The sequence below is a fragment of the Castor canadensis genome, chromosome 7 (assembly GCF_047511655.1).
Source record: "Castor canadensis chromosome 7, mCasCan1.hap1v2, whole genome shotgun sequence".
Classification (NCBI taxonomy): Eukaryota; Metazoa; Chordata; class Mammalia; order Rodentia; family Castoridae; genus Castor; species Castor canadensis.
Window position 1 is genome coordinate 126,949,013 of NC_133392.1, and position 71,804 is coordinate 127,020,816.

The following is a 71,804-nucleotide window of genomic DNA, read 5'->3' on the forward strand; positions in this document are numbered from 1 at the left end:
TAGTTTCCAGCTGTTTGCATGTTTTTTGTCTTTAGTTTTGTTGTTGAGTTCTACTTTTACTGCATTGTGATCAGATAGCATGCACGGTATAATTTCTATTTTCTTATATTTGCTGAGACTTGCTTTGTGCCCTAGGATATGATCTATTTTGGAGAAGGTTCCAGGGACTGCTGAGAAGAATGTATATTGTGTAGAAGTTGGATGAAATGTTCTGTAGGCATCAACTAGGTCCGTTTGATCTATTGCATATTTTAGATCTTGGATTTCTTTATTGATTTTTTGTTTGGATGACCTATCTATTGATGATAATGGGGTGTTAAAGTCTCCCACAACCACTGTGTTGGCGTTTATATATGCTTTTAGGTCTTTCAGGGTATGTTTGATGAAATTGGGTGCGTTGACATTGGGTGCATACAGGTTGATAATTATTATTTCCTTTTGGTCTTTTTCCCCTTTTATTAGTATAGAATGTCCTTCTTTATCTCATTTGATCAATGTAGGTTTGAAGTCTACTTTGTCAGAGATAAGTATTGCTACTCCTGCCTGTTTTCGGGGGCCATTGGCTTGGTAAATCTTCTTCCAGCCTTTCATCCTTAGCCTATGCTTATTTCTGTCAGTGAGATGGGTCTCCTGTAAGCAACAAATTGTTGGATCTTCCTTTTTAATCCATTTCGTCAAGCAGTGCCTTTTGATGGGTGAATTAAGTCTGTTAACATTAAGCATTAGTACTGATAGGTATGTGGTGATTCCTGTCATTTAGTTGTCTTAGTTGTTTGAAGGTTTGATTGTGTGTACCTAAGTTGAGGTTACTCTCTACTGTCTTGCTTTTTCTTTTCCTGTGCTTTTTGGTGCTGCCTGTCTTTTCATGGTTAAGTTGGGTTTCACTTTCTGTGTGCAGTATCCCTTGAAGAATCCTTTGTAGTGGTGGCTCTGTGTTCACATATTGTTTTAGTTTCTGCTTATCATGGAAGACTTTTATTGTTCCATCTATTTTGAATGATAGTTTTGCTGGGTAGAGTATCCTGGGGTTGAAGTTATTTTCATTCAGTGCCTGGAAGACCTCACCCCATGCTCTTCTTGCTTTTAATGTTTCTGTTGAGAAGTCTGCTGTGATTTTGATGGGTTTACCTTTGTATGTTACTTGTTTTTTCTCTCTTACAGCCTTCAATATTCTTCCTTAGTTTCTGAACTTGTTGTTTTAATGATGATATGTCATGGGGTAGTTCTATTTTGATCTGGTCTGTTTGGTGTCCTGGAGGCCTCTTGTATCTGTATGGGAATATCTTTCTCTAGATTTGGGAAATTTTCCGTTATTATTTTGTTAAATATATTACACATTCCCTTCGCTTGCACCTCTTCTCCTTCTTCAATGCCCATGATTCTCAAGTTTGGTCTTTTGATGGAGTCGGTGAGTTCTTGCATTTTCTTTTCACAGGTCTTGAGTTGATTAATAAATAGTTCTCGGTTTTGTCTTTAATTACCATTTCATCTTCAAGTTCTGAGATTCTGTCTTCTGTTTGTTCTATTCTGCTGGATTGGCCTTCCGTTTTGTTTTGCAGTTCTGTTTCATTCCTTTTTCTGAGGTTTTCCATATCCTGGGTGGTTTCTCTTTAATGTTGTCTATTTTTATCCTGAGTTCATTTATCTGTTATTCATCATGTTCTCTCTTTCACTTTGGTGTTTATACAGTGCTTCTATGGTTTCCTTTATTTCTTTTTTGCTTTTTCAAATTCTCTATTTTTGTTGTCTTGGAATTTCTTGAGTGTCTCCTGTATATTTTGTTTGACCCTATCCAGTATCATCTCTATAAAATTCTCATTGAGTACCTGTAGTATGTCTTCTTTTAAATTATTCTTGTGGGCTTCATTGGGTCCTTTGGCATAATTTATGTTCATTTTGTTGGAGTCTGGATCTGAGTATCTGTTTTCTTCATTCCCCTCTGGTTCCTGTACTAATTTTTTGCTGTGGGGAAACTGGTTTCCCTGTTTTTTCTGTCTTCCCATCATTGTCTTTGGTGTTGTTACTGTCCCTGTACTGTGTGCCATTAAGTATTTTCTAGCTTGTAATAATAACAATGGTAATATTTAGAATGGAAGGGTGAGCCAAGATGGAAAGCAAGAAGTTAAAGAAATGGGAAAAACAAATACACAGACTGGAAGGAGAAAACAGAACAAGGTATCAGACAAGAAGGTTTCAAAGGTATAAACAGGGAGCATTAGTGTACTAATCGACAGTAAGCTGAACAGACATTAGAGAGACAGAGGATTGAAAATCAAAAATAAAAAAAAGATAAGAATAAAAATAAGTAAATGAAAGAAAAATCTATATATAAAAATGTATTAAAATAAAATGAAAAAATAGAAAATTTTAAAAAACCAAAAAACCAAATTACCAAAAAACCAAAAAACCTCCAAGTTCAAATGCAATGAAGTTTCAGTCTTAATAATTTGGGTGTCTGTCTCAGTCTCCAGTCCTGGAGATGGTGCCTCAGATGTTGTTCTGTAGTTGTCTCATCAAAGGGGACGCATAAAGTAGAACAAAACTACACACACACGCACAAAAAAAAACCCACCAAGTGTCCCAAGTTCAAATGCAATACAGTTTCAGTGAGATTTTCAGCTTGCAGGTGTAATTTGGTTGTTCTCTCATCAAAGGTAGGGAGACAAAGAAAAAAAAAAGAGTCTGGAGACAGTTCTGACAATGGTATCTGTAGCTGTGGCTTGCCTGCCTGCTGCTGTCATCCTGCTGTTGCTGGAGGTGTTATTTATGCAGATCTCAGGGGTGAGCTTAGCACTCACCTGGCCTGCAGGCTTTGTTTACTTAGAGTTCTCCTGTGCGTGAGCCTCTGCTACAAGCTTTTCCCTTTCTAAACACACTGGGAAAGGTGACACTGCACCCGCGTTGTCAGGCCTGCATGTTTATTTACAGTTCATGTGGGAGGTGGGTCTTCTCCCCTCTCCTGTGCAGTTTTCCTCCCACCACCACTTTCACAAACTTTCCTTCTCCTGATTACTGGGCGGTGCTGCTGCTCCTGCCAGCAGCCATGTTTGTTTACATCTCACATGGGAAGTGGGTCTTCCCTCCTCTCCTGTGGAGTTTTCCTCCCTCTGCCACTCTCACAAGCTTTCCTGCTCCTGGTTGCTGGGCGCGCGCCCCCCGCTCCCACCAGAGCCTCTCTGGCCAGGCCTACTTGTTTATTTACAGTTCCAGGAAGGATTCCCTTCCCCCAATCTTCAGTGCTCAGTGTGCCCCACCCTCTTTCCCACGTGTCTTTATTGCTCTTATTGCTTATTACTCAGTTTCTCTTTTTTCCCCAGGTGGAGGTCAGTCTGTCCAGGGAGCTACGCTGCTCGGGCCCAAACTTGTCTGTGGGAGTACCACGGTACCGTGAAGCTCACCTGGTCTGCATCTTCCCAAGCCTTCTGGGCGATGGCGACTGGCAGTCCGGGGGCCCTCCTTGTTTCTCCGTTTAACGTGAAGTGGAGATTCTTTGCACCGGCTGGAGGTGTGGAGGGGTCAAAATTATGCCTCTTCTCAGTGATCATGCCTGCAAAGTGTGTCTCCAGCATCTCTCCAAGATTTCACTATAGGAGGCTCGCTTTCTGCTTCCTTCCTCTAGCCGCCATCTTGGAATCCCTCAGGGCATTCTTTCTAAAATTCTGAAAGTTGAAGGTGTTTCTGGCATAACTATAAATAAAATTATCCTAATTGTGTTAAAATCATATTCTTGGGTACTCTATTTCCATTTCCTTCATGCCCTGAAAATTTGAAGGTTAATCCTATCTGACATGTTTTACAATATTCAAGAATTTAAATTTCATGAAGGTTTTGGTAAGGAATAATAATGGTACATACTGTAGACATTGATGGAACTTTGAAATGTCTTTCTATAAGATATAAAATATTAATATCCAAACATAATACAGGCATGAGAAATCAGTGTTTATATTGGATATTTTGTGTTTATATTTGTGCTATACTCTTCAAAATGCAAATATAACATTTAATATTTGTCAACACAGTTTTTACAAAAGTAAATCCTAAATTACCAAGCGTAATTCATATGTTCTCATACTTTTTCAAATGACTATAAGACATTACTTCATATATATTAAAAATTCCCTTAAGGGCTGCTGTTGTGGTTCTCATGGTAAAGCACTTGCCTAGCAAACATGAAACCCTGATTTCAAACCCCAACACCACCAAAAATTAAATCCTTTTTTAAAAAACACACACACAATGAGACACTCCCTTAATGTGATTATAATTATTTTAATAGAAAATAAGAAATGTTTGGCAGAATGTGGGAAAATTGGAACTTTTACACATCGCAAGTGAATGTACATTGGCATAGATAATTCAGAAAATTATTTGATGGCTCTTCAAAAAGCTAAAAATATAGTTACCATATAACCCAGCAATTCTAGTACTGTGTATTTACCCAAAGGAATTGAAAGCAGGGACTCAAACAGATACTTGCAATGTTCATTGCAGCATTATTTAAAATAGACAAGGCACAACATAATCAAGTGTCCATCAACAGATGAATGGGTACACAAAATGTGGTACATACATATATACAATGAAATAATACTCTTTTTTAAAAAAGGATTAAAGTTCCAGGCCAGGTGTGGTAGGATGGATTTGTAAGCCATTCCAATTACTGGGGAGGCAGCAATCATGACACTCATGGTTAAAGACCAGCCAAAACAAAAAGTTAGCAAGATCCCTTCTCAACCCACAAGTTGGGCACGGTGCCACATGCCTGTGATTCCAACTACAAGAGAGTCATAGATAGAAATGCAGTCCAGGCCAGCCCCAGGCAAAAGCAAGAGACCCTATCTGAAGAATAACTAAGGCAAAAAAGGGGGGAGGTAGGGGATGGCTCAAGTGGTAGAGCACCTACCTAGCAAGCATAAGGCTCTGAGTTCAAACCCCAGTACCTCAAAAACAAAAAAAAGAGAGAGAAAGGGAATGAAGTTCTGATACAGCCTAGAGCATGTGTGGCCTTGATCACAAAATGCTGGTAAAATAAGACAGCATAAAAGGACTAATACTGTATGATTCTGCTTACAAGTAGACAATAGGCAAATTCAGAAAATAGATTGCATAAAATAGATTAGAGCCAGGAAGTGCAGGAAGGGAGAATGGGGATTTATTGCCTAATGGGTATAGAGTTTCTATTGGAGTAATGAAAAAGCTTTAGAAAAAGTGATGATAATTATAATACGTTAGAGTTGTAATTAATGCCACAAGACTGCACAATAAAATTGATTAAGTTATCCAATTTTGTGTGTTCTACATATTTCACTAAATTTTTAAAAAGCTTAAATGGCAAACATGTAGATTTTATGGCATATATATTATGTCTGAATAAAGCTGTTTAAACAAAAAGCCTTTTTTCTTAGGGACTCAGCCTTTGTAGATTAAAAGTAAAAAATACATGCAAATTTACATAAGCACTGAACTTAATTTTAAAAAAACAGAAAGCAAGGAGCTCCTGGGGTAATCTACTTACAGGAGTAGCTGCTTTAAGCTTCCAAGCTGCTTCAAGCAGCCTTTTCTCTGCTTTTCTTTGCTTATAAAGTAAACCAAGATGTTTCCAGGAATAAAAACATCAATTTATTTGTTAAAACTATGGAACCCAAGAATGATCTTAAACTGTGTTCAAATGGATATCCAACCACACTAGAGTTTTGCTCACTTCCTCTCTTCCTCATTCACCAAATAATCAGCCAATGTTTAATAGGCATCATCAATAAGATACCATCTCTGCCCCATGCTAGGGGAAGCCTTATGACATTCAATGCCTAGTTACAACCTTCTAGGATCTTTTGTTGAGGTATCTGGGTACCAAATGATTGGGAGAGGTGTTTGCTTGTTAATAAATCTTAATGGTGCCAATCACAATTTTTGTGAGAGATAAGCACATTCTCTACATATGGTTCTATATTCTGTTTTTATCACTTTCTTGTAAACTTTACTCATGTCCTTCCAGATTCTCCATGAAAATCACTTGAATAGACTATGTACTATGTATCCACATCATTTGTCATACCCCTCTCACAGGAGCTTCCCTGAACAGTAAGAACTGCATTTGTGCCAAAAAGTGGAATAGATAATTTGTCACATCTTCCTGCTACTTGGAAACACAGGATGAAACATAGCAGACAGGAAGTGATCCCTGGATATTTGGGGAGTTGGATTGACTGGATGCCTCAACTTATCATCTTCTTTACATCAGTGGCTAACAGCAAAGTCTCTGGAGACAGACTGCCTGGGTTAGAGTCCTGGATGCAACTCTTACTGGCTGAGTAGTCCTGAGCAAGCAAGTAACCTCTTTCTACCTCGGATTTCCCATCTATACTAAGAGACTTAAAAAATAATATGAAAACTATCGTGTGGTGGTGCCGTGAGAAGAAGAATGTGATGTTCTCCACTCAGTGCCCTGAGCTTACTACCTGCTCACTAAATCTTCACAGTTACCACCTCATGAGCTCAAATGTAAAGAAGAACTCAGGATTCAGAGAGGGAAAAGAGTCACAGATAGAAATCCAAAGCTCTTTCCATTATAGTCCCTCCTACTAGGGTGAAAGCAGGTGCCAATCCAAGCAGGGCAAAGGGTCAAGATCCAAGGGTCCCAGGTGGGAGGAGAGGAGCATGATGTAGAGATGAAAAGTAGATACAGAACTGGGTAAAAGTTCAAGGGAATGGGGTGTAAATAGTTACATTCCCCTTCACCCTAGTTTTTGTCAGGGCCCCAAATTTAGGAGAGAAATAAAAGAACTCCAGCCCCATGGGTTGTGTAATCAATCATTTCTTATCAGGAAAGGTGAAGAGAGGGCTATTGGACATTTCAGAAGCTGCTGGAGGCTTTTTTATAATCTAATAGGGAAGGATTTTAATTGCACTAGGACTCTCAAAAGCTGTTTTCTTTTTAAAAACATCACTTTGACTCTCTGTCATCAGTTTCTTATCACTAAAATAAAGGCAATTATTGCAACCAGCATACCTATTTAACATTTGGTAAACTAGACTGTGACTCCTTTTAGGTCAGGGTTTTTGTCAGCTTTCTTTGCCACTGTCACAACATCTACTATCTGCCTGGAACACAGGAGGAGCTCTATGGAATGCCATTAGCATCAGCACCATCCACCTTCCAAAGGTAACACAGTTTCAAAAGAGGACGCACAAATAGCCAAAAAATACATGAGATGTTCAGCACTCTTAGCCATAAAGGATGTGCAAATCATTGAAATTCTATTTCACCCCAATCAGAATAGCAAGAATCAGAGAACAAATAACAACAAATGTTGGTGAGGATGTGGGGAAAAGGAACTTTTATACACTGTTGGTGGAAATGTAAATTAGTGCCACCACTATGGAAATCAATATGGAGGTTTCTTAAAAAACTAAAAATAAAACTTCCATATGATCAACCTATACCACTCCTGGGCATATATCAGAAGCAATGTAAGTCTTCACACCCATGTTTACTGCAACACTATTCACAATAACCAAACTATGGAATCAACCTAGGTATCCATCAACTGATAAGTGGATAAAGAAAATGTGACAGATAGATAGATAGATATAATATCTATCACACAGTGGGGTATTATTCAGCAGTAAAGAAGAATAAAATTATGTCATTTTCAGGGAAATGAATGGAACTGGAAATCATCACATTAAGTGAAATTAGCCAGACTGAGGAGACTTGGCATGTCAATTTAGAAGAAAACATGCAGGTGCTGGACTTAGTGAGCAAACTCAAGGAACTCCCTGCAGAAGCAAGTAAAGTCACAGCCTGAATAAATCATGAAGTCTGGGAAGAGGCCCAGGGCATGGCAATTCCTACTTAATACACTACTTTATCAGTGTAGTGATTTTTGTATAATAACCTTGTTTGATGCCTTAAAAAATAATATGTTTGCAACAGAAAAAAGAAATGATAAATGATAAAAGACATGGAAATTATAGTTATCCTGATTTAATTAGTACATGCTATACCCATGTGTTGAAATATCACACTGTCTCCCTATAATTGTGTACAAATGAAAAATATAAAATAATTTTCAATTAAAAAGGAAATGGAAAAGAAGATAAACAGATAAATAAATATATGTGAGTAATATGAAGGGGGAAAGGGCATTTCACAAAGCCATTACTAACAGCTGACAAAGCATTTCTCTGTCTCCTAAAGTGAATCATTCAAGTTCATCAGCTCTGGATTCTGAGGTCAAGTTATCCCCTCACATTTCTCCCTCCCACAGGTAGGTGGAGCAATCCTCCCAGGACTTAAGCAGGGGAGGTAAAGAGTAGGTGAGACTCAGGGTCAGTCAGCGATCCAGAAGCTGCTGCATCATGAGTGTCTCGGCACTGAGCTCCACCAGATTCCCAGGCGGCATTTTTGGGCTCCTCCAAGTGGCCTCCCTGCTTGGCCTGCTTCTGCTGTTGTTCAAGGCAGCCCAATACTACCTACAAAGGCAGTGGCTGCTTAAAGCCTTCCAACAGTTCCCATGCCCACCTTCCCACTGGCTCCTTGGGCACAAGGTAGGAAGGAAAGGGAAGGGAAGTGGGAGGCAGGGAGGCCAGGGCTCTCAATGGTTGCCCAGGGAGTCCACAAGACCAGGTCTGCAGTGTTACAAGCATATGACCCCAGGAAACAACCCACTTGCTTCTCAAGCTGGTTTCATCCCAGCAACAAATAGCTCACTTGCTCAAAAGAGCCTGGCCTACTGTTACTCAGCTCTGCTACATACTCCTTCTTTATGTAAGTCTGTCTTCTCTCCTGGCAGCCCTGCACTTGAGGGCTGTGGTTAGTCCTTCCTGAATTTCCTCTTCTCCAGGCTGAGCACCTCTAACAGCATCAGCTGTTCTCCCGGAATCAGGCTTCTAGATGGTTCCCTACCCTGATCACTTGGTGTCACCTTGGTGTGTGACCCAGAGCTTGCCTGAGAACACAGACATGAATGTGATGGAATCCCTGCCCTGTGGGGTTTATGGCTTATGGTGATGATAGATTTGAATCTATGGGGTATCAGGACACAGGGAAAGAGCTCACTTTGCTGGAGGGGCAGATTATGTCAGGTAGAAAGACCAAATGACTAATTTTGTCCAAGACTGAGGGAAATTCCAGAATGGGTTATTTACAGGTTGAAAATCTGAAGGATTTTCAGGATGTGGGAAGGACTAAAGTTTGAGTTCCCCTTTAATCAGTTTCTGTTTAGCAACCTGCTGTCCTCCCACACACGCTGCACTTGGAGCTCCTTGGAGCCATGCACACCATCCCCTGCCAAGACAGGATCTGGCATGTGTATATAGGCAGGAACGAGGAAAAAGAGCCGACTGAGGTCTGGGGAGGGATAGCACCATCCTCCTGAACTGTCACTTTTATGGTGCAGCACAGACCTGGGTAAGGGGCTGCACAGAGAGATCCTTGGCAAGGAATTGTGCACTACCCACACTTATGAGGAGATGGAGGATGTGGAGTTCATGCATACAGCTAAGACTCTGGCCCTCCATAGCTCCTCTGATGCACAGAGCTCCATCGCACAGGACCAGGGGATAGGGTTCTGTTCTAGGAGACAACAGAGATCTGATGACACCACAGACAGTCACCAAACTGCTCCAAATTTCTGACTGCTGATGAAATAGCCAGAACTATGTCCCTGTGGTTGTCCTGCCCTTCACTCCACTACAAGAGCTATAACTATACAAAAGTTTTAACTGGTTTTTCTTTCCTTCGATGACAGATTGACAGGGACCAGGAGTTACAGCAGATTCTGTCATGGGTAGAGAAATTCCCGAGTGCCTGTCCTCGCTGGTTCTGGGGAAGTAGAGCTTTCTTTACTGTCTATGACCCTGAGTACATGAAAGTGATTCTGGGAAGATCAGGTGAGAGTCAAACCTCTTTGTGCACAGAGAAGCTCCTCCCTCTTTGGTACACATTCCTGGCCTGTCAAATTCCAGAAGAAAATGACACTTCATCCATCACCCTACATGCTCTTCCTACCATTCTCCCAAGCCACAACCAGATATAACCAACTATACTCATTACTGGACATTTCAAATAGCTGTGTGGAACCAAATAACTTTATCTTTTTGATTTCTTTGTTATTTAATCAAATTAAGGTAATCAGTTATGTACAATGCTCCATATCTGAAAAACAAACTTTAAATTGATACTGACTTGGGTTTGAAATCTCTAATTGTCACTTCACTTGAATCAGGGAATGACAAAACCACTATCCACTGTAGAAAAGTCACAAGGCTCTTGGTTTGAGGGCACAGCCTATGCTTCTCATCTACTCACTGTCCCAGTCCCAGGATTTCCAGCTCTAATACATGGAGTCTGCCTTACTGAGCCCAACTGATTGTCAGATAAAAGACAGAAGGGGATGGGAGGCAGAGGGAGGTGACATGGGATGAACCAATAGAGAGTCATCAAGAATTCATGGCAACCCATGGCCTCAACCATAGCTGCCTCTAAGCTGCCTTATTTGTTCTATTTCCTGTTATGCCCTTACTTCCCTTTCAGATCCAAAGGCCAATGGTGCCTACAGATTCCTGGCTCCCTGGCTTGGTACGTACATCTAAATTAGGAATGTGATCTACTCCCCAATTAGGCTCTCAGGCTCACAGAGAACAACAGGTGACAAGCCACCACTGTTAAGAGTCATCCTACATCAAGCCTCACTTCTCTTTTTTCCATCCAGACCTTCACTCCTTCCTAATGCTTCCTTGAGCCTCCCCCTAAAGCTTGGCTTCTGCCAAATCACTTCTCCAAACATTCCCAGCCTGACATTTATTTATGTCCCTCCTTGACCTACCCCCAATTCTTCTTCAACTTTTATCTCACAGCTGTCATAGTCACATTAGATGTACCAACCCAATTAGGAAATTCATGAATTCATGTTCCTAAACTTTACCGTTGTTTGAGAAATTCCACCTTCTTCAGGGTTGTCTTCCCCAGTTCCACCCCACAGTCTCAATTTTTTCCAGTAGTCTCTGAGTACACATACATACACAACCCATCTTTGGCCCAGGTTATGGTTTGCTCCTGTTGAATGGGCAGACGTGGTTTCAGCATCGGCGGATGTTGACCCCAGCCTTCCACTATGACATCCTGAAGCCCTATGTGGAAATCACAGCCAAATCCGTCACAGTGATGCTGGTGGGTATCTTTTTCTCTTTCTCTCACAGCATACTCTCACAGAATCCACTCTCAAATATGTGCGTTCAATGACAGCCATCACGCAAGTCACATGATAATACTCTCAACCAATTATTATGAGAGTAGGTTCCTCAAATGTAGATGGAACAAAAATGATCTGGGCCCCAGGATGGGACCACACTTTGCTCATTGTCCAAGGCAGAGAACATCATAGTATTCACAGGCCCCGCATCCCACTTCCAAGTCCTCCGCACAGTGGACTGAGGTGAAGTAGTCACCTCAGCTAGACAGAAGGACTATGTGTCCCTGAAAGGCCTGAGCAACAGAAGCTTCAGTAGCAGGGGGCCTTCCCAGGATGTCACTCAGTCAGGCTCTGGCCTGGAGCCCAGGCTCCTGCATGGGCTTGAGTGACCCATGCAGGGAAATGGACACCAACACCTCTCAACTAGACTCTGAATTCTGACCCAATTGTCCTCAACAAACTTTTGATGCATAAACAGGAATTAAAGTCCCCGAGAACCCCCATTAGAAGTGCTCATAGTGGCCACTTATGTTTCCTTTTGCCTTGACACATTTATCTACTAAAAATGACAATCCTGTCAGTTCTTCAGGTTAAGTTTGGCATTCAAAACATTAATGTGTCCTCTTCCTTTTATCCCCTTAAAAAATTGCCTGTCAGATAAAACATCTTAACCAGCTGCAAATTTTTAAAACTTATTTCAGATTATAAAGGATGCTATGTTTAGTTTTTGAAATAATTTTTTAGAATATACATGTCATTTAACAAACATTTGCTTTACAGTCTGGAGTGTGTCTGGCCTCTAAAGTGGGGGGGCTTTGAATGAACATCTGGAGATACAGAAGAAGAGCATAATTTAACACAGGTCTTCTGGGGAAAATTAGAAGGTCAATGGCCTCCTCTTACCTTAGGACAAATGGGAGAAGCTGATTGGCCAGGAAAACCCTCTGGAGATCTTTCAACATGTCTCCTTGATGACCCTGGACAGCATCATGAAATGTGCCTTCAGCGACCAGGGCAGTATCCAGCTGGACAGGTCAGTGACATCTCTTGAGCTACAGAGTCCTTGGTCTTACCAACTGATGTGAACTCTCCTTAGAGGCAGATGGGGCAGCTTAGATGCTTACTTCCACAACAAGCAAGATTCTGAACTCAGCCCCAAGCCAAGTTCTTAATTCCAGACCAGATATAACCCTTCCCAAGCCACAAACCATTGATCTCAAAAACAAGAAGAAGCCTGAGTACTCTCATGTCATTTTATAAAGGCCTGAAGTCACAAGGGCTGTCTTACAGCCTTAGTGTTACCGGCTCCCACAGTGGAGGAACTATCCACACAGAGCTCTCTCTGACAAAAGTTAGAACTCCCTACAATCTAAAATATTGTGCCTTCTATCCCTCAGGAAATCCCAGTCCTACATCCAGGCCATTTCGGATCTGAATGAACTGTTTTTTTGTCGTGTGAGGAATGCCTTTCACCAGAATGACTCCATCTACAGTCTGTCCTCTAATGGACGCTTATCACAACACGCCTGCAAGGTTGCCCATGAGCACACAGGTCCTTTCTGTTACCCCTGTCTCTCCTCTCTTACCAGGCACAGTCCAAAGGGGCTGGTCATGACTCCTCAGACAAATCTGGGCCCTCTGGTGCCCCTGCAGCACCTGTTATTTATTCTTGCTGGGAACTTCCTTAAGTGAAACTGCTGGGAGCTGAGATGTTAGGATGCCAGGTGCTGTGCAGGCGGATAGATACCATTGTCGTCATATTGGTGATGGAACTCAAGCAGAGTTCCATGGTTTGACTCCTTGAGGGGAAGCCTGACCTACATGTGATGGTACTGGACACCCAAACCTGCCCACCACACACACATACACACACTCATTCCTATATGCATCCTGAGCTCTACAGGACACACAGGCTGGGGAAGGGGACACATGGACCTACTGGGGATTGCTGTAGTTCTCAGCCATGCCTGGTAACTGCTCTGCTGTGACAGACCAGGTGATCAAGCTGAGGAAGGCTGAGCTGCAGAATGAGAGAGAGCTGGAGAAGATCAAGAAGAAGAGGCATCTGGATTTCCTGGATATCCTCCTGTTTGCCAGAGTGAGTGTGTGGGGGAGAAGCCTGAGGCTTTTCCCAGAAATCTAGAGCAAAAGAAAAATCCTACTCTCTCACCCATGAACTCCCCCAGATGGAGGATGGAAGCAGCTTGTCTGACAAGGACCTGCGTGCTGAGGTAGACACATTCATGTTCGAAGGTCATGACACCACTGCCAGTGGCGTCTCCTGGATCTTCTATGCTCTGGCCATGCACCCAGAGTACCAGCAGAGGTGCAGGGAGGAGGTTCAGAGCCTCCTGGGGGATGGAGCCTCCATCACCTGGTGAGTAAGAGCGCAACAGGTGAGAGAGCCCTACCTCTCTGGTCTTTCCAGAGCCCTAAGGATGGATTTTGTTTTAGGGACCACCTGGACAAAATACCCTACACCACCATGTGTATTAAGGAAGCCTTGAGGCTCTATCCACCAGTTCCAGCTGTTGTTAGAGAGCTGAGCAAACCTGTCACCTTCCCAGATGGACGCTCCTTACCCAAAGGTTTGACTCTCCCAGACTCACTCACCTAAGCTCTCCCCAGGAAAAAGGGAAAAATCAGAAATCCTTGCATGTCTCAGCAGTTATGAACCACCTGAGTCTCATTTCCTTGTCAGTAAATACTCACTTACTGGGTGCTTCTTACTCATAAAGTACAGTTTCAAATTTGGGACATAAATGACCTATAATATTCCTTCCAATTCTGCTGTTACACATGACTAGCATCATAAGCTTCTTGCTCTTCACCTAACCTTCCTTCTTATCATCATGGTCCTATGATACCACAGTTAATTACAGTTTGGGGGCACTGACATTCTTTAATTATAATACTTCAGACCCAGTGCCAGACGCCAACACAACATAATTCTTGGACATCCCTGTCCTTCATGTGTCCTCATTGTCACATCGTTTTATCATTCTCTGCATTGGATACAATAAATGGAAAACTTGTTTTAAAATGCAAAGAACTATATTTACGGATGGGTGAATATGATATAACTCTGTTCTTGGAATCTTCTCCACAAAGAGACCTTAGTCTTTGGATATGACCTCATGACCTCATGACTTTAGCTCTCAAATTCTATTCCCTAAGATGTAGAAGATAAAGGGAGAATCAGACAAGAGGTAGGGAGATATGATTCTTTCCTTGGGTCAAGGCAAATGAATGAGATTGGTGAATCCCATGCCATGAGTCATACGTAGTCCAGTGTCTGAGGGCCTTCAGCTCAATGGTAGAGAGCAGCAGATGACTAGCTATGAGGCCCCTGCAATGGTAGGAACCACCCTTTGGCTCAAACCGCATTAGATCTCAATACCAGCCCTGCCACATCCTACCTGTGAGACCATAGGCAGTTTTTCTCTGAGGCTTTGTTGATTCATCTGAAAAACTGGGATATAACAATGCATTCTTTAGAGGATTGTTGTGAGGACTAAATGAATAGATGTATACTCCTCAGTGGAATTTCTTCATAAACATAAACTCTCGTAAGTAAGTTCCAACTCTCTGTCTCTCTCTCTCTCTCTCTCTCTCTCTCTCTCTCTCTCTCTCTCTCCTTGTTTTCTGCTCCCCAGCTGTGTTCAGGTGCTTTGCAAAGTCCACCCATGTCATCCAGCTGAAAGTGATAATTTTTGGCACACAGACCTTTTTGTACATGCATATTCCCTGCTGGTTAAGAAAACCACACCTTTGCCATAATCAGTCTTCTCTCTTTCTCTTACTTGCCCCCACAGGCATCCCAGTCACACTCTCATTTTATGCCCTTCACCACAACCCGAAGGTGTGGCCAAACCCAGAGGTATGATGGCCTTGGAAGGAGAGGAGGGGACAATCTCTCAGGATCAACACCTCCTCCTGCTCCCGCCTGTGGGCATCCTATTCCCTCATGGGTTGGGAGCAAGGGATTGGCCTTTACCTGTCCTGACCCTGCTGTTCCTTCTGCAGGTGTTTGACCCTTCCCGTTTTGCACCAGATTCTGCCCGACACAGTCACTCATTCCTGCCATTCTCAGGAGGATCAAGGTGAGATCCTGTGCATGTGTTAATGGGGTAATGTGAGGGTGGATAATATCTGATGTTTGTGACCTCCTACTTTCATACATAACATCTTCAGGTATGGCCATCTTTGTTACTGTTTATGTGAAAGAAGCTCATGTAGGTGTGTTTGTACACAAAAGAAAGGAGGCATTTCAGGACATACCAAAGAGACAATGACCCACTGCCCTTCCCAATAGCCAGGAAAATTCAGTATTGGTGGATGCTCCACACTTCACTACATTCTGGTGTTTTCCTCACTTTAGGGGTAGGGCTTTACAAATTAGATTTTCTCATATAAATTTAACTTCAGGTGTTATGCTTCTCAGCTGCCAGGAATCTTACAGGGTACAGTCCTCTCTTTCTATACATTCTCAACCCTGCTCACCACTCTTTCTGAATGATTTTCTAATCCTAGAATCACTATGGCATGTGATTAGCTTGCCTGGGTTTGTTTTCTGGATGCCTACTGTGTACAGAAAGTTACAGTCACCCTTCAAAGAAAGTTTTACATCAGTGTACATCAACTCCACAATTGCAACCTCTTCCTAACACGGTTTTTGTCTGCATGTTAACATTCATATTTTCCTTACAACTTCCACAGTTGTCAAAATTTAACAGGTGAGGTAAAATGTATATACCTGGAAATTACACAAAAAGCATAAAAGTAGGGACAGTAAGCTGTCTTGGAGAGAAAAGTTGATGTTTTGTGTATGCCATATAGCATTGTGAGGGTTCCTGGGCGTGTGAAATATAAAACACACTTGAAATAGCCATGGAACTGGACAAGGACATGCCATAATGTCTACTGTACAAATCATTAGAGGATGTAGAGTCATCCATTAGGACACAACTTACTATAAACTTTAAAAGGCTTTAGTAATAGCAAGTTATTCTGAGCCCATACTTCTATGAATTCTTCAAATGGCAAATCAACTTTCACAGAGCAGACTTTAAGCAAGTTATTTTCCCAGAAATTGACTTTCTTCAGTTTATCTCAGGATTCAGTACTTCCTTCTATATTGGTAACAAATCATCTTGCTGCCACTAGAGGACAGGAGAGTATTAGTAATTCAATTTATGGGTCAGAACTAATTTTTACTTTTGTTGTACTCTAATATATTCTGCATTATTATTTAAATTTAGTTTAATTTAATTTTCAAAATCGACTGAAATTAATTCAAATATGTAACCTAGCTTCTGTATGCTAGGTCATTAGAATACAGAGATGAAAGATACTGTTTCTGCCTCTGAGAGTTCAAATATGTTCTACAGAGACAAATACCTCTGCTTATAACACACACTGTTCCTTCCTTCACTCTTTCACTCACTGATCACTCATTGAGCAGTTTGTGGTTCCACATTCCTGGCATTGTCCAAAGCTCTAGACTGTGGAACATCCTTGAATAAAGTACTTATGGTGAGTTAGGTGTCTGGGAAGAAGAAGGGTCAGCAGCAGAGAGGTGACAGCCTTGGTCATTGGCCTGAGCCTTTAGGATATGCAGACAGAGGTGGAAGGAAGACATTCTCAGTGATGAACAACATGCACTGAGCTAGGAAGTGGGACCGGGCAAGTGAAAGGTGGGAAGAAAGCAGCCCTAGGGGTGTAGATGCAGTTGGGTCATCTGGACACAATCCTATCTGATGGTGGACATAGAAGGGTCACTTGGGAGGGCATCAAGGAGAAGAGAGAAGTCCAGACAGGAAACTGAATATGGAAGAAAGGACATTTTATGAGTATAATGAGGAGAGGAGATGAGGAGGTCAGCTAGAACTTGACCACCACTGAGTATGAGGCAGATGGGGCCCAAACCCGTTGCCCTGTCCACGAGCTTTCTCAGGGACATCTGATACCCCTTGGAGGATCTCAATTCCTGGATCTCCCCAGATGGAGTGAACTAACCAGTGATTAGCTTTTTAAATTATTCATGCAATTGGACTCTGTGCTGGCCTTATCCTAACAGAGATTTCAGCCTGAGATTGGGAGTAGGGTCGGGATAGTCCTGGCAGACTGGGAGGCCTTGTCAAAGGTCAGGAAAGTATGAACCAAAACCTGAGGGAGAAGTCTGTGTGACCTGTAAAGAAAGGGATCAGACTGGCCCCAAGGAGGACCTTGAATGCCAGCTATGAGCTGGAACTCAGGGGCAATGCCTGCCCAGCTCAGAACATGGCCTAAGGCCATGTCTCATTTCACTGTCCCTGCTTGGCCTAGAAACTGCATCGGGAAACAATTTGCTATGAATGAGCTGAAGGTGGCTGTAGCCCTGACCCTGCTTCGCTTTGAGTTGCTGCCAGATTCCACCAGGGTCCCCATCCCCACACCACGACTAGTGTTAAAGTCCAAGAATGGGATACACCTGCATCTCAGGAAGCTCCACTAACTCTGGTAGGGATAAGGACAGGCTCTGGGGGCCTTCCGCCTGTCTTCTTTGTGTTCTTGTTACCTGCTTCTGTTCCCTACCTGTTTGTTCACATCCTGTTTCTATCTGCTCACCTGTCTTTCTTTCCACCTCCTGCTGACCTGCCTTCTATCCTCCTGTCTGTCTACCCTTTCTGTCTCTCACCTTCCTCCGGGCTCCCTATCTGCTTATCTGTCTACCTGTCTCCCACTGTCTGCATCTTTGAATGTCCACATAACCATTGATCACCTGCCTGCCCTACAGCCTGCCTGTCCCTCTACAGGTCTTTTCTTTCTGCCTTTTTATTTTTCTCTGTATGAGTTTCCCATTGCTGTTGCAATCAACTGCCACACCACAGTGGTTTTAAATAACAGAAAGCTATTCTCTTACAGTTCTGGAGCTCAGAAGTCTGAAATGAGAACCCTGGGAGAAAATCAAGTTGAATAGTAGCCGACCTTCTTCTGGAGAGTCTAGGAGGGAACTCTTACCTTGCCTCTTCAGTCTACAGCTGCATTCCTTGCATTTCTCAGCTCTTGGTTCCTCATTAAAGCTAGATCTTTTTCAAATCTCTCTCTCCCTCCCCCTCTGCTGAGAATAGTGGTACACGTTTGTAATCTCAGAGTTAGGTAGGATCATAGTTTGAGGTCAGTGCAGTCAGAAAAGTTAGAAAGATTCCATCTCAACCAATAAACCAGGCATTGTAGCACATGCTTCTGATCCCAGCTATATGAAAGACATAGGTAGAAGGATAGTGGTCTCAGGCCAACTCTGGGGAAATTGCAAGACCCTATCTAGAAAAATATCTTTAAAAAAAAGATATTTTTTTTAAAATATCTACACTTGATGTGTAGCTCAAGTGCTAGAGCACTTGACTTGAGTACACACACACACACACACACACACACACACACACACAGGTAACCTAGGACAATTTCTCCAGCTAAGATCCTTTACTTAGTCAGAACTTCAGTTCCTTTTGACATATGAGTTAACATATTCATGGGCTCCAAAGTTTAAGACTTAGACATAGTGGGAAGCCATTATTTAGCTTAGCCCAGTCCTTACCTGACTGTCACACAATCTGTCCATCTAAATATTTCCAGCATAGTCTCTGATTGTCTCTCACACAAGCCTCTCCATCTTCCCTCCTCCCTGCAATAAAGCTCCCAGCATCACATGTCTTGCCTGTCTTCCTTGGAATGGGATGGAGGGAAAATAGAGAGACAGAGGGTCAAAGAGACAGAGGAGACAAGTCCCTTCTGAAAAAGAAGAAGAAGGAGGTGATGTCTACCCTGTAGTGCCAGGACCCCACCTGACCTGACATGGCCTAACCCCTTCAAGAAACCCATGTGTTCCCTAAGGCCTACCACCTTCCCAGCAGCTGAGACTCCTACGTTGCCAAGTTTGACTAAGAATTTTCTCTGGGAACTCAAAGGGAGACATTCACACCTGTTCAGGAAAGAGATCAGAACTTTCTTCTATTCAAAGGCTAACACTTCTTACACTAGGCTTTCCAGAATAAATCTGAGATAAGTCCCTCTTGAGCTGAGCAGGAAAGACTTACTGGTTTGGTCTGACATGAGAGCCTTGGGGACTCCTCTTCACAGACCCAATGAGACATGGCAAGAGAGCCCAACTTGTCATGTCACCAATCACCTGTCAGCCTTCCTCACACCTACGGTCTGAAAGCTCCTCAGGAGGCTCAGGGGAATGGACAATTGTCCAACAAAGGCTAGGAGGAGCCCAGGTGAGCAAATGGGTCTGGCAAGTAGGATAGGATGTCAGATCTCAAAGAGCTTCTACTCTCTAAGATAGTCCCATCGTGGTTCTCTGCTTCCCTGGCTGGACACCCTGAGGAAGGTCAGTGGGTGCTGGGGCTCCTGACCTTAGTATATGATACCTGTACTCCCACGAGATTCCCTGGACTAGTATCCTTGTTTCCACTACCCTCTCTGCTCTGCTTCTCTTGCTGATGTTGAGCACAGGTTTCCCTGATGCCTCAAGCCATTCCTAGATCAGGGTCCTTGATGCCATAAACAGTACTACCTAGAATCCTCTGCCTTCCCTGCTATGCTATGCTCTACTTCCTGGAAGGGCTTCTCTCAAAGTCAGTACCTACAGCCAGGACCTCCTTCCTATATCCTGGCCTTCCAGGTCACTAGGATAGATCAGCCTTGCTCTGAGGAGAGGCAGGAGATGGCAGGCTGGAGGCTCAGTGCTTCACTGAGGGGAGAGGGGAGCATTGGTGGGGCAGGAGTGAAAGTCTGGAGTGTCGTGGACAGAACATTCATCAAATGGTATAGAAGGCTCATGCTGACCTTGCTCAGAGAGCACGGGACAATAGGAACTCACAATTCTTCAGCCAAGAACAAGTGCTTTAAGCACAGGATTCCACAGGGGGTGTATGTGTGATGAAGTGACTCTGATACCTCCAAGCCATGAGCAAGACCCAGGCCTAATTCACACACGCACACACACACACACAAATACACACACACATGCACATACACACACCTGTGACCACACATGAAGAACTTTCATAAACCACTCCTGTGTACACCCGTTGCTGCCTCCACACTCTGCCCATGCATTTCCAGGATCACAGTAGGCAGAAGGGATGTGTTTGGAGAGCTAGAAAGATTAAGTAAATTCATTTTATGACACTCAGAATTCAACTGTGATGCTCATCAGTCCCAGTCTCCACACTCTATCCCCAAGGAATCCTCCCCTCCTCTTTGACACTATTGTAAGTGGAGTCCGAGTTCTGACTGTATTTCCCACTGACACACAACCTCAATTGATGTAGTCTTGGTCAGAAGACACCAGAATCAGGACACCTCAGCTCAAGTTCCTCTTCAATGTGTGTCTCTCAAGTCCTTTCTCTTAATATTGATATGAGATCATGCCCTCCTCCCACCAGGATCAGGGGCACCATCACCCAGTCCATAGTTGGTGACTGCCTGAGTTGTAAAGATTTAAAGAGATATGGACATTGGATGCAGTTTAAACTCAGGTCCCACCCAGGAACACAAGGAAGTAATGACCTCTAGGCTTGGCTCCCGGGTGATGACTGCTGAAACCTTATTGTCACATGTACAGAGAACAGTCTATACAGGTGCCAAAACAGAAGAGGAAGTTGGTGGCATAGGGCTGACAGCTGAGAGGCACACCCTGGTTGAGTCTTCTGCATTCCATTAACAGGAATGGCTGGGCCTTAACAGGCCTTGCAGGAGTAGACAGATGGCTGGTGGCAGACCTGCCAAGGCTGTGGCCTTTGTCTTATAAGATTACCTTATCAATAGCAGAAAGGATTTATCTCCCAATGGCACATCCTTCAGGGCACCATCAAGATAGCACCAAGTCCCAGGACTAGAATTCCTCTCTCCTGTCCCCTAGCCGAGTCTCCAGGGCCCTTTCTTCTACATATATCTAATTCCTGAATTGGAGCCGACTAGTGGCCTTAGACCTTGATCCCTAGAGGTGTTTGTGCCCACAGTCACTAAGCAGCTGCCACGGGACTTACTAGGGAAAGACCTCTAAGTCATTGTTTGGCCCACAGCTTGAGGCCCTCCCCAAAAGTCCTTCATACCTCACCCATGATTCAAGGCCTGATGCAAGGGGGGCTTCCTTCTTCCTGGAACTCCCCTGTAATGTCACTCTGCCACCTTCCCAGTCAAACCCTAAGTGTGCAGAGCACCAAATGACTATGAGATACCAATACTAAAAATGACAGAAACTCCACAGAGACCTATTCCAGAGAGGCAGAAGACATACTCATGAAACCATCTTCATATTAATCTTTATTTTGTATAGTGGTGGGTCAGGTGATTTTCCCTTATGTCCATTATATTAAAAGAAGAAACACATCTCAATGAAAAGGCAACACCCTGAGCTGTCCTTCTCTCCCACACCATGAGATACTGTGAATCTCAGGCAGAGTGTCCATTGCATTCAGTAATAGTCTCCAAGGCCGAAATGTATGTTTCTGCTGTACATTAGAAAGACTGCAGATTATGGGAGCTAAATGAAATTTCTCAAAGCAAATTAGGTGCTCATCAAATGCTTGTGGAAGAATGAATAACAAAAATTTCTTAACATGCATGTTTACAAGGCACTGTTCTCTGAGACATTGCCCTTCAGTACCTACTCCCCTCCCAAACTACAAGCCCCCTGAAGAGTAGAGAGCCACAACTACTCTACATTCAATCTAAGAGGTCAGTGCCCAGTAAGAGGGCACAGTCTAGGCTGTCTGGGTTTGCTCTCTTCAGAGCTACTTCCCAGACCCAGGGCCCAGCGGCTTCAGATGGAGGTGGATACCATTCTTGGAGCGCAGGACCAGCTGGGGCATCTTGATAGGCAGCCGGGAAGGATCCAGAGAGAACTCAAAGCGGAGCAAACAGAGGGCTGTGACCACCTTTATCTCATTCATGGCAAACTGCTGCCCAATGCAATTCCTGCAGCAAACAGCACAAAGAGGCATGGGACTATGGGGTGTCCAGAGTGATGAAATTCATTGCTCTTAGTGGCCAATAACTATTTTTGGATGCATAACTAGCTAATAGATTGACTGACTTGGACTAAAGAAACAGATCTTGAGAGCACAGTGAGGGCCCCCAACTGAGTAGTTTCACATTGGGGTTCTGGCCTGGAATGACCCACCCATCTCACCCACTTCCCGGGGACAGAAATATAATAGCAAGAGGGTTCTTGGAGCTTACTCTGCATTATGATAACACAAACTAAGCATGGTCACCTCATTACAGCGCACCCTAAGTTATGCCTCCCCCATGATGTCCTCCACTCATTGTCTTGAAGATCTATGGATACTGGGCTTCTCCCTACCTAGGACCAGCAGAGAAGGGTATGAAGGCGTAGGGATGGCGTCCAGTCACATTCTCAGAGGAAAAGCGCAGTGGGTCAAAGACCTAAGGGGATAGGACTTGCTTAAATATCCACCAGATCCTGGCATAGGGTAACTCCTGTGCTCCCTCCCCATCCTGTCTGACTTCCAGGCTCAGAGATGGAGTACCTCAGGGTCAGGCCATACTGCACTGTTCCTATGGAGGGCATAGATGTGCAGAGAGATCAGGCTGCCTGCAGACAGAAAAGAAGCCTGGTGACCAATGATCTGGGGCCTCCAGAGCAGTCTCCACATATTCCCTAGTGTCTTTCCTCTTAGGGCACTAGCCCCCATCTGAACACTGCCAGTAATGATGAATTCTTGATTCAACTCATCAAATACTTTGACCATCACCATGCCTAATTCCCATAGCCCCAGAGCTGAGCATAGCATCTGACACAAACATTTGTGGAATGAAGAAAAAAGAGAAATGACCTCACCCAACCACAAAGTAGGACAGACAAGGGATTATTATAGCCTTTCTGCTTTTCAATTAACTAACTCTCAGGAAGTTATTGTTCATAACATTGTGATATCAATAGTAATTACTACCATTCACTGGGTGATTACTACAAGTCAGGAACAGGCCTAAACACTCTTTATGAAGCCACAGTTGTACATGTTATACACTGCACAGCATCATAGCTAACATGAATCATCCTCTTAGAGTCATCCGACACACCACCTGGATATTCATGGTGGTAAATGAGAGCCTTGCTAAACATTGTCTCTTTAATTGTAACAACAACCTTGAAAAGTAGGTACTCTTCTCACTCCCATTTTACTGAAGAGGAAACAGAGGCTTAGAGGTAAAGGAATTTACTCATATGTTGTAGAGCTGGAACTTGGACCCAGGGCTCTCTGAAGACAGAGGCTGAGCTCTTGGTGCAAATATTTGGCCAAAGGCACTGGGATTGTCAGAGGAACATCGACTCTGATTCCACCTCCAAAACCACCCCATCCCACCTTCAGGTAGAGAGCGGCCATCCACAAAGGTGACAGGCTTGCGGAGCTGGCGGTACACCTGGGGTACAGGTGGGTAGAGGCGGAAACTCTCCTTGATGCACATGGTCAAGTAGATCATCTTGCCCAGATCATCCCTGCCACAAAACAGGACATTTGAGAATAGAGACAAGTAGGGTAACAAGAGAAGGCAAGCACCAGCCGCAACTTCACCACCTCATCACCGCATCATCTTTCCCCTCACCACCATATATCCAAGAGTCCGATAAAGATAAGGCCACTCAAACCCAGGAACTGGATCCACTTCCCTCCAACCCCTCCTCATCTTCACTGCTAGGAGAGGAAAGCACAGGACCCTAAATCATATGCACCCAACCATCAAAGACAGGGCCACTTCTACTTCTTTGTTTGTTGGGGCCCCATGGAAGCCCCACAAGTGACAGTTCTTTAGTTCTTTAAGGTTGCTTGGTTTCCCCTGTGGATTTGAAATGGAAAGTACAGGGGCTGATACATGCTGACTGAATGTTCATGAATTATTTGGGTGAACAATGATAAAGTGTGTGTGTGAGTGTGTGTGTGTGTGTGTGTGTGTGTGTGTGTGTGTGTGCACGTGTACACATCTTTTCTCTTTGGCCACCAGAAAGCTCAGACCCAAACGTGAGGTTCAGCTGCAATACTGAGTAGTACCTTATTACAGAGCCCCAAATTCTAAGTCATCCCCTCCTCCCAGCTCCTACTTTTCATTTGTTTCACTCTTTTATTGAATAAGTGTCCTCTAAGTTGTTTAAAGTTCTAGATGGAATTAAGGGAAAGTTTTTAAAATTTTTAACTCAGCCAGACACCGGTGGCACTTGCCTGCAATCCTAGCTAATTGGGAGGCTAGATTGCGAGGATTTCAACTGATAGCTGGTCACATTGGTGGATCATAGTTCCAGGACAGCCTGGGAAAAAAGTTTGCAAAACTCTATCTCAATGCGGGGGAAAGTGGGTATGGTGGTGCACGCCCATCATCCCAGCAATGGTGGGAAACTTAAAACAGGATGATCATGGTCTAGGCAGACCTGAGCAAAAAAGCAAGAGTCTACCTCCAAAATAACCAGAGCAAGAGGGCTGGAGGCATGGCTTTAGGGGTAGAGTGCCTGACTCATAAGTGTGAAGCCCTGAGTTCAAACACCAGTACTGTCAAAAAAAAAAAAGTTTAACTCCATGCCTCAAGCTATGTTTACTTTTTACTCAGCATAGAATATCTGGTCACTGCCTGAGTTCTAATCCTCCTTTAAAAAGTCAATTTATTAGGGCTGGTGGAGTGGCTCAAATGGTAGAGTGTCTGTCTACTAAAAAGTCAATTCATGCCCCACCTCTTCTGATCCCTCGTCCTCAGCATCAAGGCCACTCATTTTTACTCCATCCTGTGGTTTTCTCGGGCTCTTCTGTTATGGCTCCTCCTCTTCCCACCTGCACCCCAGATTGTCACAAGGCTGGACACCCTGGAAAGTTTCCAGCATCTAACCAATAAAAATAAGTAATGGAGAACTCCATTCCCCAAATTCTATCATTGACTGAGCATTTTCTGCACCTCTGCTGTATGCCTAGCCCTATGCTGAAGGCAGCTGAGGAGCCCAGAAAGGTGAGGTGCCTGACAAGATGCAAAGGCTTAAGGGGAAGGAGGCAGTGGAAGAAGCCTGTGAGCGATTCCCAGAAATCATGCTACAAAGAGAGGTTGGTTCACTCGGTGTCATGCTCAGGACTTCAGACTTGAACCAAGAAATGGAGAAACATTTGAAAGTATTAAGTGATGTTGTTTAGGAAACAGTCTTTTCTCCCTTGTCAGGGCTAGAAGTGTGGAATCTGGAGACTATGTGCTGCCACCACAGGCAGGTGGCAAGGGACTGGCTCTCCCAGCTGTCTTATCCTTCATCCTTCATTTCCTCCATTTTTTCTCCCAGTCCTCTCTATTCTATCCAGTAGCAAGATGGACTGGTTCACCCTCAGCCTCACTCACCACTGGAAGGAGTGCTGGTCCCCCAGGATCTCGCGGACCTCTTCCCTACAACGCTGCTGGTGCTCAGGATACAGGGCCATGCAGTAGAGAAACCAGGAGATACCACTGGTGGTGGTGTCATGGCCTTCAAACATGAATGTGTCCACTTCAGCCCGAAGGTCTGCATCTGACAGCATGGTCCCACTTTCATCCTGGGTTAAGGCACAATGGGGCAGCTCAAGGTCTTTCAGGTAGACGCCAAGAATTCTGCACTAGTTTTCAAATGCAGGACTGAGGGAGGGCACGAAGGCTGCTTGGCCAACTGGGGGTTAGGACCTTCCCTCAGATTCCTAATTTTCTTCTGAACCTAGCCTGCTCCGTGAAGCCTTCCCTGACCCCTCTGGCCAAGAGACCTGTGTCCTTCTCCAGCCCTGACTGAAAGCTCTGCTAACTTAGCACACAGAATGCCAATCAGAAGAGGAAGAGATCTTTGTCAATATCTGCCTACTAACCCCTCCACTAGACTGTAAGCACCTGGGGGACAGAGCCAGGTCTTTCCCATCTCTGTAGCCTAGCACAGGAACTACCTCGGGATATGTGCTCAGTGAGTTTATGGAGTGAAGGAAAAAAGGAATGAATACAAAATCTGAATTTGAAGATCCTACAATGCCAAGACTAAGGAATCTTAGAAATCTAGAAATGTCTCCAGGCTGCTACCATATGACAAGGCTCCCAGTTTCTTATTGTCACAACCCAGCCATACACAATTGCATCTCTACACCTTGATTGGCAGGTGTCATGGGACAAAAAATAGGTTATATTTGCTGGAGGGAGGGTTAACAGCCCCTTCTGCTGAGCAGTAAATCGGTCCTAGAATGTTGGTCTGAGGACCCCTCTGGAACCAAGCCTCTGGTGGGACATGTGCACTCACCTGAGCACCTAAGAGAATGTCCAGGAAATCCAGGTGCCTTCGGTTCTGAATCTTCTCCTGCTCCTTCTCATGCTTCAGGGCTTCCTTCCGCTTCCTGATGACCTGGTCTGGTCCAGGAGCACAGGTGTCACTGCCTGGGAACCATCCCCTACCCATAGGGGAATTGAAGTCCTGCACTAGGAGGGACCCAGAAGATCCCAGAAGAAGAACCCAGGCTTCCTAGGGGTGGACCCTGTGGGAAAGGCCCACCTGTATGGTCATGGGCTGTCTGGCAAGCCCTCAGGAAGCGGCGGCCATGTGGAGTGAGCCAATAGATGAAGTCATTGTGGTACTGGAAGGAGTCAATGCGCTGCTGCATCAGCAGTGTGAGGTCACTGACTGCCAGGTAGTAGTCACTGTCCCTGTACAACAGGGGGTGCAGGGAGGAGCAGCTCAGACACTGACTGGGGGACAGATCCCTGAGCGTCTACCTTCCAGGAATCCCACCCAACCACAGCAGAGGGAGAGGATTCCTGCTCCTCCTGTTCCCTCCCTTAAGCCTCCTCACTAATGCCAAATGTGTCTCTCCACCGTGAGTGAGGCCTGTATCTTCTCTCAGGCATGACCAGGAACTCTGCCTGCTCCCCCTTCTGAACAGCCTGGGAGGTGCCCCTGACCTGTGGCTCAGGCCGCTGTCCGCTTTGCCAAAGGTGCACTTCATGAGTGTGTCCAGAGCCATGTGACCCACATCACTGAAGATGTCAAAGCTCCTATTCTCCTGAGCTTTTTTCTCCCAGTTGTCCTGTAACCCAGAGATAGGAGGCAATGTGAGCACCAACTGGGCTAAGTACTCCACCCTGTGCTCCAGGACTGCTGGAGCTAATCATCCACCACCAAGCCCCACTCCACACAAACACCCTGTCCTTTTCCCGCCCTCCATCCTGCAGGAATGTGTGGTGGACAGCTTCTGGGTATCAGACTCAGAGGGCAGAACCAGCAGACTGATGTAGTCCATCACACACTTTCTCCCAGATAGGGCAGATATAAGAAGCAGGGGACCGAGAGGTGGTGGGCTTCCCAGCACAGTGTGTGTTAAAAATCAGGCCTGTAGTAATGCTGGGGTGAGGTGGTGGGGTCCTACTAACTGAAAGACAAGCCTGGTTATTGTCCAGCCCTGAGACTACAAGTCTGGTCTAACATGCCTCTTAGAGATGAGCCTTAAAGATGAATTTAGGCAGTTGTGGTAGGCAAACAATAAAAAAGGAGCTGACTCTTAGATGTAAAGGGCATTTCTGACACTCTCAAATATAGGCAGCCCTCAGATCAGCTCCATTAGGGGACTTTCTGCAGCCTCCCAGAGCTCTTTAGCTGGCAAGAAAGAGCGCATGATGAACTTCAGCACCCAGCCAGCAGTGGCATGCAGCAAGAGACAGCAGAGCAGGGCTTTGGCCACTGTTGCAGGCAAAATGTGGACATGACCTCAGGGTATCCTCCCCCCTGTGGAGCATAACTTGCCCTCGTCCTGGGCAAAAGGAGGGTATAGAGAGCTGGTGCACAACCTTCTGCAGGGAGCTCACCAGCATGGCACGTGCGGAGTCAGCAAACACAGCCACATAGGGCTTCAGCACATCATAATGGAAGCCAGGTGTCAGCAGCCTGCGGTGCTGGAACCACTTGGGCCCATCCAGAACCAGCAGGCCTTTTCCTGGGAAGTGATGGAAGACAGAGAATTAGGAAGTCCAGGCAATCCTGCCCCAACCCTGGCTGTTAAGACAAGGATACCCACCTCCCATCCTCAATATGTGAACCTTGCAGAAGTGAGCCATTGAAAGACCAGGTATTGTCTTCTGGGACCCCACTCCCAAGCTACCAGGACCTCAGGACACAGAGGAGGCAGCAATTCTTGGCTGAGTGTGCTCCTTCCTCAGGGTAGATGACTCATTTTCTACGTCTCAACTGCACCCACAAAGCCTGGGCTCCAAGAACTTGTGTCATATGTCACTGGACTCAGACACAGAAGATGTGCTGCCAGGGACAACAAGGCAGGAGGGAAGCCCGCTAGGTCTTGGCTCTAAGTTGCTGAAATGGTGGCCACAGCTTCAGGACTTGGGAGAAATCTGTCATGTTTCTGCTTTGTGGCCCTATCCTCCTGCCCCTACACACACCCAGCCTTGGAAATGCATTCCTATCTTCAAAACTGCCTCTCATTTTGTCTTTCCTTTTAGCCTCCCTTTCATGGATGAGGAGAGAGTAAGACTCACTGAAGTCCACAAAAGGACTTCCTTGTGTTACTCTCTGAGTAAACAGTCTTGTTACTGTTATCTTCCTCTTGCCCTGCCCTTTCTTAGCTCTCAGGAAGCTGCCGAGACGCCTGGAGATCATGGGTAAAGCAAGGACTTTAAGAAGCATAAGAACATGGCTCAGAAATATCAGTGGCTCCCACCCATCCTCAACATAAACCGACAGTACTAATCCTGACAGCCAAGGATGGCCAGTCCCTCCCTGCCCAGCCTCATCTCCCAATCGAGGTCTGCCTTACAGTCACCCAGACAGTTCTCAGCCTCTGGCGACATCAACCATGGTCCTATGACCACACCCTTCCTCAGGCACTTTCCCTGGACAGCACCACTTACCAAAATTTCCTGTAGGTGCAACTCCAAGAAGCCATTCTTCATACCCAAACATTCCCCAGAGCCCTGCCCCTGCCTAAAATGGGGAGGAGATGAAGACCCAAGTAGAGAAAGTGCCTGGCCCCACTTCCCATGCCAGCTAGAAGCTCCCCTGCTCCTCTTGTCTCGCTACAGAGAACTGAGCTTATGACAGACACATGGGGCCAGGCTGTCCAGCTGATGGGACAACTGACTGTGGAGGGCAGGGCAGGGCAGGATCCTGGTCACCCAACTCAAAAATGGGAAGGGAGGGGCCAGAAGGCAGGTGCTCCACTCACCAATCCACTGGAGAAAGAAGTCATACACATCCGGGGCCTTAGGGTCTGCAGAAGGAGAGGTGGGTCAGATGGAACAGTGAGTTCTAAAAAGAGGCTTGTTGATAAGCAGGGTGGGGACTTGGCCATCCTTCTCCCAGACTTTGGACACAGATCCTGATCTTTTCCCCACATTGTCTCCTGAACCCTTTGCTCTCAGGAAGCCCCACCCTCTCCCAGGGAAACCTCACCCCCGCGGCTATACACGGCTTTGGCATAGTCAGGCTCATAGATGTTCAGGAAGCCAATGAATTGTCCAAACCAGAGTGGGTGGGCATAGGGGAACTGGTGGGCCCAGGACACCACCTTGTCCAGGCACCCGATCTGCTGGATCTGAAATGGTAATAGAAGGTGAGAACCACTCAGGAACCCAGTGTCACCCAGCCAGGTTCCAGGTCTCTAGGCAGAGAAGGGAGTATACTGCCCAGGCAGGCCCTGGGACCTCCCTCCCTCCTGTTGCATAGTCCCTGTCCTGAATAGTTCTGGTGTAGTACCCATACCAACCCCATAGTCACTGCTTTAAGTCCAGGGATCTTTGTCTAACCCAAGTCACTACCCTCAAGGGCTCTAGAAATTGGCCTCTTTGGGGCTCCAACTACCAGTTATGTCTTCTCTGGGTTCCAATTCTCCCAGGCCATCCATACAGTTTGATGTAAACAACCACAGATTCATCCCTCAGATTCCCGAGTTCAACTCCAGGTGGTTACAAGAGTTTTAATCACCTTTGAGCAGATAATGACAAAAAGAAGATAAAGGGATAAAAATCATCTCTCCCCACAGGTAAGAGGGAAATCTGGTGACCTTGCCTCTTTTCTAGCTGGTATCCCTGGCAATACTCCCTTCCCTATGTCTCTCTTATTTTTCTATCTGCCCTCCTGGATTTTCCTTAACAACTTTCTGATTACCTGGTCACTCCTTTTCTCCTTACCCCTACAAGGTCCAGGGAATCCAACTGGACATGACAGGGAAAGGCTGAAGTCACAGAAAATCCAGACTTATAGGATCTCAGAGTTGGAAGGAGCCTTTGACTAGTCTGATTCATCTGAGCACTACTCCCCTCCTTATCACCCATGCTTGTGCCCTTCTATAGCATCCACCGATTGACAAGAGACCCTAAGCTCACACTGACTCTGATCTTGATCACAGATAGCTTGTCACAGCCTCCCAGTGCCCAGTGCCTTTCTCCTAGTTGTCCTAATTGTCCCAGGAACCCGGGGAGAGGAAGGACAGCTTCTAGCACTTGACCTCACAGCTATGGCTAAAACCCCTTCAAGAGGACTGGGACATCATCCTTCTGGAGGACATGTGGCTGCTCGCCAGATCCTCTGGGTTACACAACAGGATGCCTCAGACTTGTCCTCAGATCCACTGAATTGGGACACTTACTAGGATGTCTGGGCCAGCTTGTTTTTGTCCTGAGGAAGGAAGCAGGGGAAAAGCAGAGTGTAGAGATAATTCACTGCACTCAAATCTCCAGCCCCATCCCCCTCATCCTCTCATTTGCACTCCTTGTTGACCCTTCCAGGAATAAACAATAGGATATTCTTGCTTTCCAAGAACCTGAGTAAATTTTTCTCCAAGAATCAGATCAGAAAGGCATGTTATGTTGTCTACTCAAACTACTACCTCTCTTTATAGGTGGGAAGAGTGCAATCCTATGACCAAAGGGTTAGAGCAGACCCATGAGTTAGGGAAGATCAGGGATCTTGACTGAGGCTCTTCCTGCTATCTTTCCTGTCAACAAAGCTGCTCAGGCTTTTGGCCAGTTGATCTGAAGTTACCTGTTTTGTCTATCTTTGGGTGACATCAACATGGGTTACTATGACTCTCCTAGCCAACTATGTTTTGCATAGGAAATGATGATGGGCCTTGTCCAAATTCAAAAAACTAGCATCATCCCCAGGGCATTAGGTTCCAAAACTTAGGCATGATGCTAGTTTTTCCCTAGCCCCAACACCTCTTCTGTCTTCAGCATCCAAAGATGAACTCCAGCCCCAAGAATGACCAGTTGGAGGGGGAGTACAGGAGAGCATTCAGACACCTAAGAGGATAGAAGGACAGGGGGCCCAAAAAATGCCTAAGGGTCCAGGAAGATGCAGTCATTAGTCCTCAGCCTGTGTGAGTGGTTTTGCTGCCTCAAATTTGGTTCCCAAAGAATTCATTCACTCTTCCAGTACATAGACATTGAGCATTCTATGTACCAGGTGTTACAAGTCCCTGGGGATGTAATAGTGAGCAAGACAAAGCCCTGCCCCTCCTGCAAGCCTACATTTCAAGTGGGGAGAAAACAAATAAAAAAGAACAAAATACATCAATAATAGGATTTCAGGTAGTGATAACTCTTGCAAGAAAAATGAAGTAAGGTGTGGATCTGCTACAGTAGACAGGGGTCAGGTGGGTCAGGGAAGGCCTCCCTGAGGTGCTATTTAAACAGAGATCAGCAGAAACACCTTTTAGAAAGTTCCGTAGCATTATCCATAATCTGCCTCTCAAAAATTTCTCTTTTCCCAACTGCCCCCCTACTCCTCTGATTCCCACTCTCAGCTGATGACTCTTGCTCCACCTTGCAGAGAAGGTAGACACCATCAGATAAGAAAGCCCAAAAGTCAGCCACAAGACTTGCACAACCACCTGGCCTGCACTCAGCCTCTCCACCAGTCTAGTAAAGTCCTCCAGGCCTATCCAACCCCCTTGGAGTACTTCCTCTCCTACCAACATTTAAAATGTGATCCAGTCTCTCCCAATTGCAGAGAGAAAGAGAGAGAGAGAGAGAGAGAGAGAGAGAGAGAGAGAGAGAGAGAGAGAGAGAATGAGAAATTTAAAAAGGAAACAAAACTTCATTAGTTCCACCCCCAACCCCTCCTTGTCAACTGAGACCTGCCTTCTTCCTTCCTTCAGAAACATCTTCTTTTGTTGTTACTTTTTCTGGGGGGTTCAGTGTTGTTTTTTGTTGTTTGTTTCTTTGAGACAGGGTCTTGCTATGTAACCCAGGCTATCCTACAACTATTCATCCACCTGCCTCTGCCTCCCAAGTGCTGAGATTATAGGTATGCACTATCACTGGCTCATAACCTAACTTCTCAAAGGAGTTCTTCCCACTTCAGTTCCCATCATACCACTTGCTCCTGCTGATGTATCCAGTATCCTCCCCGGTGTTAAACGCTGACAACTACTAGCTGCCGTGACACAGTTGACTCCTTCTTACTCTTTTCTGGATGTCCTCCTTGTCTCCTGATGCCCCTCTCAGTGTCTACTCCCTCATTGTGCGTCCTCAAGGATGATGCTCCTCCAAGTCTTACCTTGGGCCTCTTTCTGTCCTGCACCTTCTCTCTGGAGGCTCTCACCTTCTCCCATGCCCACGTTTGCTACCTTTCTTCCTCACTCAACATCTCATCTCAGCTGATCATTATCCTGAGACTCCCAAACATCAACACCCACAGACATCTCTACATGACATCCTCAGACCCAGGATACTGAGACTCAAGTTCATACACATGTGTTTATATATATCATGTTTGCCCCCTAAATCTGCCCCTCATTCTGTCCCAAGGAATGAAATTGCTACCCATCTCAATACTAACTGGAAATACAGAATATGGTTTTCTCCATGGTTTACAGTGATATCAAAAAGGTGCCTTGTGAAGGCTGGCCTTTACTGCTGCAGGCCCACCAGAGCTAAGAGAACCAGATACAGCAGCAACCAGGAGGAGGCTTCAGCATCAAATTTTCTAAATCTAGTATTAGAAACTCCCATTCCTGGATACTGATAGGTGTCCCAACCTCTGAACCTCCCTTCCAATGCCTCAGATCCCCACATGTTTCAATGCAGATATAGAAATTCATTTCTTTTGATTAAATTCCCCAAATCTCATCCTTGTGGCTCAAAGTTCTTTTCTGCTTTCAGGTGGCATTGCCAAATTCTGCTCTGATATCTCAATTTAACAAAGCCAAGGGCAACCTTTGACTCTTTTTTCCTAGTAGATAAAAAGGACCTCACTGACGCTCTCACATCTATGGCAGAGGCCTTGATGCCTTTTCCCTCTCCTCTGCTTCCACACGAAGACCTGGCCTACTTTACTGCTCACTCCTCCCTATTCCACTAGCTTACTCCTCAACATCTCCCTGTATCACCTCCACCTTGGCCCCCTGCCTTCTTTTTGTCCGCCACCCTGACTTTCTTCTCCCCTATTTGCCCCCTTCCCTGGCCCTCTACTGATAATTTACCCTCTACCCTAGCCCTTCTCCTGTTTGTCCTCTACTTTGGCACCCTGTCTCCTATTTGCACTCCATCCTGGCCACCCTGCCTCCTTATGGAGCTATTTATCAGCTAGTTGCTTGAGAAAAAAGGAATAAAGACCAGCTTGATATGAAAGCAAGAGAGAACAAAAGAAACCAAGGTATCAGGATGTTTGGCATCAAGAATTCCCCTACAATGATTTAACAGTTGACATCTGTCTGCTGAGCAGTTTGCTAAGTCTCTGTATTTTATCCCTTTTGATTCTCTTATAACCTAGAAAAGTAAAGATGATTTCTCCATTTTATCAAGAAGAAAATGGAAGTACAAATGACTTACCCAGCAAAAGCCCATGATCAATGTGTACTAAATATAGTGACCAAGAGTCCTCATTATCCAACACAAAGTCAAGGGGACTTCTAGCAATGGGTAGGGCCAGTGAGGAGGCCTCAGAAATCTCAAGGGATCACCTTTCCTTGGGCTGGGAAATAGTATTCCTTGCTACACACACACACACACACACACACACACACACACAGAGGTCAGATTTGTCAGCCCTCCCAGAGGCTGTAAACTTAGACCTACAATGAGTTCTTGCTATGTGCAAAGTCTTCCTCAAGCCCCAGAGTGGAGAGAGAAAGATCCCAGAAGAATAGGATCTGCCCTGCCTCAAGGGGACACATTCTTAAAATTGAGTAAGATGACAGGTAGATGCTACCAGGGCTTCCACACTGTAACTGGAGGCCAAGAAAGAAGAAATTAATATTGATGGATAGCTCTTTCATACCCCCAAAATCATTGCCCACCAATATTCTTCCTTCTCTTCCAATGCTCATTCTAAATGGGTGTAGGGATCAACTTTCAGTTACTTTTTATGGACTTATCATATTCTGAATTAAAATGTAGGATTCCTGGGCCCAGCTTTGACTTGACTCCTAAGCTACTTGTTATATGGATTTAAGTAAACACCTCACCCCTTTGAATTTCAACTTCGTCATTGTTACATTAGGGAAACTAATCCCTACCCTGCCCTTCTCCTGGCTCAGGTTCAGGTGTGGATTCAACCAACAGCAGAGGTGCCAAGCTCTGGAGGAATGCAGGGTGGTGTTGTCCCACTGGTGTCAAATGGTTCCCCAGGAAACCTTTGTAGTACTCAAGAGCACCCGTCTAATCCTTGCACTCCCTTCCTGGTGTCAGGCAAAAGCCCTCCAGATAGTTGTGCTGGTGCCAAAAAGCCAGAGGTAGGCTGCATTCCAGGCTCTTAGTACACTCCCAAGATGAGGGCAAGAACAACTGAGGTGAAGAGCTCAGCCAGTTCCTGCATGAAGTTATGGGGGAACAACATCCCTGTCCTAGGAAAATCTTGGCTGAGGGCAAACCCAACTCTGATGGAGGCAGGCAGAAGTAGAGGGGCACAGCAGAAAAGGATGGGTGATGGAAGAGGGAGAATAACAGAGACGATAAACAAAACCAGGGTATAATACCTGTATATGTGGAAACATCACAACAAATTCCCCTGTATAAATATCATACTAATGAAAACATTACTAAAGAAAGAAACAATCAAACAGATTAATTATTCAAGTAAAAAATAAGATGAATAAATAGTTTAAGTAATGGCCTAAAAAAAAAAAAAAGAGGAAAAGATTGAAAGTTTCCTTAAATACCACACATACTCTGTTAGGGTCAGATTTCAATCTTCCCTTGACTCTGCTTCCATACTTGGCAAAGACCCTCCCAAACCCCACCTTGATACCTCCACTTATCTTCTCCATCACTCTGTCCTCTGTGGATGTCCCTCCATACTCAGACATTCTCTGTTCATTCATTCAGCAATGCCTGGTCTGTAACAGGCTGCCACCTGTACCTCAAGGGCACAAGGATGAATCAGACCAGATCTCCATTCTCCAGAGTCTACAGACTAGTAGGGAAGATGAACAAGGGCTGAGATGAAAAGAATAGAGCAGATGTGAAATCCTGGGAAGGCATGTTCCCTTCTGGACAGTAACTTCCTTGAAAGCCTAGGCAGGGTCCAGTTCTCTCTTCAACCCACCTTTTCTTATCTTAGATGTTCCCAGGATATAGATAGCTTACTAGGCTATCCCTGGAGGGTTATCTGTAAGGGGCAAGGATAGGCCTAAAGGTTAAGTTCTTATCCAGTATCAATCACAGAGGAGAGGCAATTCCCTAGATAGAGGATGAAGAAAGTGGATTCAAGAAGTAGGAAAAGAAATTATCCCTTCTCTGAGCCTTCATCTCTAGCATCTGTACTGGGGTTCCCAAACCTGGCTTCAGGTCAAAACACTTGTGGTTGGGAGGGGGGTGTTAGATTCCTAGTTCGTCTGACAAATTAGAATTTCTCTGCACTGTGGGCCCCGAAATCTGCCTCTCAAAGTTGACTCCACGCCACTGCCTTGTACTCAGAAATGGCTATTTGGATGTCCATGATAGGAGGAATTCCTGAGAGTAGATGCTAAGATGGTCCCACTATGCTTCTGAAACAGCAGGATGAGCCAGGATCTGAACCCAGGAAGATGCCATGGTTCCTGAACCACCCATAAGCCTGGGAGGGAGGGAGGCCTGTTGGACACTCTGGAAGCGAATACCCTTACTCTCATAAGACAGCTCTTATCTCTACCTTCACCTTTGTTTTATTCCTTAGTAACAGAATCTTTACTCCACAGATCAAAAGGACATTGGTGAAGCTCTAAACATGCTTGCCTAGTACTGTCAGACTATGGGAATTTGGTTTCTCCTCTATGCCATAACCAAGCCTCTGGCACACCCTAGTCTCAACCTTGGCCCTCCAAATGTTAGGAAGGCATTTGTGGTCTTCTTGGGCTCCAACTTTGAAGTGCTGTCTGCTTCTGAAACCAGTTTGAATGGTAGGAGTTAGGGAGCAATACAGTGGGAAAGCAGATTGCCTCTGCCTAAGTGGATCACCTCCCTCCCCAGCCTTCAGGGAATTCAGCCTAATTCTCTAAAGGAAGGGAAGCTAGCTCCTTTCTCCAATCTTCTCCACATACCTCATAGGCATGCCCAAAGAGCCAGTGGGTGGGGGGTCCTGGGAAGCTGTCCATGGCCCTGGCCAACTTCTGCCTCCTCAGAAGCAAGCGGAGGAGCTTGAGAAAGCCTATGAGCAAGATCACTGCAGAAGCCCACAGGCCCAGGTGGGAGAGCCTCAGAGAGAAGAAGCTCAGCGCCATGGCTGCAAGCTACAGTGCCCAGGCTCCAGGCTGCCTCCAGAAGCCCCTGGGTTTTCTTATACTCCTAACCTGGGCATCCTGCCAGTTCCCACCCCCAGCCACGCCCTGCAGACAGCAGCAGCCTAGGCTGGGCCAAGTGCCATAGGGTGGAAACAGCAATCTCAAAATTCACAGACAACAGAGGAGGGCCTGGCTGGCTTCTCTCAACTTGTCTGAAGAGAAGTAAGGTAGTGGGCTTCAAAGAAGCCCACCAAGGTTTCTTGGAGGAGAAAATAGAGGGCAATTCTAGGTGTAGTCATTGCCATAATAAGAACTTTTTCCTACAAGCACCTTGTATGTTTAAGGGAATTTTTACACACTATCTCTTTTAATCCAAACTACAAGGAAATCATAGGTGCTCACTTTTTATACCTATTTCCCAGATAATGAAACTAAGGCTTGGCTTGCCTGTGCTTTCTTATAAGAAAACTTCCACTGACCCCTTCATTTTTGCCAGGTTCATGATGCTTTAACTCCTGTTTTGTGAGGCACCTTCAGGGATGAAATTACAGCCCCAGAATGGAGCTCTTGGGTCAGAAAAGGGCTAACTGTACCCCCAAAACTATAGTACACATTCAACACTTAGAACATAGAATATTGTCTTCAGAGTGATTAGAAAAGATCATCAAATTCAATCCTTCTTGGATGGAGCTATTTAGGCCCAGAGAAGGGTAGAGAAATGTCCAGAGTTGCACAGCAAGGCAGTAGCTGTCCTCAATGCCACAGGACAGGGTTCTTGAAGAACAAACTTGGCCAAGGCACCTGCCTTTGCAGAGACTGTCTTCTGTTCCTCTCTTTGTTGGGTTGTATCAGTCAGAGCCCCAGCAGAACACAGAATTCACTTCTGGTGTTTCAGATGATTCTTGGATGCATGTTTCCTTTCAGAAGGATAGTCAGAATTATGAGGTATCAAACAAAATGGGATCCAGAGACCAGCAAGAGCAGGAAACCCATCAACACTTGTAAGCTTAAGGAACTAAGAGAAGAACAGTCTTCCAAGAACCTGGTAGAAGCTGCATTTATGGGGAACAGGATAAGTGATGCTGGCACAGGAAAGGAACCAAGAAGTAATGTCCCAAACCCTTTTCTCTCCTATCTTCTGTCTCTTACTGGTGTCTCCTATCAGTCAACTCCAACCAGAAATGAGAATGCAAGGCATCCTATGGGAGTCAGTCTGTGGGAGCCAGCTTCCCAGCAGGGAGAGGAGAGCAAAGACCAAGTGTGGTAGGGAGGTGGGAAGAGTAAACCAGGACACATGTGGACTTGGAACTCAGATCTCAGAACTCAGATGGCAAGTAATGACTCAGAGAATGGTGAAATGTCATCATGACCTCTTCACCCCTTCTGGCAGAGGAGACTAAGCCTCCTCCCTGTTAAGGAGGTAGCATATCTAGTTCTACCCATAGGCAGAGAAAGCAAGAACAGAATATGATGAGTGGAACTTCTCCATTGATCTGTCACACTTCCTGAAATCCTACATCTGTGCTTCATTGTATTGGATCAACACACTGATGCTCCATTTAAAATGCAATTCACCCAGGTCAGAAAATAAGGGAACATGATGAGCTATCTGCAGACTTCCATACTTTATAGTGAATTTGTGCATCAGCACGGTCCCAGCTTGGCAGTGTGGTGAAGGGAGTGTTTGGGAAAGAGCCTGAGGGGGTACCATTGGATGAAACAGCCATGATCCCTGGTAAGACTATATGGGATTCACCTGGAAGCAAGTAGAGCTAGCCTAGACAGCGTTAAGTGAATAGAGTAGACATTGATTGAGTGAGTTCACAGCATCCATTTCTTTTATTCTCCCTTCTACAGCATAAGATGAATTTATTGCCTTGAGGGTAAAATATGATTGGCCTTACCCTCAGTTCCAGTATGGGCCTATATTTGTGCAGAACGATACCCAGTGTTTATAGTCTATTTGTCAGACCCTGATTTGCACTCCTTGGCTCTAATCCGGAAGCCATTCAACTTCAGAAGACAGGTAACCACAAGGCCAGAATCAGAGGCCAAGTAGCAGCCAACTTCCAGGTCCTAGCCCACTAGCTACCCACACCCATCCAGCTTTGCAGAGTGATTTTTGGAAGCCAAAATGTACTCTCCAATTCAGTAATGTGCAGGAACAGCATGGAACTGGCTTGCAAGAGCAGATTATAATCACTTCCTAGCTTTAGGTGCAGTAACATCACACCAGTTGCTTAGACTTGGCTGTCATGGGAGTATTTACACCACAGGAATTGACAAGTGCTACAAATTAAGGCTATCTCCCCAGGGGAGCCAGCTGCTAAACATTTTCCAACATACCATTGTCCCAAATCCCTAACTGCTAAGTAACTGTCTGTCCTTTCCAGTGGCACTTGTCTAGTTCATCACTATTATGCAGGTCTGTTGGCCAAGACTTGCATGGAAACAATATATGGTAATTTCAGGCTAGACTTTTGTAGCAGGAAGAAGGACAGAGGGATGGATAATCAGGGTAGGAACTCAGCTGTATCTAGCTTTTAATTGCTTTTGAAAGAGAGGTGACTGAGGGTATAGCTCAGTGGTAGAACATATTCCAGCATGCATAAGGCCCTGGGTTTGGTCTCCAGCAGAGACAGAGAGAAAGAGAGAGAGAGAGAGAGAGATCAGAAGCAAATATGGCAAAATATTCACATAGGTTTCTGTTCTTTTCTATATTTTCAGTTTTATGGCATCTTGTCTTTTAATTTAAAGTCAAAGTTAAGGGCTATAAATGTGGTTCAGTGGTAGAGCACGTGCCTAGCATGCATGAGGTTCAATCTCCAACTCAGGGAAAAAAAGGTCAAACTTAAAACTCCACTTGTTGTTCAGTGCCTCCACACAGTGGCAGGGGCAGACTCACATGGGACATGATTTGAGGAGAGGTGGCAGCAACAGTGGCAGTGGCAGTGAGAAGGTGGCCTGTTGAACTTCTAGTAACAGTTATGGTGTCTTTCTGACTCCAGACAATCCAGTTGATCTAAATACAACCAGAAGTGATCTTTTGACCCCAGCAAGATCCTGGGGATTTCCTAAGGTGTGATCGTAGTAGCAGGAATACCAGAAGAGGAAGAAAGGACACTTTCAGAGACTGGGGAGGCAGGAGATCCAGCTATCTCATTGGAATATTAGAAAGATGTAAAGTAAGTAGTGCTATTTCCCTTTTGCTTTTTAAATGGAAATTATTAAAAGAGCTCATATTCTCATCTTTGGGGCCCCAGTCTGAGGACCACTTTATCTAGCTAAAATGTTGCAGAAGGTACTGAGCAGAGCTGGGAGTAGAGTTCGGATTCCTCACTCCCATCAGATTCACATCTGCAATCTCAGAAAACTCCCAGCATCTCCCAGTCCCCAGCATCAGAGAAGGTTTCAGTTTGGCAGTGCTGTGGAATTGTTGCCTAGAGTTGCCGGGCACCACACGTGGAATAAAGAGAGCTCTCTCTGCCCGAAGCCCCTAAAGCCTCCTTCACAATCTAAGATCCTTCCTTCAAATTTCCTCTGTCTCCAGGTGCACACAAGAAAACATTTCTGTCCTCACTCCCAGTTCTATGGGCAGTTTACAAGTTACTTACCACCAGAATTACAGAGCACAAAGTTAAGATTAGCAATAAGACTTTTGGTCAATTGGCAAGCCCTAGAGAGGAGAAGAATTTGGCCAACAAGTCACTGAAAGAGCTAGGAAATTTAGAACTTCAGTCTCTAGGTTTACACAATCACCGAGGTTGGAAGTTCCCTGGCAGAACTTGGAAACTACAAGGAAATAAACAGGAAAGAGAGAAGAGAGGTCTGAGAAAATCTAGTGATGGAGTCCAAAGTGGAAAACAGAACTCACAGATGGGGTCCCTGGCAACTGGGACCTGAGCTCCCAGAGCTCAGAGGGTCCTGAGCTCTTTGGCCCAGAAGGTGGAGTCACAGAAACAAATTTCGGGGCCTTCACTAATTCTGAAGATCAACCCAGAGGATACATCTTGGAGCCAAAGGGGAAAGCAAGCCCCTACCTCCAACACAGCCATGTGGAGGTGAGGACAGTGGGAGGTGATAATAGTGCCTGAGCTGGGAGGAATTCACTCAGCCAGATTCACAAAGCTGACAGTTGGCAGTCACAGCAGAGCCTGGCAGGGATGATCACAGTGTGTGGCCACCCCTCCGCCTTAGTTTTATCTTTTTTCCCTAGCTCTATTGATGACACCCTGATGTAATGGAGGAGATGCAGCACTAATATAGGATGAATATATAGAAGGACAAAGAGATTTCTTATAAGGAATTGACTGGTGATTATGGAGACTGGCAAGTCCCAAGAACTCTGCTTAGCAAGCTGGAGACCCAGGATAGCCAATGGCACAGTTTGTCAACCTGAATAATAAAACAGTAAGAAAGAAGTTCTCCAAAGAATAACAACATTTAAAGCCAGGTGTAGTGCTACTGTTAGGAATGGGAATCCTATTCCCCCGAGAGACAGAGAGCCAGGCGTGAATGCAATCAACAAAGCAGAGTTTATTGGGCTGGCTAGCCAGGGTCGAGCTCCCACACGGACACGCAGGACCGGTTAGGAAAACACGACCCTGAGCCTCTTTAGGGGAAATCTTATATACACCACGACCTGCCGTTACAGCAAAAGCCCGCGCAGCACTTAACCAATGATTTTGTAACACAGAGTAAAAGGTCAGCAGTTGCGCGCGTATTTTCGTTATCAACATTGAGCAAGCAGACAGAGCACATCTTGTACGTACATCCCGTCATCTTTCGCAACCTTCTCACATTCCTCACATTCTATATCCCCGAGCCGAGCCCTGCTGCCCTGCTTATCTTATCTACACGGGGCATCTGGTACCGGTTTCTCCAACAGGGGGGTGGGGTCCACTGAGACATCTCATTCCTTCTTATCCCTTTCATTCCCCCCTTTTCTTATGGCCTAAATTGAGGAATCATTCTCAAGGGGATGAAGAGCCTGATATTGTTGGTGGAGGACCAGAAGTTGGATAGTATTAATTCGACCTTTGACAAAAGTCATAAGTCGGTTTAGAATCCAGGGTCCTATGGTAACAAGTAATAGGAAGATTATTATTGGCCCTGCCAGTGCAGATAAAAGGGTAGCTAACCATGGGGACTGGTTAAACCAAGACTCGAACCAGCTTTCCCCGGCCTCTTTTTCTCGTTTTCTTTGTTCCAGGCTCTTTCAAAGTTTAGACATGGAGTCACGAACAACTCCAGTATGGTCAGCGTAAAAACAACATTCTTCCCCTAGAGCAACACATAGTCCCCCCTTTTGGAGGAACAACAAGTCCAGACCTCGTCGGTTTTGAAGTACTACCTCAGACAGAGAAGTGAGGGATTTTTCTAGGTGGCTAATGGACGTTTCTATTCTCTCTATATCTTCGTCTATGGCTGCGCGCAGTGAAGACATCCCTTTCTGCTGGGTGGCCAAAGAAGCTATGCCGGTTCCTGCTCCCGCTAACCCTAGGCTGAGTAGGGTAGCAATAGTTACTGTGGAAATAGGTTCTCTCTTTTTCCTTTTTTCAACCATTTTTGTATTCCAGTATGAATATAGACTCTCTTCCGAATGATAGAGGATGCGGGGCAGCACAGCCACTATAACACAGAATTCTTTAGAGCTGTTAAACACCTTAGTTGATAGGCACAGGGTGAGTCCGGACCGCGAGCATAGCCACCACCCATTGTCCTTTGGAATTACCCATTTAATAGCATTTTCCCAGGTATAACTGGCGTTAATAACAGTACATAAGTCTCGTCTATTCTTTGGCACTTTTCCTAAGCAGGTTCCTTGGCTGCTTACCTGTTGTATGGTCAGACCTCTCTTACGGTCTCCCCAGGAACACTGAGTGGGGTTTTCCTCAGATGAGGTATTGTGAGTGGTGTTTAGCCCTATTGCCTCATATAATGGGGGCCTCACATCATAACATAACCAACAGGAGTTAGTCATGTTAGGGTTGGTGTGGTTTAACGTCAGGAAGGCAGTGCCCACTAGGTCCCAGAGGGGGTCTTCAGATCCGGTCATGAGACTGGGCCTCACCAGGGGAGGGCTGGTTCCTGATGGTCTTGGAGTTGTAACATTAGCCCGGGCTATGGTTGAGGGAAGGTGGTGAGTTGTGGAAGGTCGGGGAGGTGGCTTTACATAGGGTGGCCTAAGTACCTTATTAGGGCCTACTGCTGTGGACGGTGGCCCCGTGGGCTCAGCTTTCAATCTGACTACTATGGTTGAGCCAGAGTGTCCACCATATTTATAAAATACAATTCCCCATGCCCTTCCTTGTATCCATCCTGGGGTGTCCTTTTTGCCAGCTTCAGTGAAAGTGACCTTGATTCTATCTAGATCTGCGGGCCGGCACTCGCGGGTGATATGCGGAAAGCGCAGGCCCCCCCACATCTGCTTCCCCATGGTACCCCATTTACAAAGGCAAATTTGAGCAGGTCTGGTTTTGATACTACCCATTTCCATTCACCATCGTTAGATGTGACGCATGCCCACGACTTACAGAAAGAGTATTGTATCCCCCCACAGTCTTTGCTCTTTTGGTGGCCCGGGCAAGCATAAAAACCATAGCGTCGAGCTGAGTCCGGGGCGGTGGCCCTGTAGGTAGGATTGATGTCTCTGAAGCAGAATTGTAGTTCTGGCCACCAAGTTCCCAATGGGGCAGTGTGAGTAGTCTCGTTGAGGGTGGTATGTGTCTCCCCATCGGTGAGTATCCAGGTTTGTTTATAAGGCTGGTGAGGGTTGGTTTCGGCAAGGCTCCTGCTCCTGGCAATGAGCAGGATCAGGAAGATCATCCAACTCATTCGTGACGGCTCCTGAAGACTCTGCATGTTTTTGGGGCCGCAAGAGCTTTAGCTATAATGGGTTGTCTGGGTGCCGCCGTACGGTCCACTCTTTAGCCCCTTTTTGTTTTTGATGATTGGCTCGACGCACGTGGGAGTAATGGATCCAAGGTCCGATGCCGTCAACCTTGAGGGCGGTAGGGGTGGTAAACAGTACAACATAAGGTCCTTTCCATCTAGGCTGTAGGGTTTTGGACTGATGCCTTTTAACCCATACCATATCCCCCGGGACTATGCCATGTTCCGTGTTCGGGGTCCTCTCAGCAGTATGGTACGCTTGAATTAGGGGCCATATTTGTTGTTGTACTTTAGCTAAAGCCTGTAGCATAATCAGATAATTTGGGGCCAGATCATCTAGTCTCGGGCCTAAGGTCCTTTGAATGATGGGGGATGGAGCCCCATACAGGATCTCAAAGGGGGTTAGCCCATGGACATACGGGGAGTTCCGGACTTGGAAGATGGCCAAGGGAAGGAGTGTCACCCAATCACCACCAGTCTCCAGGGCCAATTTGGCTAAAGTCTCCTTTAGTGTCCTATTCATCCTTTCTACTTGCCCTGAGCTCTGGGGGTTGTATTCACAATGTAACTTCCAATTGGCCCCCATAGCCTGGGCTAGTCCCTGCAGGACTTTACTAACAAAAGCCGGACCATTATCTGACCCAATTGCCTCGGGCACCCCATATCTGGGTATGATTTCCTCTAGCAAGGCCTTTGCCACTACCTGACTCGTCTCCTTCTTTGTAGGAAAAGCCTCCACCCAGCCCGAAAAGGTATCTATGAATACCAGCAAATATTTGTACCCAAACTTTCCTGGTTTTACCTCAGTAAAATCTACTTCCCAACTTCTTCCCGGAGCCCTCCCCCATTCCCGAGTACCTGTATGGTGCCCCTCCCTTCGTCCTGGTTTCATGACTGTGCAGCTGGCACAATCTTCCACAATTTGGCGGACTGCCACAGTCTGGTTCGGAAATCGGAGCTGCGCAGATGTCAACAGGTCTAGCAATTTTCTCTGCCCCAAATGGGTGGACTTATGTAAGTTAATCAACAGGAATCGTCCGAGTTTTTTGGGCAGAATTAACTTGCCTTCCAAGTCACTTCTCCATCCGTTTTCCCCTTCTCTAATGGGGGAGTGGGCTCTCATCCAGGTGAAATCCTCCATGGAGTATTCTGGTCGGGGGGGTAGCGAAGGGAGCTCTGGGACAGGCACGTCTACAGCCGCGACCATGGAAGGACTCACCATTGCTGCTCTCTTTGCTTCTTGATCTGCTCTGTTGTTACCGACAGCTTCCGGCGTCTTGGCAGACTGGTGGCCTGGGACATACATCACTGCCACTGCCTTCGGTTTTTCCACTGCCATTAATAGACGCTGGACCTCGGCCAGGTTCTTTAGATTTTTCCCTTCTGCTGTGCGGAATCCCCTTTCGCAATAGATGGCCCCGTGGACATGGATGGTACCGAAAGCATAGCGACTATCGGTGTAGATATTGACTCACTTTCCTTTTGCCCTCTCCAGGGCCTCTGCCAAGGCAATTAATTCCACTTTTTGGGCTGAGGTTCTGGGTGGGAGAGCGCTGCTCCATACCGTATTTCCTTCTTGGTCGACTACAGCTGCCCCTGCCCTTCGGACTCCATCTTGGACAAAGCTGCTTCCATCGGTGTACCAGTTTAATTTGCAGCCAGACAGGGGGGTATCCTTTAGGTCAGCCCATACCTGTGTAACTTCGGTGAGGAATTCTTTGCAGTCATGGACAGGTGTTGGTAGTTCCAGGTTAGGCAACAGGGTGGCAGGGTTCAGGGTTACGCGATCTGTGAATGTGATTCGAGGGGAATCCAACAAGAGCCCCTGGTAGTGGGTGAGCCTGGCATTTGTCATCCATTTCCTGGGGGGTTGTTTAAGGATTCCCTCCACTGGGTAAGGGGCCGTTACCCAAAGGGCCTGTCCAAAAGTTAATTTATCGGCTTCTCTCACTAGCATGGCGATGGCCGCTATGATGCGGAGGCAGGGGGGCCATCCCACTGCTACTGCGTCTAATTTCTTGGAAAGGTATGCCACAGGTCTCTTCCAGGGGCCTAGTTGTTGGGTCAGGACTCCTTTGGCTACCCCCTTTTTTTCATCTACAAATAGAGTGAATGTTCTTGTAGGATCTGGCAAGGCTAAGGCAGGGGCCTATAAAGAGCGTCCTTTAGCTGGTCAAAGGCCTGTTGTTCTCTTTCCCCCCATCTCCAATCCGGAGCCTCTTTGGTGGCCTCATATAAGGGTCTGGCTATCTCTGCAAATCCCGGAATCCAGAGTCTACAGAATCCTGCGGAGCCCAGGAACTCTCTCACTCCCCTAGTGGATGTGGGGGATGGGATAGCCAAAATACTCTGTTTCATGGCACCAGTCAGCCATCTTGCCCCGTCTGCGATCCGATAACCCAGATATGTCACTGACCTTTTACAGATGTGGGTTTTCTTAGCACTCGCCCGATATCCCAGCTCACCTAATTCCGTTAGCAGGTGTTCAGTAGCCTCGTTGCATTCCTCTCGGGTTTCTGCTGCTAACAGTAAATCATCAACATACTGTAATAGAGTGACTCGCGGGTGGCTCCAGTGAAAGGGTTCCAGATCCTGGCTCAGGGCCTCGTTAAACAGGGTGGGAGAATTTTTAAATCCTTGCGGCAGTCTGGTCCAAGTAAGCTGTCCAGATTGGCCCCCATCCTCGTGCCACTCAAAAGCAAATAGCGGCTGGCTAATTTCTGACAATGGAATGCTGAAGAAAGCATCTTTCAAATCAAGGGTTGTATACCACACTTGCGAAGGGGGTAGGTGGCTGAGCAAGGTATAGGGATTTGGAACAGTGGGATGAATGTCCTCCGTCTGCTTGTTTACCTTTTGCAGGTCTTGCACAGGCCTGTAGTCCTTGCTTCCTGGCTTTTGGATGGGGAGCAGAGGTGTATTCCAGGCGGACCGACAAGGCAGCAGTACTCCTTCCTTTAATAGCCTGCGGATATGAGGGGCTATGCCTCTTCGAGCCTCCTCGGGCATAGGATACTGTTTCACCCAAATGGGAAGAGCGGAAGCCTTCAATTGTATAACTACGGGAGGGAGGTGTTTGGCGAGCCCAATTCCCACAGTCTCTGCCCAGGCCGTGGGAAATCTTTTTACCCATTGGGCCATGTCCCCTCCTGGCTCCTGTTGACTCTCAAACAGATGATGTTCGTCAACCAATGATAGGGACAGGACATGTATCGGGCTCCCCTCTCGATCAGTCACAATTATTCCATCTGGCTCAAAATGGATATGGGCCCCTATTTTGGTGAGTAGGTCCCGTCCGAGCAGGGGAGCGGGGCTCTCAGGAACGACCAGGAAGGAGTGTGTGACCTGGTGTTTTCCTAAGTTTACCCTTCTTTTGGTAGTCCATGTACATAACTGTGTACCAGTGGCCCCCTGAACGACATTTGTTCGTTCCTTATTCAAAGGTCCATGTGCCTTGTTTAAGACCAAATACTGGGTGCCGGTATCCACCATGAACCCCATCGGCTTCCCCTCCACGTGTACTGTTACCCAAGACTCGGGGAGGGGGTCCGAGCCCCGTCTCCTTCAGTCCTCTTCTCTGGCTAGGAGGACTCTGGCCTGCTCTACTGCTCGTTCCCTTTCCCTTTTATCCCCCGGTCTCCTTCCAAACCCTCTTCTTCCCTTTAACTTAGGGCATTCTCTCTTCCAATGCCCAGTTTCCTTACAGTAAAAACAGTGTTCCTTATCTGGGGTCCTGGCATGGCCCCCTCCCCTGGGTTGGTCCCAGACACCTGCTAGGAAGATATGGGCCATTTCTCTTTGTTGCTTTCGGTTTTCCTTAGCCTGGAACTCCCTGTCCTCCTTTCTCAATTTCTCCTGGGCCTCCCTGTCTTCCTTTCTCCGCCTTTCCTCCCTTTCTTCTGGAGTTTCCCTAGCGGTAAAGACCTTCTCTGCTATTTGTAGCATTTCCCTAATGGTCATTTCCCCTAAGTTTTCCTGCTTATTGAGTTTTCTCCTAATGTCTGGAGCTGCCTGATTAATGAATGAGAGCACCACAGCAGACCGGTGGAGCTCCTCCTCAGGGTCAATAGGGGTGTACTGACGGTATGCCTCATAGAGGCGCTCTAAGAAACCGGCCGGGCTTTCATTTTCCCCTTGGACGACTGCTTTTACTTTTGCAAAGTTGGTGGGCCTTCTAGCAGCTTCTCGGAGACCGGCCATAAAAGTCTGGCAGTAGATTCGGAGACGCTCCCTACCTTCTGCGGTCCTGAAATCCCAATCAGGGCGGCGTAGGGGGAAGGCCTCGTCTATGGCCGGTTGGAGAGTTGTGGGTCTCCCATTATCCCCCAAGACATTTTTTCTTGCTTCGTTGAGAATGCGCTCTCGTTCCTCCGTCGTAAAAAGAGTATTGAGCAGCTGATGACAGTCATCCCAAGTGGGATGGTGTGTATGCATGATGGACTCCAAGAGATCTATGAGACACTTGGGGTCTTCCAAAAAGGGCGGGTTCTGTGTGCTCCAGTTATATAGATCACTGGAGGAGAAGGGCCAGTACTGAAACTGTTGCCCCCCCTCCCGGTCCCCCTTGGCCTACCATCTGGACTGGAAGTGTAGGGACAGTTTCCTCCCCATGTGTTGATGAGGAGGGCCCGTCTTCCCCCTCCCTTTCCTGAACCCCTCGGGGGCAAAGTCTTCGACCCATTCCTCCTCCTACTGCCAGTCCTGTTGAGGAGGATGAGGAAATTTCCTCCTCCGGGGCACTGGCTTGGCCAGGGGGAGTCACGTATGGAGGCGGCCAATCTTCCTCTGCCCCTGCGAGGGATGGGTAAAGGGGGGAACTCTCTGGTAAGACCGGAGATGGTAAGGGAGGTGCCCTATTCTGAGGACCAGTCAGGGTGGGAAGAGGAAGTTTCTCCTCCTCCTTTATGACCAAGGCGGGCATGACTGGGGTTTTAGCCCCGGGAGCCAAACTGGAGGGGTGAGTCAGAAAAGCTGTTAACCAAGGCGGGGGGGGGGGGGTTCCTCGCCAGATCCTCCCAAACCATAATGTAAGGGACTTGGTCTGGATGGCCTCGATTGCCTGGCCGAAAAATGACTGCTTTAACCTTAGTGATCATGTCTAGGGAGAGGGAACATTGAATGGGCCACCCGACTCCGAAGGTGGGCCACTCTGCAGAACAAAAGGTGTTGAACTTACCTTTCTTGATGACCAGACCCGCATTTAAGGCCCTTTCTTTAACTTCTGAAAAGTGAGAAAGGATCAAAGACTTTGGGGTTGTTTGTCCCTGTCCCATTGTGGAAGGAGAATCAAACACCAAGAGAGATAGAACAAAAAGGGTAAAGGCAACAACAATTCCACATACACACAACACTCTCCAGCACTCGCTCGGACCAGTCCTTCTCTCACACTGGTGCGCACCCCATTCAACCTCCTCACCGTCCGACTTGGATATCAGGCCGAGAGGCGTCCACTTGATGGGTGGTTGGTCGACTAGCTCAATTAGTTCTTCACCTGGCGCCAGGATTCCTAAAATGCTCCAGCCCAAATGAGAGGAGAACCTCTCCCGGCAGGACCCTGCGGTCCTCCTAATGAAATTCTCAGAATAGAACTCCCTGGGGATTGGCTGAATCCCTGCCGCGGCCCAAATGGAACACTCAAGTTCCTCCAAATGAGGGTCTTGGATCCCCTCCCAATGCCTAGGACTTGGGATCTCCCCTGCTTTCTCGCGGGCAAGTTCTGTCTCTCAAGAAAATGGAATCTCAGTGGGACCTCCAAATGTTAGGAACGGGAATCCTATTCCCCTGAGAGCCAGAGAGCCAGGCGTGAATGCAATCAACAAAGCAGAGTTTATTGGGCTGGCTAGCCAGGGTTGAGCTCCCACACGGACACGCAGGACCAGTTAGGAAAACACGACCCTGAGCCTCTTTAGGGGAAATCTTATATACACCACTACCTGCCGTTACAGCAAAAGCCCGCGCAGCACTTAACCAATGATTTTGTAACACAGAGTAAAAGGTCAGCAGTTGCGCGTGTATTTTCGTTATCAACATTGAGCAAGCAGGCAGAGCACATCTTGCACGTACATCCCGTCATCTTTCGCAACCTTCTCACATTCCTCACATTCTATATCCCCGAGCCGAGCCCTGCTGCCCTGCTTATCTTATCTACACGGGGCATCTGGTACCGGTTTCTCCAACAGGGGGGTGGGGTCCACTGAGACATCTCATTCCTTCTTATCCCTTTCACTACGTATCTCCAATCTTAGCACTGGGGAGGCTGAGGCAGGAGGACTGCCTAGGCTACATAGTGAGACCGTATCTCACAAGAAAGAAAGGAAAAAGGAAAAGAGAAAGGAAAGGGAAGGAAAGGAGAAAGGGGAGGGGAGGGGAGGGGAGGGGAGGGGAGGGAAGGGAAGATTGGAAACAGCGAACACTGTGATGCAAATATGCTTACCATAGTAAACTTAGAATGCATTCAAAGACATTGAGACAAAGGCAAGTTTTCAAACACAAAAATGAGGACTGTTACACTAGATATTTTGAAACCACAGTCCTTGGCCACGATAATTAATAACAAGAGTATTGTCAATCTGAGATTTACTCGGTAAGTGTCCTTGTAGAAGTACCTTCTGAAAAAAAAAAAAAAGAAGTACCTTCTGCATAAGGTTTTGTTGGCCTCTGCAAGCTTGTCATTTGGCAGAATCATTTGTAAGTTATTATCAGGCAACCATATGGAAAAATCCTTCCTCTATAATACCTTTGATTTGATTACTTTTTGTTTAGTGTTGACCTAACAACTCCTTTTTTATTCTGAAAACTTTCATGTTTCTTTTATATCTGGAGGCCTGAGAACCAGGAGAAATAATGGTACAGTTCCACCAAAACCAGCAGACTCAAAACCAATTCAAATCCAAAGGCAAGAAAAGAAGTGGTGTCCCAGCTAAGCAGTCAGGTAGCAGGAGTTCCCTCTTATTCAGCCTTTCTATTCTATTCACATTCAATTAATTGGATGAGGCCCACCAACCTTAGAAAGGGCAATCTGCTGTACTTAGTCTACTGATTCAAATGTTAATCTCATCTAGAAACACCCTGTCTGCACATCCAGAAAAAGGGTTGACCAAATATCTGGACAGCCCATGGCCCAGGCAAGCTGGCACATAAATTAACCATTACACAGCTTCATCATACAGGAGCAACAGATGGCTATTCCACCTCTCTGGCCATTCCTTCTTAGGCCCCTTGCTGGTTCCTTCCCCTCTGTAGTCATTATCTACTGATGTATAACACATTTTCCCAAAACTTAACAGCTAGAAACAATAAACTTACTACACATAGTTCAGAAACTGAATTTTGGCTCAAAGTCTCTAATGAGATTGATTGAAGACAAGCTGTTGGCTGAAGTTGACATGATCTGAAAGGGCTGGAAAATCCACTTCCAAGCTCAGGCTTGCAGATATCAACAGGAGGCTTCAGTTCCTCATCATGTGGTCCTTCCCAGAAGCTGTGCACAGTGTAGCAGCTGGCTTCCCTCAAAACAAGTCATCCAAGAGCGAGACAATACACAAGAGAGAGCAAACAAAAAGGAAGCCACAGTGTCTTTTATCATTTATCTCAGAATTAACATATCATCCATCCCTTCTGACATATTCTTTTGGTCACACCCATGAACTTGGTACTATATGGCAGGAACTACACAAGTGTGTCAGTCCCAGGATGCATGACCATTTAGGGCCACCTTGAAGACTGACCACCATAGTCTATCCCAGACTATTAAATGTTGGTAGCCTCGGGATTCTCTCACACACCTGACATTTTCCTCCACATCCTCTCTGGAGGCAACTCCCACAACTACCTATATCCCAACAATTCCAAGACTATATCTCCTGCCTAAGCCACTCTCCTGAACTGCATGTACACACAACTTGTCCTGACAGTCTCACTCACCTGTTTCCAAGGCATTGCAAACTCCATATGTCAACATTCTTTATTCCCAAACTTGTTGCACTCCTGGGTATCACACTTCAGTAAATGGCCCCACCCTCCACCCTTTTTCTCAGAATGGAATTTGGATTTCCTCCAAATCCACTGCCACCACATTCAATATATTGTACTTCCCAAAGAACTTCTAAGTGAACACAAACCATATTTACACAAACTACTGCAATGATCTCCTCCTGAATCCACTCTTGTCTCTCTCAAAGGCGTTCGCTATGCTACAACCAAAAACATTTCCAGAAAGCAGATTTGACCGTATCACTCCTCTACTTAAAACTCTTCTATGTCTTTTGCTAATCCTTAAACTACAGGATGAAGTCCTTACTTCAGCCTCATGGAACTGCTCAATCTAGCTCCTGTTTTCCCCTTCAGCTTCATCTTCTTCCCCCATCCTACCAGGCTGCTGCCATCAGCCTCCCTGCCTGTCTCCCAGGGTACTTGCTCCCACTTGTTCATGTTTTCCCCATATGTTCTTTCCTCAACTAAGAATCCTTTTTCCCCTCTCTTTGCAAAGTCTTAGTCATTTTTCACTTTAAATATCATTTCCTCCAGGAAACTTTCTATGAATTCCTAAACTAACTAGATTTAGCTGTTATGTATACTTCCATAGGACTTTGTGCTTATTTTTCAAACTTTAGCATATTTTCACTTACTCATTCAATATCTGTCTCCCTGACTAGGATTTGAGATCCATGAGAGGAAGGGCCATGACTGTCTTCTCTAACTGCTATATCCCCAGCACTTAAAAAATACAGTTGAATGAAAAAAAAATGAAGAGAGCTGAGTACAGAGCCACCAAGACACCTACAAGAATGAAGAGTACGCATAGGGCTCAGGACTTAAAAAGTCATTGGAAAGCATTACATCAGTAGAGTGATGGAGACAGAAGCATGATGACAGGATTTTGGTATAGAAGAAAAATCAGGAATTGTAGATAACTCTTTTTCAAGACCTGTAGGTAAGAATAAAAGACAAAGATATGGATGGTTTCTAGGAGTGTGCTGTCAGGCAAAGATATTTTAGGGACTTGGGCATTATTGTAGTGTAGATAGAAGATAGAAAATAGAGGAGAGAGGGGATGATCAATGAAACAAGTTAAAGACAAAGGAGGATGTAGTTATGGCACATATGAAGGGTTAGTCTTAAACAGGAAGAAGGACCTTACTCTATGAAGCTGGAAAAAGGAGCTTAGAATTGGTGTGGACATTCACAGATTTGTGTTGAGGATAGAAATAGAATCTTGAGAGAGTTCATTCTAAATATTAGGAAAGAAGAAACATTGGCTTTAATAGCTAATTAAAGACAGAATATGAGAAAAAGGAAAGAATTAGGGATGCTTTCAAAATTACTAGCTTGAACACCTGAGTTTATGATAGTAGAAGAGGGAGGGAGGGAGAGAGATTGAAAGAAGAGAAGTAGGTTTGGGAAAGAGAGCAAAGGATAAGTTAAGATCAGAACAACTGCAATGAGTGTGAGGTACTGAATTGCCTGTGAGTCATCCAAGCAGAGATATACATTGTTCAATTCTTTAACACAAGAGGGTGCCCGTAGAAGCAATAAACTTTTGGAAGCTGTTGTCAGTCAGAAATAAGAAGAATTGGCAGTTCTAGGGGTCCAGTTAGCATAAACTAGTTGTCAATCTCAATGGGACGTGCTTCCAGGTAAATCATCTCAAAATTCCAAGAAGAGCGTCCACTTATTCTAACTGCAATCATATGTCACCCCTTCACCTATGGAAGATAGGCATCTTGATGTTCCACCAAGATTATATCCAACCAGAGAAGGAACCATGCACACTGAAAGCTAGAAGGCAAGGAATAGAAGCTTCTCAGGAAGAGATAGGGCCATCTCCTTTGGGGGGCCATCAGGCTATGTGTGATTGACCATGGAAATGGATAGGACCCCATGAATTGTGTAGATGGAATAAGAAGAGAGGAAAGGGTTTTCTCACTGACATTTCCTATACTTGCAGAATTTGCTTGCTCTCAGAGCCCTCTCAGTCACTCTGACTTGGTACCTTGGGGAATGTGGGGCCACTTTCTTCATGGGAGCTGAAGAGGACACTGAGAATCACAGCTGTGGTTTCTTCCTCACAGAATCTTATTATCATTAATCATTTTGCAACACCTGAATTTCTCCTTACCTCCTGGCTAAGTGAGCATCCACCCTGAGAACAAGTATGGACTCAGATTCACCAACACAGAACTACTTTCCCACCACAGAGGGGAACCACAGGTCATGCCACAGAAGGAAGCCAGGGGCAAACATGTTGAAACAGCCTGAACTTTGCTAAGAAGAGAGAGACCAGCTATTGCTTTGGTTTTACCATTTATACATTCCCAGAGAGCCAGAGGTTGGAGGAAAACATCCACTGCTCTTACAAGACTCAGCCTACCAACAGTCTTTTCTGGTCAAACTGGTTTCAGAGACCAGTTTACTTTATGGCTCTACACATAAACTGTGAAAAACAAGAAGGAGGAGTTCCACACCATTCCTCATAAGGAAGAAATATTGACTGGTAGGGTTTATTTGTTTGTTAGTTATTGGATTTTTTTTTTTTATTTTCTTCTGTCTTTTTCTGTGCTTATTTTATTGTGTTCTTACATTCATCCCATACTTCTCCCCTCTTTCCTATCTTATTTCTCTCCTTTTTCCCTATCCTCCTTTTTTATTACTTAATTATCAAAACATAGCTTTTTTGTTGGTGTTCACATCCTTGGTTATATTTTTCCTTTTTTCATCGTATATATTAATTGTACATAGTAAGGAGATCCATTATGACATTTCCATACATGCATACGATGCACTTTGATTATATTCACCCCTCCATTACTTCCTCTCAACCCCTGCCCCCTCCCCTTTTTCTTTTCTTTTCTCCCTCTCTAGTAGTCCCCCCTCCATTTTCACAACCTTGTGTCCCACCCTGCCCAGTTTCCACAGATGAAAGAAAACATCCATACTTCTCTTTGTGGAACTAGTTTGTGTTGTTAATGTGATCCCCAGTTCCATCCATTTCCCAGCAAATGACATAATTTCATTCTTCTTTATGGCTGAGTACAACTCCACTTTTTTTTATCCATTCATCCATTGATGGACTCCTAGGCTGATTCTGTGACTTGGCTATTGTGAATAATGCCAAGATAAATATGGGTATACAGGTATCTCTACAATAAACTGACTTTGATTCTCTTGCGTGTATACCAGAAGTGGTATGGCTGAGTCATATGGTAGTTCTATTTTTAATTTATTGAGGAATTTACTGCCTTGGCTAAGAATTCAATTCTTAGCCAAGAATTTATATTGAATAAAAGTAAAGTGGTCAGCCTTCTCTCTTTCCTGATTTAGAGGCAATGCTTTCAGGTTTTCCCCACTCAGTATAATGTTGGCTATAGGCTTGTCATATTTAGCATTTATTGTACTGAGGCATGTTTCTTTACGAAGGGGTGTTGTATTTTGTGGAAGGCTTTTTTCTGGAAACCCCTTTATATAATTAAGAAAAGGGGGGTTCTGTATCTATTGAGCTGATTATGTGATTCTTGCCCATGCTTCTGTTTATATGCTACACTATGTTTATCAATTTGCATACATTAAACCATCCTTGCATTTGAGGAATGAATCAAGTTGACCATTATGTAAGATAATTTTAATGTATTTCTTGCATTTGTGGAATGAAATCAAGATAACCATTATATATGATAATTATAATGTATTGCTGAATTTGGTTTGCTATTTTATTAAGGATTTTTGTATCTATGTTGATCAAGGAAATTGGCCCATAGTTTTCTTTCTGACATGTCCTTATCCAGTTTTGGTATCAGGATACTACTGGCTTCATAGAATGAGTTTGGAAGTATTGCTTTCCATTGTATTAAAGGTAATGATTCGAGTGGCATTGTTCCTGGTTTTTATTTAAAGAGCTGGTAGAATTCAATAGTAAATGCATCCGGTCCTAAATTTTTCTTTGTTGGAAGGTTTTCTTACTGCTGTTTGAATCTCATTGCTTGTTACTGACATGTTTGGGTTACTTGTCTCTTCTTGGTTCAATTTTGGCAGATCATATATGTCTGCAAATTTACCCATTTCATCTAGATTTTCCAATTTATTGGAGAATAAGTTTTCAAAATATTCCCTAATGATCCTCTGGATTTCAGTGGTATTTTTGTGTCACACACACACACTTCACCTCTTCTTTCTCTTCTTTTTGGTTAGTTTAGGTAAGAGTTTGTCAATTTTGTTCACCCTTTCAAAGAACCAATTTTTTGTTTCATTGATTCTTTGTATTTTTTTTTAGTTTCCATTTCATTGATTTCATCTCTAATTATCATTATTTCTTTCCTTCTACTAATACTGGAACTGGCTTGTTCTTGTTTTTCTAAGAATTTGAGGTGCATCATTAGATTAGTTAGTTGAGATCTCTCTGGCTTTTTAATGCAGGTATTTATAACTATAAACTTCCCTTATAGAGCTGCTTTCATTGTATCTCATAGGTTCTGGTATGTTGTGTTTTCATTTTCATTTTCTTATAGGAATTTTTTATTCTCTATCCCTTTCCTCAATGTCATGCTGATCATTTTTAAAACTATTGTTCAGCCTCCATGCATTTGTATATCTTTTGTATTTTCTCTTGCTGTTGAATATAGTTCTATTCTGTTTGATCAGATAAAATAAAAGAATTTATTTCAATTTCCTTGTATTTGTTAAGACTTGCTTCATGATCTAAAATATAATCTATTTTGGAGAACATTCCTTGAGCTGCCAAAAAAGAATGTGCATTCTGTGACAGTTGTGTGGAATATTCTCTAACTTTCTGTTCTATTTGATATATAGATTAATGACACCATAGTGTAATTTAATTCTGGTGTTTCTTTGTTGATGTTTTTGTCTGAATTACCTACCGATTAGTGATAGTGAAGTATTCAAGACACCCACTACAATTATGTTAGGGTCTATCTGTGTATTTAAGTCCAGTAGAGTTTGTTTGATTAAATTGTATGCACCAACCTTGAGTGCATATATGTTTACAATTGTTTTATCCTCTTGAAGGATTGTTCCCTTTATCAATATGAAGTGACATCTTCTTTGTCTCTTCTAAGTAATTGTTGCTTAGAGTCTTCTTTTTCAGATATGAATATAGTTAACTCCAGCTTGCTTAGGGCTCTTTTTTTGCTTTGAATATCTTTTTCCATCCTTTTACTTTAAAGCTGTGTTTGTCATTGCAGTGAGGTGGATTTCTTGCAGGCAAAAAACAGATGGGTCTTGTTTTTTAATCAAATCTATCCATCTACATCTTTTAATTGGAAAATTGAGACCATAACATTCAGAGTTATTATTGTAAAGTATGTAATAATTTCTGTCATTTTGTTGTTTGTATAATGTTTGATTCTTTACTAATTCTCATTTGCTCATACACTCTTCTAGTGGGATTTATTGTTCCCCATATTCTTATGGTTTGTGTTTAATCTTCCTTTACTTTGTGTAAGATTCCTTTAAGTACCTTTTCAGTGCTAGTTTAGTGGTCATGAATTCGTTTAGCTTTGGTTTTTTTTTTTTTTCCTCATAGAAGGTTTTTATTTCTCCATCAATTATAAAGGATAACTTTGCTGGATACAATATTGTACGTTGGCAGTTATTTTCTTCCAAGGATCAAAGTATAGCCTTTCAAGCTTATAGAGTTTCTTCTGAGATGTCTGCTATTATTCTGATGGGTTTGTCTTTGTATATGACTTGGTACTTCTCTCTTGCAACTTTCAATATTCTCTCCTTGTTTTGTACATTTGGTATTTTTTTAATTTTTATTTTATTCATATGTGCATACAATGTTTGGGTCATTTCTACCCCCTTCCCTCCATCCCCTCCCTTACCTCCTCTTATCCCTAACTACCCGGCAGAAACTATTTTCCCCTTATCTCTAATTTTGTTGAAGAGAGAGTATAAGCAATAATAAGAAGGACCAAGAGTTTTTACTAGTTGAGCCAAGGATAGCTATACAGGGAGTTGACTTGCATTGATTTCCTGTACATGTGTGTTACCTTCTAAGTCAATTCTTCTTGAACTAACCTTTTCTCTAGTTCCTGGTCCCCTTCTCCTATTGGCCTCAGTTGCTTTAAAGTATCTGCTTTAGTTTCTCTGCATTGAGGGCAACAAATTCTATCAATTTTTTTGTGTGCTCTCACTCACAAAAAACTCACATGTGCTCAAAGTCCAATCCCATTGTTGTGTTTGCCCTTGACCTAATGTCCGCATATGAGGGTGTACATATGATTTTTGGTCTTTTGGGCCAAGCTAACCTCCCTCAGAATGATGTTCTCCAATTCCATCCATTTACAAGCAAATGATAACATTTTGTTCTTCTTCATGGCTGCATAAAATTCCATTCTGTATGAATACCACATTTTCTTAATCCATTCATCAGTAGTGGGGCATCTTGGCTGTTTCATAACTTGACTAGTGTGAACAGTGCTGCAATAAACATGGGTGTGCAGGTGCCTCTGGAGTAACCTGTGTCACATTCTTTTGGGTATATCCCCAAGAGTGGTATTGCTGGATCATATAGTAGATCAATCTTTAGATTTTTAAGTAGCCTCCAAATTTTTTTCCAGAGTGGTTGTACATTTGGTATTTTAACTATAAAATGATATGGAGAGGATATTTTCTGGTCTCAAAGCCTCCTATACCTGAATGTTCAGCTCCTTCCCAAGATGTGGGAAATTTTCTGTCATTATTTTGTTCAATATGTTCTTAAGACCTTTAGCTTATACCTCTACTTCTTCTATGCCCATGATTTGTAGGTTTTGTCTTTTAATGGTGTCCCAGAGGTCTTGTATGTTGTATTATTACATTTTCTTTATTATTATATGAATATTCTAAGTCATCTACCTTGTCTTTGAGCCCTGATATTTTATCTTCTACTTCACCTAGTCTACAGATGAGGCTTTCCATGGGGGTTTTCATTTTAACTTATTGAGCTTTTCATTTCCAAAATTTCAATTTGGTTTTTTCAGAATTTCTCTTTACTGAATTCCTCTTTCACATCTTGTATTGGCTTCCTTATTTCACTAAGCTGCATTTGTATTCTCTTTGAATTCATTCAGATGTTTATTCATGTCTTCTTTGATTTCATTGATCATTCTTGCCAACATTATTTTGAATTATTTTCTGGGGTTTCATCCACTTCACTATCATTAGTGTCCATTATTGTGGAATTGCAGACTTTTGGAGGAATCATGTTGCTTTTTTTCTTCATATTCTTGTGTTTCTGGGTTGGGATTTGCATATCTGAGGACAAGTATTGGTTGGAGGTTTTAATCTACAGCATTCTATCAATTGAAGTAGACTCAGTGTTCAAATAGGACTGGGTAGTGGCAAGATTGATGTGTAGTTTTTCACCACTGGATTGAAGTTTTAGTTCATAGACAAACATTCCCTCAATGTGCTCAAGGCTCCAGCCCCAATTCCCACCACTACTCAAAGAGGAGAAAACTAGCTACAGAGACAATCACAGTTGTACAATAACTAATTTTAAATAATTATCTACCACAACTCCAACATCCTTAGAGAACTAAGAAAGAAAAGATACTACTATGTGAACTAACAAGATACTAGTTAATTAGGATAGAAATAGAAAGAAAATAAGAAGATTAATACTTGAGAATAGTACAAAAATATAGAGATATGAAAATAGAAGAAAAAGTAAATAGAAGGAAAGAATGAGAAATAAAGAAGAGAATAGGTAAATAAAAATCAGCTAAACTTAAAATGGGAAAAATAAAAATGAAAAATAATAACACTCAGGGGAAAACAGCCAAACAATGATAATAAAGAATTATAGAAGGGGAAATACAAAAAATAGAAAAATTTAAAAAGACCAAAATCTGATATAACTGAAGAAAGAAAGAGAACTAAATTGGAGGAGGGAACTAGGAAGAAAAATGCTTAAAAATAAGTATTAAACACCAGAAGTAGTGGCTCATGTCTACAATCTCTGTACTTGAGAAGCTGATGCATAGAGAATGCAAGCCTTAGATGAGCATGGACACTGAGGGGACAGTCTGTCTTAAACACATAACAAAAATAAATAAACATTGACAACCAGAACAACAGAAGAAAATAAAAAAACAGGACAAAAGAAGTTGAATAAATTGGATATAATAATATCTAATTATATAATTATATCTAATTATATTATTATAATTACAGTAATTAAGTGAAGTATAAAGGCCAAGAAAGAGAGGGAAGAAATGGTATAAAATAGAGTACACATTATATGTAAATATACAAACTGATCAGTCTGGTTTTTTAACTCTCTATAGAAAAGTAAGAGATTCCAAGATGGCGGCTACAGGGAGGAAGCAGAAAGCGAGCCTCCTATAGTGAAATCTTGGAGAGACACTGGAGACACACTTTGCAGACATAATCACTGAGAAGAGGCATAACTTTGACCCCTCCACAACTCCAGCTGGCACAGAGAATCTCCACTTCACGTTAAATGGAGAAACCACGAGGGCCCCCAGGCTGCCAGTCGCCCACGCCCAGACGGCTTGGGAAGACATGGACAAGGTGAGCTTCATGGTACCGTGGTACTCCCACAGACAAGCCTGGGCCAGAGCAGCATAGCCCCCTGGACAGACTGACCTCCACCTGGGGAAAAAAGAGAAACTGAGTAATAAGCAATAAGAACAATAAAGACACATGGGAAAGAGGGTGGGGCATCCTGAGTGCCAAAGATTGGGGGAAGGGAATCCTTGCCGGGACTGTAAATAAACAAGCCGGGTGGGCCAGAGAGGCTCTGGCGGGAGTGGGGGCATGCGCCCAGTAACCAGGAGTGGGAAAACTTGTGAGAGTGGTGGAGGGAGGAAAACTCCACAGGAGAGGAAGGAAGACCCACTTCCCACATGAACTGTAAACAAACATGGCAGCTGGCAGGAGCATCAGCACCGCCCAGTAATCAGGAGAAGGAAAGCCTGTAAAAGTGGCAGTGGGAGGAAAACTCCACAGGAGAGGGGGGAAGACCCACCTCCCACATGAACTGTAAATAAACACGCAGGCCTGACAACGCAGGTGCAGTGTCACCTTTCCCAGTGTGCTTGGAAAGGGAAAAGCTTGTAGCAGAGGCTCCCACACAGGAGAACTCTGAGCAAACAAAGCCTGTGGGGCCAAGTGAGTGCTAAGCTCACCCCAGAGATCTGCATAAATAACGCCGCTAGCAACAGCAGGCTGACAGCAGTGGGCAGTGAAGCCACAGCAGCAGATACCAGTCTCAGAACTGTCTCCAGACTCCTTTTTTTCTTTTTCTCCCTACCCTTGATGAGAGAACAACCGAATTACACCTGCAAGCTGAAAAACTTACTGAAACTGTATTGCATTTGAACTTGAGACACTTGGTGGGTTTTTATTTTTCGTGTGTGTGTGTAGTTTTGTTCTACTTTACGCATCCCCTTTGATGAGACAACTACAGAACAACATCTGAGGCACCATCTACAGGACTGGAGACTGAGATGGACACCCAAATTATTAAGACTGAAACTTCATTGCATTTGAACTTGGAGGTTTTTTGGTTTTTTCTTTTTTAAATTTTCCATTTTTCATCTTATTTTAATTCATTTTTATATATAGATATTTCTTTCATTTACTTATTTTTTATTTTTATTCTTATCTTTTTTTTATTTTTGATTTTCAATCCTCTCTCTGTCTCTCTAATGCCTGTTCAGCTTACTGTCAATTAGTACACTAACACTCCCTGTTTATACCTTTGAAACTTTCTTGTCTGATACCTAGTTCTGTTTTCTCCTTCTTGTCAGTATATTTGTTTTCTCCCTTTCTTTAACTTCTTGCTTTCCATCTCAGCTCAACCTTCCATTCTAAATATTCCCATTGTTATTATTACAAGCTAGAAAATACTTAATTGCACAAAGCACAGGCACAGCAACAACACCAAAGACAATGACAGGAAGACAGAAAAAACAGGGAAACCAGTTTCCCCACAGCAAAAAATTAGTACAGGAACCAGAGGGGAATGAAGAAAACAGATACTCAGATCCAGACTCCAACAAAATGAAGATAAACTATACCAAAGGACCCAATGAAGCCCACAAGAATAATTTAAAAGAAGACATACTACAGGTACTCAATGAGAGTTTTATAGAGATGATACTGGATAAGGTCAACCAAGATGTACAGGAGACACTCAAGAAATTCCAAGACAACAAAAATAGAGAATTTGAAAAAGCAAAAGAAGAAATAAAGGAAACCATAGAAGCACTGTATAAACACCAAAGTGAAAGAGAGAACATGATGAATAAACAGATAAATGAACTCAGGACAAAAATAGATAACATTAAAGAGGAAACCAGCCAGGATATGGAAAACCTCAGAAAAAAAAGAATGAAACAGAACTGCAAAACAAAACGGAAGGCCAATCCAGCAGAATAGAACAAACAGAAGACAGAATCTCAGAACTTGAAGATGAAATGGTAATTAAAGGAAAAACCAAAGAACTATTAACTAAACAACTCAAGACCTATAAAAAGAAAATACAAGAACTCACCGACTCCATCAAAAGACCAAACTTGAGAATCATGGGCATCGAAGGAGAAGAGGTGCAAGTGAAGGGAATGCGTAATATATTCAACAAAATAATTACAGAAAATTTCCCAAATCTAGAGAAAGATATTCCCATACAGATGCAAGAGGCCTCCAGGACACCAAACAGACCAGCTCAAAATAGAACTACCCCACGACATATCATCATTAAAACAACAAGTTCATAAACTAGGGAAAGAATATTGAAGGCTGTAAGAGAGAAAAAACAAGTAACATACAAAGGTAAACCCATCAAAATCACAGCAGACTTCTCAACAGAAACATTAAAAGCAAGAAGAGCATGGGGTGAGATCTTCCAGGCACCGAATGAAAATAACTTCAACCCCAGGATACTCTACCCAGCAAAACTATCATTCAAAATAGATGGAGCAATAAAAGTCTTCCATGATAAGCAGAAACTAAAACAATATGTGACCACAAAGCCACCACTGCAAAAGATTCTGCAAGGGATCCTGCACACAGAAAGTGAAACCCAACTTAACCATGAAAAGACAGGCAGCACCAAACCACAGGAAAAGAAAAAGCAAGACAGTAGAAAGTAACCTCAACTTAGGTACACACAATCAAACCTTCAAACAACTAAGACAACTAAATGACAGGAATCACCACATACCTATCAGTACTAACGCTTAATGTTAACAGATTTAATTCACCCATCAAAAGGCACTGCTTGATGAAATGGATTAAAAAGGAAGATCCAACAATTTTTTGCTTACAGGAGACCCATCTCACCGACAGAAATAAGCATGAAAAGGATGAAAGGCTGGAAGAAGATTTACCAAGCCAATGGCCCCCAAAAACAGGCAGGAGTAGCAATACTTATCTCTGACAAAGTAGACTTCAAACCTACATTGATCAAACGAGATAAAGAAGGACATTCCATACTAATAAAAGGGGAAATAGACCAAAAGGAAATAATAATTATCAACCTGTATGCACCCAATGTCAACGCACCCAATTTCATCAAACATACCCTGAAAGACCTAAAAGCATATATAAACGCCAACACAGTGGTTGTGGGAGACTTTAACACCCCATTATCATCAATAGATAGGTCATCCAAACAAAAAATCAATAAAGAAATCCAAGATCTAAAATATGCAATAGATCAAACGGACCTAGTTGATGTCTACAGAACATTTCATCCAACCTCTACACAATATACATTCTTCTCAGCAGCCCATGGAACCTTCTTCAAAATAGATCATATCCTAGGGCACAAAGAAAGTCTCACCAAATACAAGAAAATAGAAATTATACCATGCATACTATCTGATCACAATGCAGTAAAAGTAGAACTCAACAACAAAAGTAAAGACAAAAAACATGCAAACAGCTGGAAACTAAGTAACTCATTACTTAATGAAGAATGGATCATTGATGAAATAAAAGAGTAAATTAAATAGTTCCTGGAAGTCAATGAAAATGAAAACACAACCTACCGGAACCTATGGAACACAGCTAAGGCAGTCTTGAGAGGAAAGTTTATAGCCATGAGTGCATATATTAAAAAGATTGAAAGATCCCAAATCAATGACCTAATGATACATCTCAAACTCCTAGAAAAACAAGAACACGCAAATCCAAAAACAAATAGAACCCAGTATTACACTTATCCCAAAACCAGGCAAACACACCTCCAAAAAGGAGAACTATAGGCCAATCTCCTTAATGAACACTGACACAAAAATCCTCAAGAAAATAATGGCAAACCGAATTCAACAACACACCAAAAAGATTACTCACCACGACCAAGTAGGCTTCATCCCAGGGATGCAGGGGTGGTTCAACATACGAAAATCAATAAATGTAATAAACCACATTAACAGAAGCAAAGACAAAAACCACTTGATCATCTCAATACATGCAGAAAAAGCCTTTGATAAGATCCAACACCATTTCATGATAAAAGCTCTAAGAAAACTAGGAATAGAAGGAAAGTACCTCAACATTATAAAAGGTATATATGACAAACCTACAGCCAGCATTATACTTAACAGAGAAAAACTGAAACCATTCCCTCTAAAATCAGGAACCAGACAAGGATGCCCACTATCCCCACTCCTATTCAACATAGTACTGGAATTCCTAGCCAGAGCAATTAGGCAAGAAGAAGGAATAAAAGGAATACAAATAGGTAAAGAAACTGTCAAAATATCCCTATTTGCAGATGACATGATCCTATACCTTAAAGACCCAAAAAAATCTACTCAGAAGTTTCTGGACATCATCAATAGCTATAGCAAAGTAACAGGATGTAAAATCAACATAGAAAAATCATTAGCATTTCTATATACTAACAATGAGCAAACTGAAAAAGAATGTATGAAAACAATTCCATTTACAATAGCCTCAAAAAAAATCAAATACCTAGGTGTAAACCTAACAAAGATATAAAAGACCTCTACAAGGAAAACTATACACTTCTGAAGAAAGAGATTGAGGAAGACTATAGAAAGTGGAGAGATCTCCCATGCTCATGGATTGGTAAAATCAACATAGTAAAAATGTCGATACTTCCAAAAGTAATCTACATGTTTAATGCAATTCCCATCAAAATTCCAATGACATTCATTAAAGAGATTGAAAAATCTACTGTGAAATTTATATGGAAACACAAGAGGCCACGAATAGCCAAGGCAATACTCAGTCAAAAGAACAATGCAGGAGGTATCACAATACCTGACTTCAAACTATATTACAAAGCAATAACAATAAAAACAGCATGGTACTGGCACAAAAACAGACATGAAGACAGGTGGAACAGAATAGAGGACCCAGATATGAAGCCACACAACTATAACCAACTTGTCTTTGACAAAGGAGCTAAAAATATACGATAGAGAAATAGCAACCTCTTCAACAAAAACTGCTGGGAAAACTGGTTGGCAGTCTGCAAAAAACTGAAACTAGATCCATGTATATCACCCTATACCAAGATTAACTCAAAATGGATCAAGGATCTTAATATCAGACCCCAAACTCTAAAGTTGATACAGGAAAGAGAAGGAAATACTCTGGAGTTAGTAGGTATAGGTAAGAACTTTCTCAACAGAACCCCGGCAGCACAGCAACTAAGAGATAGCATAGATAAATGGGACCTCATAAAGCTAAAAAGCTTCTGTTCATCAAAAGAAATGGTCTCTAAACTGAAGAGAACACCCACAGAGTGGGAGAAAATATTTGCCAGCTACACATCAGACAAAGGACTGCTAACCAGAATATATAGGGAACTTAAAAAACTAAATTCTCCCAAAACTAATGAACCAATAAAGAAATGGGCAAGTGAACTAAACAGAATTTTCTCAAAAGAAGAAATTCAAATGGCCAAAAAACACATGAAAAAATGCTCACCATCTCTAACAATAAAAGAAATGCAAATTAAAACCACACTAAGATTCCACCTCACCCCTGTTACAATAGCCATCATTAGCAACACCACCAACAACAGGTGTTGGCGAGGATGCGGGGAAAAAGGAACCCTCTTACACTGTTGGTGGTAATGCAAACTAGTACAACCACTCTGGAAAAAAATTTGGAGGCTACTTAAAAAGCTAGACATTGATCTACCATTGATCCAGCAATATCACTCTTGGGGATATACCCAAAAGACTGTGACACAGGTTACTTCAGAGGCACCTGCACACCCATGTTTATTGCGGCACTATTCACAATAGCCAAGTTATGGAAACAGCCAAGATGCCCCACCACCGATGAATGGATTAAGAAAATGTGGTATCTATACACAATGGAATTTTATGCAGCCATGAAGAAGAACGAAATGTTATCATTTGCTGGTAAATGGATGGAATTGGAGAACATCATTCTGAGTGAGGTTAACCTGGCCCAAAAGACCAAAAATCGTATGTTCTCCTTCATATGTGGACATTAGATCAAGGGCAAACAATGGGATTGGACTTTGAGCACATGATAAAAGCGAGAGTACACAAGGGAGGGTGAGGATAGGTAAGACACCTAAAAAATTAGCTAGCATTTGTTGCCCTAATGCAGAGAAACTAAAGCAGATACCTTAAAAGCAACTGAGGCCAATAGGAAAAGGAGACCAGGAACTAGAGAAAAGGTGAGATCAAAAAGAATTAACCTAGAAGGTAACACACACGCTCAAGAAATTAATATGAGTCAACTCCCTGTATAGCTATCCTTATCTCAACCAGCAAAAACCCTTGTTCCTTCCTATTATGGCTTATACTCTCTCTACAACAAAATTAGAAATAAGGGCAAAATAGTTTCTGCTGGGTATTGAGGGATTGGGGGGTTGAGGGAGGGGGCGGAGTGGGTGGGAAGGGAGGGGGTGGGGGCAGGGGGTGAAATGACCCAAGCCTTGTATGCACATATGAATAATAAAAGAAAAAAAAGAAAAGTGATCTGTCAAAGAAAATAGAGGAAAGGGGGAAATAAAATAAAAACTTAAATAATAAAAGCTTTCTAAGTATGCCAATAGTGTAAGCTCAGCACAAAATGTTGACTGGTTTTTCTTTCTTTGACCAATTGCAGCAGTCCACTTCCCAGTAGGAGCAAATAGTCAGCTTAGCTTCCTCTTTTTTCCTTTGTGTTGTTCACCTAGCAACCAGAGGCATGTTCTGTGGTATGAGCCAGCAGTTATTACTTCTCAGGACTGGGTGGAACACACTGTAAGCCTTCCACCAGCAAGTCCTATTTTCTGGAGCCTTCAAATGTCTGGTGCTGGGGTTGGGATGCACTTTTGTAGTGAAACACTCCACTAGTTCTATACTCCCAATCTCCCCCTCTTGAAGCTTTGCCCAGACAAGAAGTGGCCTCCACTCCCCTCTGTGAGTCTGAGCAATTTGTCTCTACAGAACCATACTTATTTTTTTTCTTTTATGGCTGTCTAAATGTAATATTTTCTTGATCTTCTCTTAAATCCCTGATATTCCTTCTTCTACTTATCTACTCTATTGGTGATGTTTTCTACTGTGTTTTTTATTTGATCACAAACTTTAAGAACTCTCGGACATGATCAAGAGACAAAACTTAATAATCCATGGAGTAGAAGGAGCTGAGTTACAAACTAAAGTCATATAAAACCTATTCAATGAAATTAAAGCAGAAAATTTCCCAAACCTAGGGAAAGATATGGACGTCCAAGTGCAGGAAGCATTTAGAACCCTATATACACATGACCAGAGAAGAACCTCTCCATATCACATTATAGTTAAAATGCTAAGACTACAGAAAAAAGAAAGAATATTGAAAACAACAAGAAAAAATACCAACTTACTTATAAAGGCAAACTCATCATAAGTATATCAGACTTCTCAGCAGAAACCCTGAAAGCCAGGAAAGGGTGGAATGACATATTTAAAGCTCTGAAAATAAGTACCTACGAACCAATAGTACAATATTCAGCAAAGTTATCATTTAAAATCAGTGGAGAAATAAAGACCGTGCAAAACAAGTACAAACTAAAGCAATTCAGAAGATACTAAAGCAATTCATGAGCACTAAGCCAGCATTTCAGAAGATACTTAAAGATGAGACAGAAAGAGTCACAAACACAAGAGCTCAGGAAGAATAAATTTCATAAGAGGAATAGAACAAGTGAGAATTAGAAAATGATCAAACATGTTCAACTCAGTCAACCAGCAAACTCCTAAAATGAATAAAAGAGAAAGAAAAGAACAAACAATTCAAATCAACTAAGAAAAATACAACAAAATTACAGAAATCAGCAAATACTTCTCAATGATAATCCTAAACATAAGTGTCTTAACTTTCCAAGTAAAAAGATATAGACTGACTGATTGGGTTTAAAAAATATCCAACTGTTTATTGTCTACAAGGAACACAGCTCATTGGCAAAGACACACAGAGAAAGAAATTGAGAGGATCTAAAACTGTATACCAAGCAAGTGAAAGCAAGAAACAAGCAAGAGTTATACTCATCTGACAAAGCAGACTTCCAGTCAAAATTAGTCAGAAGTCATAAGAGATAAAGAAGGTCACTTCATACTAATAAGGATAATAATCCATCAAGAAGATATGCAGCAAATGTTAGTGCATCCAATTTCATAAAGCAAGCACTATTGTACATGAAGACACAAATAGGTTCAGATACAATAATATGAGGTGACTTCAATCCCCAACTCTCATCAATACATAGATCATCCAGACCAAAAAAAAAGAAAAAGGAAACTTCAGAGTTAGGCAGCACAATAGATCAAGTGTACTTAAGGTATTCCATGCAACAGCTATGGAATACCCATTCCTCTCAGCAGCCCATGGAACTTTTTACAAAACAGGGAATAAAGCCATAAAGCAAGTCTTGACAAATATAAAACATTGAAATAATTTCTCATACCTTAACAGATTATAATGGAATAAAATTAGAAATAAATAGCAAGAAAAACAATACCAACACATAAAGATTAAACAATGCACTTTTGAATGATCAGTGGGTCATTGAAGAAATCAGGGAGGAAATTTAAAAATTCCTAGATACAAATAAAAATGAAAACACAACTTATCAGAGCCCTTGGGATGTAGCAAAAGCAGTTCTAAAAGGGAAATCTGTAGCTATGAGTGCTCACATTTAAAAAAAAAAAAATAAGAGATCTCCAGTGTCAGAGCATCTCAAGTGATAGAGCACCTGTCTAGCAAGCAAGAGGCACTGAATTCAAACCCCAGTCCTGCCAATAAAAACAAAAAGACAGACAGAGAGAGAGAGAGATCTCAAATAACCTAATGATGCACCTTAAGGTCTTAGAACAACAAGAAAAAACCAAACCTAAAATTAGTATGTGTAAAGAAATAACAAACATCAAGGTAGAAATTAATGAAATGGAGACTAAAAGAATAATATGAAGAATCAATGAAACAAAGAGTTGGTTCTCTGAAAAGATAAATAAGATTAATAAACACTTAGCCAAACTAACCAAAAGGAAGAGAAATAAGACATAAATTAATAAAATTAGAGATCAAAAGGGGACATTACAACAGATACCAATGAACTCCAGAGAATCAGCGACTTGTTTGAAAACTTATACTGTAATGAATTGGAAAATCTAGAAGAAATTGATAAATTTTGATACAGATGCAAGAATGGATTGACAAAAGCCATCAATACATGTAATACAGCACATAAATAGAATAAGAGACAAAAAATTCCCAACAGATGAAGAAAATCTGCTTTTAACAAAATTCAACATTTCTTCATGATAAAAGCCCTGAAGAAACTAGAAATAAAAGTAACATACCTCAACACAATAAAGGGTACAGGCAACACTGTACTGAAATGATAAAAACTAAAAGCATTTCCTCTAAAAATCAGGAGAGAAGAGTGTCTACTTTCTTCCCTCTTATTCAATAGAGTGTTTGAATTCTTAGCCAGAGTAAATAAGGCAAGAGAAAGAAACAAAAGGAATACAAATAGGAAATGAAGAAATGAATTATTATAGTTTGCAGATGATATGAATCTATACTTAAAAGACCCTAACGACTCCACTCCAGAAATTAGAATATGGTGTATGGAGGCACAAATGGGCAGTGAGAAATGTGCAGAATGAGAGCCAACAACAAACTCTTCTGAGCACCATTCTGCAGTGGAGAAGCTGAGGGGCAAGAATGGTCCAGGCAGGGCTCCTCTACTTCCAAAATGGGGAGTCCTGAGCACTTTAAATGCTGAAAGGAGCAGGCGGAAGATGCAGACAGAGAAGGAGATGAGACAAGTTGGATCCAGTTTCCCAATATGCAAGACATGAGAGCTATAGGGAAGGACAGGCCATGCTCAGGTGGCAAATGGCAGATAGGGGAAAGGCAGGTTCTGAGGGGACAAGAAGGACACTGGATCCTTCAGGCCTTGGGCAGGAGAAAGACTGCCCTGAACAGGACAGATGAGTGGGAAACAGGGGCCAGCAAAGAAGTCTAAGAACAATCACAAAGAAGGACATGAAGCAGAGCAAGAGCTGGGCCCAGCAATATTGAAGATGCAGAAGCCACCTGGAGTAGGGTAGCAGAATCTGTGAGCCTTCCAACAAGCCTTAAGGGAAAGCTAGGTCCTCTGGTTTGTTATAGGGTCCTCCGAGGCCCTACCCACAGTGTCCCTATGATTCCCCTTCCAGGGATTCTCTCCCTCCTCCAAGGCCCAGCCTGAGAAACCTCCTCAGTGCATCTCCACCCCAAGCAGAATGAATAACTCCTTCTTGAGAGCCCCTAAAGGCCTGTCTTTAAAACTGTACAATAACCTCTGGAGTGCTAAGTTCTTTAGACTTTTTTTCATTTAACTTTCATAACACACCCTCCAAAGTTAGGAATTACCATCTCATTTTGCCAAAGAGGACCGAGGTTCAGAGAGGTACAAACAGTAGCACAAGGACTTGTCTAGGGAAGCCTGAGAATAAAGCCATCTTTTCCCTTTGCCACTGTGTTAGAACTATCTGAGTGAGAGTGTACCATCATCTAAATGTGTGTGTCCCTCCCCTCTGGCTGTATGCTCCATGGGATACATGAGGGATAGGGTTGGCCTCATCTGCGCACCACCAGCAGACCAGCACAGCACTCATGGTGAATATTTGTGCAGACCCCAGAGGCAAATCATCTGGCCCAACCCTTACATTTTATTTATAAGGATATCTATAGGATCCTTATAATATCTGTCATAGATAAGAAAACTGAGGCTAAAGAGAAAGGAAGGTACTTACCAGGGTCACATAGAAAATCAATACTAGTACTGGGTTAGGACCCAGGACATCTGACTCTGAAACAAGAGCTGGGCCTACAAAACCTAGAATGGGGTTTGTGACCCTCCCAGGTACCACTCCCTCACTTGTAGCTGCCTAATTATTTGCCCACTAATCCTGTTATGTTCTGTGTGCCCTGAGCCCTGGATCAAAAACCAACTTCAAGGACCAGGAGCAGGGCCAACACCACTCTCCTGCTCTCTGAGCCAAAGGAAGCCACCCCAAGGAGCAACTTGGCCATCTGCCCAGGACTGGAATGGAGGGTGAACCTACAGTTCAAAGGTCATGCAGGGGTCCTCTTTGTTGCATTAGAGAAAACACAGATCAGAAACATCTGTGAGAGTGCAAAGAGAGGCTTAGTTCAGCCTAGGGGCTTAGATACGATATGGGGGCTACAGAGCCAAGACCAGAAGGATACATAAAAGATAGCCAGATAGAGAGGAGAATGAGAAGGGTGTTCCTAGTGAAGGGAAAAACAAGACAAAGACTGGGAGGTGGAAGAAAGAAAAGAGTGTTCAGAAGTCTGAAATTTCATGGAGGCTGTAATGAAGGTGCCAGGAGATGCAGAGAGTTGAGGGGAATAAGATAGAGTGCAGAGTTGAGCAAAGTGAGAAATTCTTCCCCTATAAGGAAGAGAATAGCACTGGGTACTTCAGGTGTGGAGAATGGAATGAGCAAATTTCAGAAGAGGGTGCAGAGAGAAAGCTATTTAAATTATGGCTCTGCCCTGC

At 43.7% G+C, this 71,804-nt stretch overlaps 2 protein-coding genes across 2 annotated transcripts; one reads left to right on the forward strand and one right to left on the reverse strand.

Annotated features, from left to right (window-relative positions):
- Nucleotides 1-8,313: 8,313 nt before the first annotated feature.
- Nucleotides 8,314-18,889, forward strand: LOC109695457 (cytochrome P450 4A12B-like). The gene is made up of 13 exons (XM_074080212.1): nucleotides 8,314-8,553; nucleotides 9,756-9,897; nucleotides 10,541-10,585; nucleotides 11,049-11,176; nucleotides 12,107-12,231; nucleotides 12,596-12,750; nucleotides 13,190-13,296; nucleotides 13,385-13,575; nucleotides 13,653-13,786; nucleotides 15,014-15,078; nucleotides 15,225-15,301; nucleotides 17,526-17,699; nucleotides 18,105-18,889. Exons 1-12 carry the CDS (start codon nucleotides 8,365-8,367, stop codon nucleotides 17,692-17,694), a joined length of 1,527 nt encoding a protein of 508 aa, XP_073936313.1. The 5' UTR covers nucleotides 8,314-8,364; the 3' UTR covers nucleotides 17,695-17,699; nucleotides 18,105-18,889.
- A 2,605-nt stretch (nucleotides 18,890-21,494) lies between these two features.
- Nucleotides 21,495-36,933, reverse strand: Cyp4b1 (cytochrome P450 family 4 subfamily B member 1). The gene is made up of 12 exons (XM_020178004.2): nucleotides 36,710-36,933; nucleotides 29,641-29,782; nucleotides 29,414-29,458; nucleotides 28,044-28,171; nucleotides 27,144-27,268; nucleotides 26,737-26,888; nucleotides 26,488-26,594; nucleotides 25,578-25,768; nucleotides 23,579-23,712; nucleotides 22,742-22,806; nucleotides 22,555-22,637; nucleotides 21,495-22,166 (listed from the first exon to the last, which is right to left on the reverse strand). Exons 1-12 carry the CDS (start codon nucleotides 36,887-36,889, stop codon nucleotides 21,983-21,985), a joined length of 1,536 nt encoding a protein of 511 aa, XP_020033593.2. The 5' UTR covers nucleotides 36,890-36,933; the 3' UTR covers nucleotides 21,495-21,982.
- Between the last annotated feature and the right edge of the window lie 34,871 nt (nucleotides 36,934-71,804).

Excerpts from the sequence above, each read along its gene's own strand:
- LOC109695457 (XM_074080212.1), top strand. The coding sequence starts at position 8,365 with ATGAGTGTCTCGGCACTGAGCTCCACCAGATTCCCAGGCGGCATTTTT. Across the intron at positions 10,586-11,048 it reads ATTCCTGGCTCCCTGGCTTG|GTTATGGTTTGCTCCTGTTG; the intron begins GTACGTACATCT and ends TCTTTGGCCCAG. Across the intron at positions 15,302-17,525 it reads CCATTCTCAGGAGGATCAAG|AAACTGCATCGGGAAACAAT; the intron begins GTGAGATCCTGT and ends TGCTTGGCCTAG.
- Cyp4b1 (XM_020178004.2), bottom strand. The coding sequence starts at position 36,889 with ATGGCGCTGAGCTTCTTCTCTCTGAGGCTCTCCCACCTGGGCCTGTGG. Across the intron at positions 28,172-29,413 it reads CTTCTTTCTCCAGTGGATTG|GAAAAGGCCTGCTGGTTCTG; the intron begins GTGAGTGGAGCA and ends ATCACTTCCCAG. Across the intron at positions 23,713-25,577 it reads GACCAGCACTCCTTCCAGTG|GGATGATCTGGGCAAGATGA; the intron begins GTGAGTGAGGCT and ends GTTTTGTGGCAG.